Below are 72,089 nucleotides of genomic sequence, written 5' to 3' on the forward strand. Positions count from 1 at the left end.
TCCATGTGTTGTAATTGCTTCCAGAAAGTGGATGCGAGACAAGTATCAAGCCAGGATGATCACCATTTTGTAAAACAAAAGGACTACCAGAATCATCAATTGCAGTGCGATTCCCCGATCCAATCGCTGCGTGATTTGGAGCCTGATTTGCTTGATTTCCCTTTGCCATGAGGAAGGGGCATGTGCATCCTTATTGCTCTGATCCCATATTAGAAACAAAGAGCTAAGTTGAGAGAAGAAAAAATGAATCTGTATCATTGCTTCTCGTATTCAATACAACCGTATTTATATGAAAGGGGAAGTCTAAAACAGAAGAAACTTTGAAGGCTAAAAACGTAAAAATAAAAGCGTGTTTGTTTATATAGTCTATATTGTCGCTAATGAGCGACGGTTTTGCTTAAATCGTCGCTAATTAGCGAAGTTTTTATTTAAACCGCCTGTAATCAATATTTGCGACGGTTTTATTGAAACCATTTCAAATATTTTATTTGCAACGGTTTTTGTTTAAACCGTCGCTAACAGCCACCGAATATTTTTTTTCGATGTAGCTCTTATGTGGCGTTTATATAGTGTCAACATGACACCGAATTACAAATGCATAACTAAGAAAAGAAGTTGACAACACAAATTATCAAAATCACAACAAAATAAACAAAAAGGGCCAAAATTAGAGTTTTCAATATAGGTAAAAAAAATGAATTTTTTGTATGTATAGAGTTCGTAGTCTCCAAGATTTATGAAAAAAATGAAATCCGTTCGGAAAAGAAAAAAAAATCGATGGCATTCCCAACATATCTATAAACATATTTGAAACCAAATGCTAGCGGAGCCTCTAACAATTAATTAATCGTAAAAATTAACGTGAGACGGTCTTACGAATCAAATTTATGACACGGATATTCTATTTGGGTCATCCATGAAAAATTATTTTTTTATATCAAAAGTATTATTTTTTTGTTAATACGAGCAAGATTGACCCGTCTCATAAAAAACAATTTGTGAGATCGTCTCACAAAATACATACTTTTATTTAATAAATAATTAGCAAGAAAAATATATATTTAATTATTAAAGTTATTTTTATAATTAAATTTTTTAAAGCTGTAATAAAAGTTTTGAATGGCAGCTAAAAGTACTAGAAGGATAAGTGGGTTGAAGTTATCTCGGAAGTTTAAAAACGTGCAGATGATTACAATATAGCCTTTTTTCCCCTTTCTTTCTTTGTCTTATGTTAAACGTATTTGAGAAAAGTTAGATCAAACCGCTAAAGGTTGACGTCACTCTATGATCTAGTAGATTAAGTGAGCCGTAAAATAGAAACGTCATATCTTAATGGGTAAGATTAATTTTTGCTGAGACATCTTCATAATCAAGAAATGATAAAAGATGATACGAGACAACACAAGTGGTACAATATGTCACTCTCTAGACTCAAAAGTCTAACAATCCAAACCTATTGACATCCACGTAGGTGAAGACAATCATGTCTAGTAATCGCTTAGTATGATCTCTGCATAGTCACAATAAGAACATAAAATTATGTTTCTGCTAACAACTAGACCTTTTAACTTAATAGTAACAGTTTTTATCCTACTATTTTGTTTGGAGAGCTGATTTTGAAATATCATTTAAATATATAAAATTCGGACTCTTAAAAAGTGCTTCAAGTTTAGATTGATAACTAATAAAACAATTTTTTATCTAAACCGATCAATCGAGTAACTTTGTATAAAAATACGAAAATAACTCGAGCACATGCAAGGAATATTTTGGTCAAACTGATAACAAACATATAAATCAATAAAAGATGTGGTGTCAAAATTGATCGTGTAAAACAGATAAATGAACACATATATTTGTTTTTGGAAGTTCGATGACCAAATCTCTCTATGTCTCATCTTGTTCAATTGCCGGGAGGTTTCTTCTAGAAGATTTTAATTAATACCATCATGTTGTATAAACTCATCCGACGTCACACTTTCCCAACTGACACTCCGATCCTAGCATACCCAGTCAACCGAGACGACAAACTCCAACTGATCTACAATCAATCATCTAGACGACAAACCTTGAGACTCTTAATAGAGTGGTGTGGAGGTTGAGAGGTTGTGTATATTCATTATTTTTGGTTTTGATATCAATCCGATTTATATATGTGTATGTGTGTGTGTGTGTGCAATTTTGGAATTTTTTTCTTATCTGACTCTGATCCAAAGCCGACAAGCACGTGCATCGCCTCCGTCAATTCTCCCAACGAAAAAATATAAATCGATAAAAATCGAAAATTACAAAAATATTAATACTTAAGTTTAACCACACAAAAAAATTAAATTACAAAGCTATAAATATATCAAACAAATATTATAATTTTCTCTCTAAAGTAATAAATAAATAATAAATAAAAGCTAAAATTAGCAGAGATTTTACCACGACCGGTAGAGGCCGAATAAAAATAGTCTAACAAAGGAAGGTTAATACCTTAATATTACATACAATGGTCCAATTTTAATTTGACTATATACGGTTTATATCTTAGCAAAAACTTGTGTTAGACAGTTTCACGAGTCGTATTTTATGAGGGGATCCCTTATTTGGGTCATCCATGAAAACATATTACTTTATATGTTAAGAGTATTACTTTTTATTGTAAATATATGTAGGGTTGACTCGTCTCACAGATAAAGATTCGTGAGACCGTCTCACAAGAGACATACTCTTATATATTTTATAAACCAACGTGTCGAAATCAATTTTGGATCTTTAAATTTAACATTAAGTTACTATATATCCTTATGCTAACATGAATTTTTTGCTAACAAAGGTTCGTCAAACATGTTGCTCTCTATTTTGATATCATCAAATCAGTTAGATTTTGACTTTTTCTTTCCTACATTTATATGCTCTCTTCCCACTAATATTATATTTATACATGATTCGCCAGCTTAACAAAATATATATATTTCCCTTAAAAAACAATATAATTAAATTTGAATATAAAAACATCGTTATACTTATATAATTTTTGTATAAACTACATAAATAGATTGAAATAATTTTTCCGGTACTAAATATTATGTTAGCATTATATTTTGTTTTCTTATTAAAATAAGGGTATTTTGGGATAAAATATTTGGTGTGTCTTAAATATGAAAAGTAGAAATCTACAACTTAATTCAATAATAGAGTGAGTGTCATTTGAGACCATCTCACATACCCTAGTTTGTGAGACGAGTCAACCCTACCCATATTCACAATAAAAAGTAATACTCTTAGCATAAAAAATAATTAATATTTTTTCATTGATGACCCAAATAAGAGATCCGTCTCACAAATACGACCCGTGAGACCGTCTGACACAAGTTTTTACTTCAATAATATAGTATAGACAATGTATTTGATACAATTATATTTGTTTAAATAATTAAATAATATATGACTATAAAAAATATTTCACGAATCTTGTTATAGAGAAAGTTCATTTTTTAAATAAATGTAACATGGAATTAAAGTACAAAATTTATGTTTCCATCCTACTTTTTCTTTAATTAACTTTGCCAGAAAAATAATGTAAGACTGAATGTTAATCACTTTATCAAAAGTTATAGCTAACCAGTAATAATGATGTTATTCAAAAATTTTAAATCGCGTAGAAGAAACAATTATCACGTCTCAACAAATAATATTATTACATATAATATCAGTGTATGATTGATGCTCTTCTTTGTGAGAGATTAGGTTTTCCCTTCTAGAAGGCATAAAGAAATATATATTTGAACTTATAATTATTATAGTTAAATATAACAGTCTATTTATTTTACTAAGACGATATTCAAGTCAGTATTTTCAGTTTCAACAATTTAGCTTGATAACTTCTACAATCGGAGTTTGACTAAAGCAATGATTCATAGTTATTATATTAATATGGATATTTCCACATTATTTCGGTATATGGTCATTATTCATTGTATATTGATCCTTTAAAATATGAATTTGTGCGAATAATATATAGTTGAAATGTCAAAATTCATATTTTTATATTTCACCAATATTTTTTAAATGTGAAGCAATAAATATATAAATAGAGAGACATGTTCACTCGCACAGTTCCATACATTTGAAATATTTTTTATATATATAAATGTTAAATATTTATGTAAATTTAATTACTTTTTTTTTTGTTTTTGATGGAAGATAATCTCGTGTTCTTCTTAAGGGGAAATTGCTCATAAATCCCTAAACTCAAACTTAACTTGCCCCTAACTCCCTAGCCATCAAAAACTCTCTTTTAACTCCCTAAACCTATAAAATTGACAAAACTACCCTTATTCTTTATTTTCCTCTAGTTGATCCTACGCGCTTCGAAAATGGTATCAGAGCTAATGGTTATTTTATTTCAAACACAAATTTTATTATTACTAGTAACTAATTGTATGAGAAGGAAAATTTTGAAAAAATTATGAAGCCGAACTTCTGTTCGAGAAAAATAATTTACAAGGAATATTCCAATATTTTGGAATATAAACAAGTGCATCTAACTATTGTTAGATCTCAGAAACCAGAAGGGAAGCATCAATACCCTCAGGTAAAATCTCAGGTAAACTTATGATTCAAACAAATAAGTTTCTGGAGATAGTTCCAGATTCCTCTAAGCTCTCTTCAGATCTTAGGGAAATTCAAAGACAGTACAAAATTATGGCAATATGCTATATTTTGTACCGCAACGAGTGGAGAAAATCCTTGAAACCCAAGAAGAAATTCTTGGAATATTAAAGGATATTCAAACAAGAATTCAGAAACTGGAACAACAACCCAGTTCCAGTAGAAGAACTTCAGGAGGTTGGTTACCACCATCCTTTGGTACTGAACCTTTGTTACATCAACAAGGGAAGGCCAGAGTGGTGTCAAAACCTTTGACTGAAGAAGAAAAGATGATCAATCTAATCAAGTCTGTCTCAGAAAAGAAATTGATCTGATGACAACTTTAGAAAGGATTGGTTTAGAGGATCTACAAGAGCTTGCAGAATCTTTCGCAAATCTCAAGGTAGTAGATCTAAGGATGAACACAACAGTAGGTGAAACACCACCTGCTATAACCTGGTCATCTTCACAAGAACCACCAAGGGAAAGTGTGGGATCTCAGAATATAAATATGAGAGAATCTCAATCTGATTTCCATACTGGTGGAGGATCACACCCAGCAGGGACAAGGGCAAGGAAAAATCAAATTCCGTTGCACCAAACACCCTATGGGAAAACTGTTTTAGATCCTATACATCCTTACGGGGTTATGCTTAACCTTGATGTATTAGACTTCAAAAACAGAGAAGATCTCATAGATGATTGGACATCTGCTATGAGAATTGCAGCATGAACACTTGATCTTAACAAAGAAGGATTCATTAAACTGTTGGAAATGAGTCTCATGGGATCAGTAAAAATTGCTTGGGAAATGACTTCATTAGACATGAAGGAGTCAGTCCTAGCTGGTGAATCTCTTAGTGAGATCGCTGGAAAAATGGCTACCCTATTTAAAGCACATTTTATAGGGGTAGACTATTTCAACAGTCAAGATACAGAGAAGAAGAAGAAATACACTCAAGCTCTGTATAGTCTTGAACTACATGACATATGTTTGGTGGATGAATACATTATGTTATTCACTAAATATAGATGGAGTTCAGGAGTCTAAGAAGATATAGCTATGCAGCTTTTCTTCGCAAAAATGCCAAGCCCTTGGAGAGAAATGCTCATAAGGGAATACGTACCTAGTAATCCAGATACGTTGGCAAGAAGAGCCTCTTTCCTTAAAGGAAAATTGGCAGAATGGTGCCATATGGCAGCATTACAAAAGAATTACAAACGCCTAAGGGGTATCAACAAAAGAACTCCTTTGTGTTGTAAGGAAAATGATCTTCCAACAATTATTGGAAGTAAACCACAGAAGCATAAAAGGAAAAGTTTCAGGACTCATCCTTATGCTCGAAGTGGAGAAGTTCTTGGAAACCAAGAACTGTATGGTCTAGACAGAAAGCCAGATCTTATAAATCTGGACAAAGAAGCGGACCATCGAGAAGTAGGATATCATCCCAGGCATCGAGTACATCTCGAAGCACAGGAAGAACACCTACCAAGAAAACTTTCAGAAGAGCTCATACTCGGGCCAATGAAAGTTTCAAAGACTGTAATTGCTGGACATGTGGAGCAAGAGGTCATATCTCGACCAACTGTCCAGAAAATGAAAAAAGATGTATTAAACGCTTTGATCCTACCCCGGATATTGAAGAAGCAGTTTATTACCAAGATCTTATTCAAGTATACCGATTTGAGGACATCGCCTCAGATGAAAGTATATATGAAGAAGAAGAAGTCTTAAGTCAGAAAGACTCTGATGGAACAGAATCGGAATCTGACTGAAGACGAGGTGTTTCGACACGAAACACATGAAGATCTGTCTGGGTTTTTCAGCCAGACAACAATATCTCATAACATGGTTCAAAGAATCATGAGAGAAAATCCGAGTCTACAGAGATATCAAGGTTTCTCTGCAGGACAGGTAGAAAAGTTCTTAGGAAGTCTTGGCCTAAGAAACAGAAAGCATCATCTAATCTATAAAGTTTCTAGAAGGGAAATGGCAATCCCGATGGAACTTACAGGAAATAGAATGGAGATGCAGTTAATTCCTTCCGAAGAAATTAAGGAGGAATTACAAAAACTCAAGATAGAAATAGCAAGGACTATGTCCTGGATTCATATTGGAGCAATCCAGATTATGATAAAGGCTACATTCAAAGAAGGGATAGATTCACCTGATCGATATTGCTATATGCGATAAAAGAATGGGGAATCTACAAGATTCAGTACTGGGAACAATCTCAGGAAACCTCTGTGCAGGAAAAATTGTAGGAGTAATCTATCCAAGGATAGCCTACAACCTGGCAGATCGAGATTTCAGCCGAGCCTTGACATTGCATCAGAACTTCAAGGAAAAAAGGCTGATGAAAGAAGGTAATAGGCCATATTCTATTACCTATCAAATTTCATATGCTCTATCTAATACACATCATTCTGAACTGTTTATTAGAAATGAGTTTATTGAAATCCCTGAGATATTTGGAAAAGTTGCTCATGCAATTTATCCAGAACGAGTAGAGTTTCCGTTAATACAGGAAACAGATATCCAAATACAAGACAAACCGATTCTACAAAGGAATCAAAGTCTTAGATTGGAATCAAGAAGACTATCTTTTCAGGGAGATAGAATAACAAGTTACAGGTGGGGAAAAACGCCTGTCATAGAAACCCAACAGGAGCCAAAAGTTTTTCTACAATAGGAAAACTTAGAAGCCCAGAAGATTGGAAGGAAGTAGAAATAGTATTTGATATTACAAAACAAAGGAATCAATTTCCTTGTAATTCAATATACTATTTGGAACAACCGATGATAGGAACTTACCAAGGACTGATTAATATCGGAAAATTGGAGGTTCACATTCAAGGTATTCCAGGAAAAGAACCAGATCGATTGATTCTTGGACTAGAGTTTCTTGAGGAACACAAACCTTGGAAACGTCTAGAGTATGGAATGGAGTTTATGGCAGAAGATAAAATGTGGAAAATTCAATGACCACAAGTCCATTCTCCATATACATTCCAGTAGGAATGTTGTATGAACAATATAAGGCAGAATACTTTGCTGCATATATTGATTCAGGTGCTGGAATATGTACAGCAAAACGAGGAGTTTTTCCAAATAATTTGGAAGAAGAACTACCAAAGATTGCTGGAAGAGATTTTTCCAGAAGGATCTTAATTCTATGTAAAGGAATTAAGATGACTGAAATTATGATTGGCGGTGCCAGGACAAACACCTTGGTATAAGGTAAAGACACCACCAATTTATTTTCATGATACAGGAGCTGACATATTGTTAGGAAATAATTTCTTACAAATGTTCAAATCCTATACTCAAGAAAATGAAACTAGAAGACTAGTGTTTACAACTCCTTGTAATCACAAAATCATAGTCCAGAGACTAAGAGAGTCATTTTATAGAAAATTGCCGATCCAGTTTCGCAGCAAGCGTGGTGATTCAGGAAATCTTCTGAACCCAAAAATGAAGGATTCAAGACGGTTTGGAGAAACAATGCTCCAGTTAAGAGCAGATCAAGTACTCCAACCAGAAGATATAGAATGCCTTAAGATAAATCTACAAACAAATGAAGTAGAGTTTGAAGCTAAGGTATCATTGGAAGATGTCAAGAAAAGGATCAAAGAAAACTACAATGAAGATCCCTTGGCATGGTGGGACAGAAATCAACTCAGGGCTTGCCTTAAGATCAAGGAAGGCAAAGAGTATGAATTTGTCCGTTGTAAACCTATCCCAATGAATATCATTGATCAAAGGGATATGCAGATTATAATCAAGGAACATTTGGATCTTGGTTTGATCAAGGCAGGTATGTCACCATATAGCAGTCCAGGTTTCCTGGTAAGAAATCATGGTGAGATAAAACGAGGAAAACCCAGATTGGTTATTAATTATCAAGAAATTAATAAAATTCTGGAGTTTGATGGGTATTTTATACCAAGCAGAGAACATCTAATTAGTTGCATACGCAATGCAAAGATACTCTAAATTTGATTGTAAGTCCGGATTTTATCAGATTCGGATGGAGGAAGGAAGCAAGAAATTCACAGCTTTCTCCACACCTCAAGGATATTATATCTGGGAGGTATTACCAATGGGATTGGCTAATTCACCACAGATATTACAAAGGAAAATGGATAATCTTTTTAAAGATTATTTTAAGTTTATGTTTGTTTACATCGACGATGTTTTGATAGCATCTAAAGATATGAATGAACATATTAAACATTTGGAGATTTTCTCTAATATTTGCAAGAAAGAAGGACTGGTTTTATCTGAAAAGAAAGCAGTCATTGCTACAAGGAAGATTGAATTCCTCGGAATTGAAATCGATGAGTCAGGGATAATTCTGCAAGAACACATAGTGGAAAAGGTGCAGAATTTTCCAGAAAATCTCAAAGACAAGAAGCAACTTCAAAGTTTTTTAGGAGTTGTTAATTTTGCTGGGATGTTTATCAAAAACCTAGCAAAACACAGGAAGGTGTTTAGTCCATTGTTGAAAAAAGATGCTAGATTTATATGGACAGACGAACACACAAAAGGACTTATCCATTTAAAGGAGGTTTGCAAAAATCTTCCAAAGATGGCTATTCCTCAAGATGAGGATGATCTGGTATTGTATACCGATGCCAGTGATCATTGGTGGGCCTGCAGTATTAACAAAGCTCACACCAAATGGAGAACAACCATGTAGATATTGCAGTGGGTTATTCTCAGATGCAGAAGTCATTAGATGGCATATCAACGAAAAGAATTCTATGCAGTAAAAAGGGCTTTTGAAAAATGGTCATTATTTTTACTTGCAAAGAAATTCACTTTGAAAGTTGATAACACACAAGTTAAAGCTTTTTTAAGGAATAGAATTGAGTCTAAACCTGAGAAGGCTAGATTATTGCGATGGCAAGCACTATGTCAAAATTATATTTTTGATATTATGATAATTAAATCTCATGAAAATATTCTTGCAGATTTTTTGACAAGAGATGGACATCATTGACATTGATGCTATTATCAAGATGCAGAGGCATTTGAGGGAACACCTTGAAATGCTTCAAACCGAGTTTAACAAGTTAGCCGTTAACGCAGAAGTTGCGGGAAGTCTACAACAAGCTGATAATAGAATTGTCTCTGATCGAATTACAGGTTGTTTACAGGCATATACTCAGTTATGGTCTGTAATGCAAAGGCCTATCCTCCAGGGCATTGAGAAGCCATTGGTTTCTCAAATGGAGAGTTTTCGAGTACAGGACTCTATACCTGTAGCGGGGGATTCAAATACCCCTTGCACAAGTGTTAAGTCAGGATCATCATCAGATGAGTCGGCCAAAACAAAAATTGAGACTCCTGATCCTTATCTTGAGTCTTCAAGTCAACCCTTCACCTCGGGGATTGAAGAGGGAGAGATCAACCTTAGGCCTCATATTGACAAAGGCAAAACTAAGGTTGATACTAATGAAAGTGTAATTTCTCCATTTCTGAAGTGTAATTTCTCCATTTCAGGTTTATCAGGAGAATTGGGAGAAATTGAAAACACGTATTGGCATTAACCCAGCTACAAACATGGTTGATGTTTCAGGAAAATATCCAAGGGTATGGATGAAACAAAATTCATATCCAAAGGAGGTTAAAGCATGGTATGAATTCGGGGCTCTTGCCTCAGTTTATACAACATCACCCAACTTTCCGGAAATCTCAGGTTTACCAAATTGGATCCAGGAAGCAATTCACGAGACTTGGGCAAATAATGATTATTTGTCCAGAGGAGATGTTCTGGAGCTATACTTCTTTAGTGCAGCACCAGAACCAGCAGGAAAAGGTTCTCATGAAGCCTTTCATTTCATCAAGCTAAGGAGGCCGGATATAAATGTCCAAAAATTTATCAAAGATCCTCCAACAGAAGAAACACCCCTGGTTGCTTCAATCAGTGAATATGACATTTCTACCAGAAGATCTTGGGGTTTATGGGTCTGTCTCACTGAGATGGACAAAGTCAAGTTCCTGTTCAAATTTTATAATCATTTAGTGAACGGATCATTCCTGTTAAACACTATGACAGGAAAAACTACAAGTTTTGCAGAAGATTTATTCGAGAAAAAGAGAAATCTTTTGTGGAACAGCAAGCTGCCGGCAAGTAAAGAAAATCGTCGGAAATTCTGTAACATGGCACATGTAGGAAGATGTTCTGAAAACATCTGTCCAGAATGCCAAAACCAGAAGGAACCGGAATTCGGTAAAATGATTCAAACCGAGATCTGATCGGAAACACTTTACCGATACAAGTACAAGTGGGGATGGACCACATTCACGTTTTCCTCGAGGAAACCGAAAACCAAAGATTCCTCGACAAAGTTAAAAGGAACATGTGAGCATCCCACCAAGAAAAGAAGGACCACCATGTGAAAAATCATGTGAGTGGAAAGACAGGACCACCAATAATGGGTGGAAAATGACAAGGAACATTGAGTACCTAATTCAAAAAAGGAATCCAATGAATAAAAACAAGACAGCTGGTCCCGAAATTTTATCTATAAATAAGAATGAATGGAACCAGTAAAACACACCCAAACAAAACTTGAAGATGTATCGGCTATATCTAAAAGTTTTGAAAAAGAGAATCAGTTATAAGAGAAAAGAAGCAGAGGCTCTTAAATGGCTGGTTCAGCGTTTCCAAGAGAAGGGAGACGAAATTACAGCAGATATCTTGTATACTCATCGACAGTGGTATCTCAACGAGATAAAAGAGGATGAAAAGTTAATTTCTAGATTAATAATCTAGAAAAGAGACAGGTCATTAAGGGACCACTCAACCACTATATGGTCCCCAAGCAAGCTGTAAAGGCTTATCAAGATTTGAAGTCCGAGTTTCAAATCCGAAGAAGCCTTCTATAAATAAGGAAGCAGAAGGAAGATGAAGGCATCGATCAACCTCTTCATTTTTCTTCCAAATCATTTGTAATATTTTCTTTCAAGTTTATGTGTGTAGTAAGTTCAGCTACTGTGAGTAGCTAAACAAGTTTCTCCTCCTCTACAGGAGGTTACTATGTATTAATAAATGTTTGATGTTTGAATAACGAAATCTTTGCTCTTAGCCTCTCTCATGTATTATTTTCAAAATTTTATCTTTTATTATACGCTCTAAGGTAGGAAATGAATTAGAGCTGTGCTAAGTGTTGCTGAAGGAATCTGCTTAGTAACCATCGGTTGCGATCGTGTGGTTGAACTGTGAGGAGCAGTTCGTAAAATACGGTGGATATAATCCTGGTGGCACTCCGGTCAAAAAGGTATAAGATTTAATTTACTTTTACGGAAGCATGATGGGCCATTATTTAAGAAAAGAAATCAATTACTTAAAATGAAGATATAAGGGCAAATTTGGAAATTTGAGAGAAATGGGGAGTTGAAACAAAGTTTTAGTGGGATAGAGAGTAAAGAGAAGGTTGAGAATGGAAATAAGGATATTTTGACAAATTCCCCTCTTCTTAACACTTATTCATAAAATATTTGAGTATATGCGGAAAAAAAAAAGAATTAACATTATAATTTTTGGTTTCTCCCGTCAGTCAAATACATGTGTTTTTTTGGCTCCAGTAAGAATTCATGTTAGCAGTTTCCTTCTCGTTTTCCAATGTCATCTATATTAATTGAATTAAATCTCCATCATTAATACGCAAAAAAATTTTATGTGTGTTCTTTAAACCTTTAATTTTCAATGAATTTGCATTATTTATTCAATAAACTTAAAAACCATTATCACTAGTTATTTTATTTTTTTCATCCAATCGCGTAAAAATCGCCCTTCAACTCATAGCACTGGTTGAACTATCGGATAATGTTTAGTTTGGATATTAATTTTCTTAGGATAAATAAGAATAATTATTTAAAATATACATTTTTTCAAAAATTAATAAAAAATTCTTTGTTACATATGGAATAATAGTGAAAGAACTTAATTTTCTTTCAAGAGAATTTGAAGTAAAACTCTTAAAAGACAGCCCACAGGTAATACTTTCTTACATAGGCTTTTGTTAGATATTACCGCTGTTTATATATACTAGTAAAATATGTACATGCGTTGCATGTATTGTTATTATTTTTAATTTGATCAAATATAATACTAAACAATTAACACAGAATTATTTTCAATTTAGGAGAATAGTTTGATTTAGAAGAGAAGTTTTGTTTAGATTTTTTTCTACGTAAAATATAAAGTGACTTGATGAGATTTTTAATAGGGTAAGAAGAGTAATTATGGAATTAAATAACGAGTATATCTCTTGTGAGACGGTCTCACGAATCTTTATCTATGAGACGGGACAACCCTACCATATTCACAATAAAAAGTAATACTCTTAGCATGAAAAGTAATATTTTTTCATGGATGATCCAAATAAGAGATCCGTCTCACAAAATACTACCCGTGAGACCGTCTCACACAAGTTTTTGTCTTAAATAATTTGGTGTCCTCTAAAGTAGTTATTCTAAGAGTCACACACTATATATATATATATATATATATATATATATATATATATATATATATATATATATATTGATTTATTATCCATGTATTATGCTCGTTTCATATTTCAAACCAAACAATTTCTGATAAAATAACATATTTTTATCTACCTATTCATTTAATTTTACCTGGTTAACATGTCATTTTCATATGCAATTCTATGCAGCATATGATTGAGATATATTAAAAGACTGCAGTTTGTGGTCAATTAAACAAGCTGATAAAAAAAATGGATTTTTTTTAATTGGCGTAGACTTGGGGCATTATTTTGGCATTGTCTCGAGAGGGGAAAAAAAGGCGGAAGCTTTGAACTTTATATTAGCTTAATCTCAAGAGTTTTAACACGCGAAGAAAAATCCAGGAAAAATTAATTAAGTTATTCAAACCTGGAGTGACGACATCTGATGTCAGCAATTTCGATGAAAGATAAATTTATGTAATTTTTTTTTAAAAAAATTATGCTTTTATATATTTACTTCAAAATATATATATATAATAATGTATGATTGACACTAGTCGACTTTTTATAGAGATCTGAAGCTAAATTAATCGTCGCATCAGCGTGTAGCATGTTGAACAGTGTTTTATCCAACGATCAGTATACCAATTAAAGAGGCAATTTTCAATGTTTATTTTTTTTGGGAAACAAAAATTTCAATGTTTTCGATCATGAGTTCTTGCTTAAATTTGATGACCATTAAATATTTTTCCCCTGATTAAATTTAGAGATGAAAACTGACTAACGATATAAATTAATAGAAAAAAACCCGTAGATAAATTAATTTGATAATTTAGCAATATTGAGATAGTCGATTTTCCTCTCCCCCAAATTAGGCATGCTTTTTAACAGTTTTAGGGGAAGTCCCGTTCCGGTTTGTTCCGAGCTTAATAGACTGATTATGATCATGTTCTGGTCGAACCGGCCCATTGAGCATGTCTATCCGCAATCAATTTCATTCTTGTTAGAAACTTGTATCATGCTGACGACATAAGTTAAAGGCTGAGGACTTCTTCAATTTTTTTTTTTAAAAAAAACTCGAGATTATGGGGCTACCAAGAAAATAATAGACAAGTCAATATTTGTGACTTGACCAAACAAAATTATATAGATGGAGCAAACCCTTTCAAACACTCCTCATTAATTAATTTCTTCTACATACGTCTATATATGCATATTTGTGTGTGTATAAAAGAAGTAGATTTTATTCAATTTTCAAGTTGTGAAGAGTGAACCAGTTTATAAGAGATCATTTTCACACATGAAATCAAAGAGAAAAGGTTGAGTCTTGAAAATCATAGAGTAAGCCATGAGTACTTGTAAAGAAGAAGATGATGATGTTCCACTTCCAGGGTTCAGATTTCATCCGACTGATCAAGAGCTCGTGGCGTTTTATCTTCGAAGAAAGGTCGAAAAAAGACCGTTACGCATCGAACTCATAAAACAAGTTGATATCTACAAGTATGATCCATGGGATCTTCCAAGTAAGTACTATATAAGAGCTTTATCCTTTTTAAAAAAGAAATTGTAAAGAATAAATATATGTTTGCATGAATCACAAACATAAATATTACTGATAAAAAAGCCTTGCTTTGTATCTATGATTCCAGACAGTGATTATCACATGTTTCCTGATCAAATAGATAAGAATAACAGTATCCAGTAGGGATGTTCTTGATCAGACCAAACATCGATCGATCTGGTCATACGATCGATATGCAAAAATTATTATTTTTCAAGAATTTACAGAAACCAACTTAAGATTTTTGCGTTTCAGTCTTATTCAAGATTGACATAAATTAAAACTATCTAGTCCGTTATAGTATTTAATAACTCAAAAACATGATCACGTGCGTCTTCAAATATATAGTGTTTGAGAGTTTTTTTTTTTTTTTTTTAACATTTTTGTTTGAAAATCATCAGAATCCAATAACGTTGAGGACAAGGAGTGGTACTTTTTCTGCAAAAGAGGAAGAAAATACAGAAACAGCGTCAGACCCAATAGAGTAATAACAGGTTCCGGGTTTTGGAAAGCCACTGGTATTGATAAACAAATATACTCTTCAGAAGGAAGCCTCGATTGCATTGGATTAAAGAAATCCCTGGTATACTATCAGGGAAGCGCCGGAAAGGGTACCAAGACTGATTGGATGATGCACGAGTTCCGGCTTCCGCCTGGCCCCGACAAAGGAACCAAGAATATCATGGATGTTAAAAGCATTGCCCGAGAAGCTGTAAGAATGTCAATCATATTTCTTCGAGGCATACTTCATTTTCTATTGTTCAATAATATCACTTACGTGTTACCCTTTTGTGATTTGTGTCTTGCATGCGCATGTCGACCCATTTCGATATTTCTTGGCGTTTTAGAAAGCATGATCGATGCAAAAAGTTTACAAATTATGATCATTACGTTATTAAAGTACTGGTGCAACTAACGAAGAGATTGTATGTATGTTCGAGGCAAAATGATAACATGGATTTTTTTTTTTCCAGAAGTTAAAGACATTCTAAGAGATTTTTTATCGTATATAAGTTGGAGATCTTGGGTTTGTTGGATATCAGACAACAATGACAGATATTTAATTAGTCCTAATATCATCAACTCATGTACATGTATCTCATTACCCGGTGATTTAAAATTTGAACTCATGAAATCAAAATGGATAAATAATATATGGTTTTATACATCCTTTATGACCAATCATTAATTATTGAATATGATTTGGACGAAATTGCAGGAAGTTTGGACCCTATGCAGAATACTGAAACGTGAAAATTCTTACAAGAAAGTGATGGCCGCAGATTGGAGAGAAGTCGCCACGAAGATCAGAAGCAACAACGTTAGTCATTCAACAGTAGAGACAAGCTCAGAAACATGCAGCGTGGAGTCCTGTGATAAAATCGGCTACAACATTAGTTTCAGCAGCTCTGTACCAGTACTCAGTCACCATTTCCAGCACCAGTTTGAGAAGAAACCCAATGCATGTATTGTTGATTGTAGCATGAATCCAAACCAACAGTACTTTCAAGGCCAATATTTCATGAGCTCGGTGAAATCTCAGGCCCCGTCGTCTTCGAGCTCTATGTGTGCTGACACTAACCATGAGTTTCTAAAGCATGCTGAGAATTGGGAGGATCTTCAATCCATTGTCGACTACGCTGCTGCTGTGGCTGCTACTTCTACTGCTGCCCATCCCTTCTATTTGTAAACATGCATGCAGTATTAATAAAATTGATGCTACGTACTGTGTGATTCATATATTAGCTAGGTACTTCTTGACACTGGAATAAAATATTTTTACAGAGGAGCTTTGGTATTTACTTTCCATATTTCATCCATATATGTTTGTGTGTATTCTTGTCTTGAATTTTGTCTGGGAATTGTTGATGGGAATTAGCTAGGTACTTCTTGACACTGCTTTTTGGATTTTTTAAGTGATGTTTTAAAAATAAAAGTTCGGTCGGACCACTTCTTTTAAAATAAATAAAACATCATTTTTTTTGTCATTAATCATAAGAGAAAATAGAGATGCTATTGACAGAATTCACAAGAGAAAAAATAGAATTCATGAGTCAATATTCAGGAACAAATTTCATTGAACTCAATTACCATATTTATAGGAAAAAATAACTTAATACAAATATTTAAGGATATTATCTTTCTATATTTATCTTGATCACAACTCTTTCAAATATAACTAAATAAGAATAATCAGGTACAATAAAAATATATTTATAACAATCTCCCTTAAATAATTATTTGCACAAACAATCGATTCGTCAAAATATTCATTTGGAAAGATGGATGCTTAAAAATTTTATCGGGACTCAATGTTGCCTCGTTAAACCTTATCAGTAAAACTCGCTGGGAAAAATGCGAACGAAAGAAAAAGAAAACATCAAAAGATAATTTCTTTGGATGTCTTCCAGGAGATAGATGTGCTTTGTTAAAACCTTAACAGGAAAAATCCAGTGGGACAAAATCCTAGTGAAGGAAAAAGAGCACGACATCTCGCTACAATTGCCTCATTGAAAATTTATTGTCCCCTCTATTGCAAGCATCACTTGAAATAATCAACTCTTCGTATTCTGATATTGTATACTAATTTGTCAAAAGTTGATGCATGTGATAACTTTGTAAAAAGATCGATCATATTATATTCAGTTGTTGCTAATCTCTTACGTAAATCCATAATCTGTTTGAGATTGAGAAGAAAACAAAACACGTGCCTTACTGGTTGTCACTGCCTTCGAGTTGGAGAAAAGATATACATCACTAGTATAACTTGTGATATATATAATTATGTATAAATTGCCCTTATATATGATAATTGAAGATCAAATATATTTCTTGATCTTCAAGTTGGTGAATAAGATATTTTGAATACACTACAACAAAAACGGCATACGACAACGGATTTTTATCCGTTGTCGTACCTTTTTTAAAACTGTTGTAACTGAAGGTGTTGTTGAAAGACCGTTCAACGAGGTTGAATTTGCGACGGTTTTATTCAAAACCATACCGTCGCTAAGATTAGCGACGATTAGCAATCAAGGCCGTTGCTAATTTTAGCGACGCTCAGTAATCATGATTTCCGTCGCTAATTTGTTTCGAAAAACAAAAAAAAACTTTTAATAATTTAATAAATCTAAAAGAAACTAAAAATCGAAAATAAAATCGTGTCAGAGAAAAAAATTTAAAGTGTTGTGAAGTAGTGAAATCGTGTAAGAGAGAAAAATTTTAAGTATTGTGAAGTTTTGTGGAGAAAAATGGACCGTGAAACCGTCGCTATTGGCGACGGTATTTAAAAAACTGTCGTATTTTTAAATTCAGCAATAGTTTAGCTTTGAACCGTCGCTAAACATAGCGACGATTTTAACAAATTGCTGAATTTAGCGACGGGTTTTGTAAAACCGTCGTGAATTTTAAACATGCGACGGTTTAATTTAAAACGGTCGCAAATTTTAGCGACGGTTTATACAAAACCATCGTTATTTTTAAAAATGCGATGATTTTTGTATAACCATCGCTAAATGTAACGACTGTTTTATAAAATCCGTCGCTAAATATTGCAACGTCTCCCATAACTGTTTGTCCAAAAACCCTGCTAATCGACAGCGGTTTTTTAAAACCGTTGTCGAATGTGAAAAAAAACACGCTAATATATGACCCTAAAAAATGCTCAAAGACAAAGATTTTATAGAACCGTTGTCATTGACCATAAAAACCGTTGTCTTTGACCCCCAAAAGACAACCATTTTCGCTAAAATCGTTGTTAAAAAACATACGACAACGGTTTTTCACAAAAACCGTTTCGTATGTGTGTTGTTGTGTGCAAAATTTTTTGTAGTGATATCAAATTGTCAAACAATCATGAATAAATATGACTTATAAATATAAAAGCTTTTAGTACTTTTCCCGCGTACTAAAACTTATGAACAAATATTCCTTTTAGGAAATATTCAATTCATAATTTAAGAAATAATTTTGTCTTTTCAAGTCTATCATCGCAAATATATATTTCAAATACTCGATCATTTTTAGTAAATTTTTCAAGAGTACTAAATCGAATTTATCACTTGTACCGGGATTATCATAATTCTTATAATGACATGTTGCTATATCGAAATGATAATTTTGGAGGTTGGATCTAATTCCATTTCAAACCTCAAATTCTAGGAGTATTTTTCTATGCATCATTATCAAGTCAACCCATCCATGACAATTGAAAATATTTTCTCATAACCAACTTTAGGTTAGAAGCTTTGAGATAAAGTGTGCTCATATGTCACATGCCTATTTTTCAAACATTTTTCATTGACAATCTCTATAAATCATATTTCGAGATAATCATCATTTTGCATTATAGCAAAAGCACATTAATAATTATAACATTTTGATTTCAAATAATTTGTGAAATCTCCTCTTTTAATATACTTGTTATTCTTCATGAATAACATCAATCAAATTGGATTCATTAAAATATTTGGTCAATCACTCTTTTAGCGTCTTTTATGTTTACTTGCAAGTAATATAAGATATTTTCATGTAGGACATCAATTTCTTTCATAACAGCTAGCCTCAATTATTCTTTTGACATTGAAATATTCATTCATTTTCTTTAAAAGGGTTTTTCCTCACTTCAGACGAGTTGTATACATTGTTTAACTAGAATATTAATTAAGCTAAACATATAATCGATCTTATACACAAGATCAAATAATATATTTTGAGATTTAAACTTTGAAATTCATGTTTACCTTATATTACATTGAGTTCGATCTCAAAATTATTCTTTTAGCTTATATTTCCTCCCTTTAATGTTGAAAATATCATTTTACAAGAATAAAAAATGAGCAATTGCATAATAAAAATCTCATTGCTCAAAATATTTGATCATAATATCCAAATTATTTCCAATATATCTATAATATCTTCAAGAGATTTACTCTAGTGCATTTATCGCAGATAACACATTATCAGTTGGCATAATATATACACCATATATTTCAGATATCCCCAAAATATGACGCATTTATTATCAAAATCCATGGTTTTAATAGTTGATTTGAGGTACAATAAATCAACTAAACCAATGTATTTATAATCATAAAATTGATATTCATATTCTTTCTTTTAATCAAATTTGTCTTGATCATATATTCTGAATTTTTTTCTCAAAAACGTACTTTCGCAAACATCAAATGCGATTCGTGAGCCCACATTATATATTCATTCCAAATAATATGGGGATTTTTTCCAACTTGAGCTTATGATAGTGATATCAATTTTGATAAGCCATAAATAAGAATTCATAAAATTTTTTGGATATCTGATTCAAAAATCTTCACATTTATCGATTCAGAAACTTTTGACTTCTTCATTTACATTTCGTGCACTATCAATAGTTTTTCAACTATTTATATAATTTGATTGCTTGATTTATGCTAAAATTGTGGAATTATTAGACAATCATTCCATGACTTCAATACGCATTGGAGAAGAATGGAAAACTAAATTATGGGGTTGAGAACATCAAATAAAGTTGGGAGAAAAAATTACAGAAATAATTCACCAAGTAAAAGAGGCCGACTGAGAGGGACCAGTACAGGAGATAGCAATTCAAGGAATGCTCATAGTTCGGGGGACAAGTACTATGTGGGATCTACTAGAAACATTCCTAAAAAACTATCCTTGGGCGGGATTGAGCATGGACCGCTTTTATTGGTGTCTAAAGATAACTCTGGAGTTTATGGCATGCGAGATCACATGGTTAACATCAAGGAGGAACACCTACCCCCACGCACCTCACTATGGATAAACGGCTGGGTTTAGCCAAAGATACGAGCATCAATAAAAATAGGGCAGAAAGTAACCCAGAGAGAGGAAGGACATTATCATCCTTTGAACTTAATCACTCAGAAATATTCTATCAAACAGAAGAAATGAAAGAGGAGAGCGCAAGAGAAAGGACATCAAACAGTTACATGTGGTATAATAGAGTCACCTTTTATCAAGGTAGTAGAGGGGAATATGAGCACTTTAGAAAGAGGTACCGATCTACCCCATAAAAGAGCCTTTGTTGATGCGATGGATACTACCAACTCATTTGAAACTGCAAAACCCATTAAGTTGTGTAGTCTTGAATTCCCGGGGGCTTGGGAACCAAAGGGCATTCCGTAAACTGAAGCATCTTGTCGCTGAAAAGAGCTCATCCATCATTTTCCTCTCTGAAACGAAATTGAGGGATCATCAATGCACAAGGTGGAAAATAATTATTGGATATAATTGTTTGTTTGTTGTCAATTGAAAGGGTAGAAGTGGAGGTCTTATGGTCCTTTGGAAGGACCCTTTTGAAGTGTATATTTGATCATATACAGAGGGACATATCTACTATGTGTTTCAACACTCAGAAAAAATTTGGAGGTTTACGGGTTTTTATGGACAACTAGATCATAGCCTCAGAAATCTTTCTTGGTATTTACTATGACGTCTAAGAAACACGCCGAAACTAAAAGAGTACCCGTGGTTGAAGGAGGAGACTTCAAGGAAATTTGCTTTGACAGAGAAAAATTCGAAGGGAATCCTAGGTCGCTGCAACAAACTCGTGCCTTCAGGAATGTACTAGATGAATGCACTTTGCAGGATTTACTCGCTATTGGAGAATTCTTTACTTGGGTGAATCGGCGATCTCAAGGGGATCTCATATTCGAACGCCTTGACCGCTATGTGGGAACATTTGAGCGAAGACTCCTTCATCCAGCATTCAGAGCTCAAACACTAGAATTCTTTCAATCAGACCTCGACCAATTCTCATTGAACTTGGAAGGACAATCGCTTAGAAACTTCGGCATGGTGAATTATTCAGATTTGAACCCCTTTGGGTTACTGAACCGGATTGTCTGGAAATAGTGGTGAAAATTGGTGCAAAGAGGATAGATCACTGACACTGGCAGATCAACTCGGATATTGTAAGAACGAATTAAGGGATGGGATGGAGCTAGATTTCAAAATATCCCAAATAGATAAAAAAAAAAAAAAAAGAGAGAGCAGCTTAACCAACTCAAGACACACGAGCGTTGACATGAGGAGTCGAACCGAATTCAGACCCTGGAAAAACAAATCGAATCTCTTGAAACTAAAGATGAAATATACTGGAAACAATGAAGTAGGGTCAATTGGTTAGCACATGGTGACCGAAATTCCAAGTTTTTCCATGCGTCTGCATCGAACATGAAAGCTAAGAATTTTATCAGTGGACTGATGTCCCCCCATTGGGACTGGTAAAATGAGAGAAGTAGAATGTATGAGCTGATAGTAAAATACTTGCCGAAATTATTCACTGCAGCCACACCATCGGAGTCAGAACTGGACAATGTCATAGGTTGCTTGGAGCCGAAAATAGATGACAATATACACGTTATCTTGGACGCACCATTCACTGCTGTGGAAGTCAAGAAAGGGCTTTTTGACCAAAACTTAAATAAAACTCCTAGCTCAGACGGTATGTCAGCATTCTTCTTCCAAAAGTACTGGACTGAGATCGAGGGAGAAGTCAGAAGAGCAATCCCGGGGGTCTTGAATGAAAGCAGTCCAATTGAGGATTGTAATGAGAAAGTGGTCACACTTATACCAGAATTTAAATCCCTAATGACTATGAAGGACTTCAGGCCGATCAGCTTTTGCAATGTCAGCTATAAAATTATGGCTCAGACCCTGACAAACAGGCTAAGACAAATCCTAAAGCAAACAGTCAATGGATTTCCATGTGCATTTGTCTCATGCCGGTTAATCACTGAAAATATCATTCGGGGTTATGAGACCGTACATTGTATTTGAAACCGAAAATGAGGAAACAAAAACTATGCAGCTTTGAAGCTAGACACGAGCAATGCATATGACCGCGTTGAATGGAGATTCCTAGAGAAAGTTATGGGCAAGTTGGGCTTCTCTATAAGCTGGATTGAAAAAGTGATTAGATGTGTCCACATGGTTAAATACTTGTTCTCTCTCAATGGTGAACTCATGGAAACAGTGAGTTCAGATAGAGGAGTGAGACAAGGAGATCCCCTATTTCCTTACCTGTTTGTAATGTGTGCACATGGACTTTCTTCTTTACTACGCTATTCCGAAGCTCGCACTATGTTTTCTGGCGTCAAGATTGCAACCTCTTGTCCCTCTATCTCTCATATCTTTTTTGCAGATGACAGCCTAATATTCTTCAATGCTAATGTGGAAAATTATGCGGGTCTTCGTCACTATTTATCTCTATATGAAAAGGCATCCGGACAATCGATTAACTTCGACAATATGCACTATCATTCAGCCCCAATACAGCCAAGGAGGTAGTCAATAGAATCAAAGGTATGCTTACTATCCGAGTTGTACAGGAGCACGAGTTGTACTTGGGCCTCCCGACTTTCTCTATCCGGAAAAAAGAAGTTCCAATTTCAATACTTTATTTAGCGAATCGTGGAAAGATTACAAGGATGGGGCAGCAGGACCTACTCAGCTAGAGGAAAAGAAATCTCCAATCGATACCCACTTATGCAATGTCTTGCTTCTGCATCCCAAAATCCATTCTAGATGCGATCGAAAAAGAATGCTCGAACTTTTGGTGGGGGAAGGTTAATGGAAGGAAACGAATGCACTAGAAAACCTGGAAGTCCCTCTGCAAACCAAAAGCTTGGGGGGAATGGGTTTCCGCCAGCTGGAATCATTCAACAAAGTTCTTCTAGAAAAATAAATATGGAGAATAATGATTACTCTGGAGTCCCTGGTAGCGCGTGTCCTGAAAGCGGGATATTTCAAGCACCAAGACATCATGGACGCTAACATTGGGAATAATCCGTCTTTCATATGAAGATATATTATTTGGAGTAGGCAGCTGATAGTGAAGGGTATTAGTAGGCGAATTGGTAACGGGAAGAGGATTCAAAAATTTCGGGATAACTGGATCCCTGGTTACCAAATCCCAATGCCTGAACTAAGTAACCAGGAAAAATAAAAATCTGTTAACTCTCTTATTCATGAGGGATCTTTGAATAAAATAGTGATACACCAACTCTTCCCCTCCTATATTGCTAATGAAATAAGGACCATCCCAATGCATGTGAGCTAACAGAAGACTCAAGATTCTGGAGGCACAACCCGAAAGGATTATACTCGGTGCAGGATGGATATAGAATGGATACATGATACTACCAAGCCCAGCCGAACTGCTCCAAGATTCAATCGAGATGTTGGTGGAAATTCCTATGGGCACTCTTGATCCATCCAAAAGTGTGGATTTTTTGGTGGAGAACTCTTCATAACATAATCCCCACAGAGATGAATCTCTTGGTTCATCATGTACCAGCCAATGCCAACTCTGCAAATTTGGGTCTGATACAACCGATCACGCTTTATTTTGGTGTCCGACAATGAAATCTTGTTGGAAAAATAATGCATTCAAAAAATTCTCGAAAGGGCCAAACGATCCAATAATATGGAGATCTTTAGTGGATGAAGGAGCAACTTGATCGGAAGGACTTTGAATTCTTTGTGGTTTGTACCTGGGAAGTTTGGCACTAGAGGCTACAGCTCCTACACAAGGAAGATCGAAACCTAGATAAGGTCGGAGCAGATTGGAGCACTCGCCTGTTGAACGAATACAAAGATGCATGCACAAATATTAGCATTGCACCAACTCATAGCACTTGCAACACCAAAGCAAACGGCAAAGGCCAAAGAATAACCATCTATAGCTAGAGACAGTCGCGGCCTACAATGAGAATGCAAATATTTACTCGGTTGGTGGAGTAATACATAACCACGAGGGGCATATTCTGCTAGCTTGACAGAGTTGGGACACTTGCTTATAGGGTAGCTCTACCGCCTAATCTGGCTGGAGTACACAATGTGTAATGCCCAAGATATTATATCATGTTAAAATACGATTATAGATTTTGATCGAGATGAGTATGGAATACTAATTTAATGTGATTATTAAAGGGCTATTACGAGACCAATCGGGCCAAGTATATGAATTACATATCATGTGGACAGAAAGTCTGGCGCCCGAGCGGTAGTTTTTGACCGCCCGAGCGCCAGTGTTCATCAAATAAACATCTCGGGCAGAAGAGTTGGCGCCCGGGCGGTAGTTTTGACCGCCCGAGCGCCAAAGGTTATAATCGAGAGTGCTTGGGCAGAGAAGGCCGCGCCCGAGCGGTACATTATTACCGCTCGAGCGCCGGCGGAATGTTAAGGAAAAGTGACACGTTTCGTTTTCATGCAAGTCTGAATATATATATGTATATACAAGCAACGAAATTCTTCAGAAATGAGGAAAAGAGTCGGAGGGAATTCAAGAAAAATCCTTACGCCTTTATATTTCAATCCGTCCGTCAGATTTTAAATCCGACTTCAGTACCGAGTTCCTATCAGCGTAGGCTACAACTGGACGTAAGTTTTACTACGTTTTGACATGTTTGGAAAATATGATGTTGTTAGAATTGAATACACGGCATATAGGTTGTTCTTGACATGTTAGACAGCGTAGAATCGAAGTCAGATTAAGAAACGGACTGATTATGGAATTGTTATGAATTTCAGAATGAAATTGACTAGAATTGATATCAGATTTGTACCAGTGGTTGATTGTAAATGTTTGGAATTGATATAGGCTGATATAGTATTATCAGTATCGCAAGATTGTACTGTTGTACTGTCAGAATTTGATAGAACAGAGATGTTGTGATTTGATTAGGTTATTGATACAGAATATATTGATATTGTCATTGCCAGATTAAACAGTGACAGACTTTGAATCGAGACTTCAATTGTATCAGATCGACAACAAGAAAGGTATAAATAAATGTTGATTCGGGATTGCACAACTCGAGTTAGGTTTGACTTGAGTTTCCCTAAATCACATACTTTATTTTATTGCATTGATATTTGCAGATTATCAGATTGATATGTTATTGTATTGACTTAGAACAGAGTCAGAGTCCGAGTCTAGGGCAGACAGCCTAGCTAGGGCAGAACCGCCGAGTCTTTCTCAGAACCGATAAGACTCTAGACTTACGGTGTATCGACGAGCTTCAGATGTAGATCGACGTCTATCTCAGACAAACTCGATACAGCATACCAAAGTCTAAATTAGATTGGGATCCCTAGATTTGAGATAAGATAAGAGTAGATCACGAGTCATTGATTCATGTAGTCAGATTAGATACATGTTTCGATGTTTGTTTATGCTTTTATATATGTTTTATATGATTGCATTTAATACATTGTTTATAATAGGATATTTATATCTCACCGGATTTATCCGGCTGTTGTCTTGTTTGTATGTGTGCATGACAACAGGTGGGACAGGTACAGGGTCACAGAGATGAAGACAGACTGAGATTAGAGTGGTGATACCGGACTTGGACTAGAGCTAGGGTTTAAACACTTGATTGTAGTTGTTGAACCTGAGCATGTATGATTGTATATTTTATCAGAGTGATACTTTTATACTGATATGTATAGTAGTTTGATTCCATTACCTTCCGCATTAAAAAAAAAAAAAATTTAGACCCTGTTTATTATAATTGATTTAGTCCCAATGACGATTAAGAACATGATTAGCGTCCGGGTCCCCACAACAGGTGGTATCAGAGCGATAGATCCTTTAGATTGAGATAGAAGAGGCTAGTGAGCGGGGTAGATTGAGGTTTTCTTTCCTGCTTTTGAATGCTAGCATGTCTTACTGCTTTATTCCAGGTTACTTCTTTATCTGATTTGATATAGTAATATGTTTTATTGAGATTGGATCAGTACTGATTCTAGATCAGCAGTAAGATGATCAGAGGAGGATTGAAACAGAATTGTTGTATCTGTTACTAATCTATTTGATTATTAGATATGCCTCCGAGACGAGTACCAGAACAGGGAAGTACATCAAATACTCCAATGGATTTCACACCGACTCCAATGGAAACGTTATTGAAACGTTTTCAGTCATTTCATCCGCCGACCTTGAAAGGCACAGAGAACGCTGTAGAGTGCGAGAGTTGGCTCGATGATATAGAGATGTTGTTCGAATCCTTGGAGTATACGGATGAGAAGAGAGTGAAATTGATTGGACATCAGCTGCACGATGTTGCTAAGGACTGGTGGATCACGAGAAAGAGAGCCATGGAGCATAGAGGTACGATGATTACCTGGAATATATTTAGAACTGAATTTTATCAACGATTCTTTCCAGTGTCGTACCAGAAGGACAAGGGGGCGGAGTTTGCCAATCTAAAGCAAGGACCGATGAACATAGAAGAATACGTGTCAAAGTTCTCCTCCTTGCTGAAATTTGCTCCACATGTGGCTGATAGCGAAGAAGCTACTGCTGACCAGTTCATCAATGGCCTGAATCCCGATATTTTCACATTGGTGAACACAGGGCGACCAGATAATTTTACTGATGCCCTGAACAGAGCCAAGGGAGCAGAAGCCGGTCTGATGAGACAGAAAGGGGCTTCATTTGTGCCTCCAGCACCGAGACCACAGCAACCACCTCCCAGATTTGAGAGTGGCAGCAGTAGTGGAGGAAAGAAAGAATTTTTGAAAGCTAGGGGAAAGCAATTCAAGAAATCTGGCAGTAGTTCTTCCAGCTCCGGTGGTTCCAGACTGAGCCAGAGTTACACTGGAGTTTATTGCAAGACTTGCGGAGGAAGACATGCAACTGAGCAATGCCAGGGAGTGACCGGTAGTTGCAATGTTTGTAAACAGCCGGGACACTTTGCTAAAGTGTGTCCCCAGAGAGGTTCCCAAAGATCGCCGGGGGCCGAGTCATCGGGATCAGCAGCACAAACTGGGAGACGATCCGCTGCTGTTCATACATTCCAGCCAGCGGCAGCTCAGTCACAGCAGAGGCCAGGAGGAAGCCAGACAGTTGGTCAGCCTCCGAGACAGCAGGCCAGAGTCTTCGCTTTGACAGAGGAGCAGGCCCAGGAAGCACCAGATGACGTTGTGGCAGGTAACTGTTCTTTGTTTGGTTATCCTGCTTACGTATTAGTTGATACCGGTGCTTCACACACATTTATTTCTGAACGATTTGCATTGGGTCATGCATTGCCTGTAGAGTCGTTAGCTACTGTAGTGTCTGTCTCTTCTCCGTTGGGGATGGGTTTGATATCCATGAATTTGGTTAACCATTGTGTACTACAGTATGACGGGCATGAGATTGAGTTAGATTGCATCGTACTTGGGTTGTCAGATTTTGATTGTATTATCGGTGTTGATATGCTAACCAAGTACAGAGCGATAGTTGATTGTTTCCACAAGATAGTGAGATTCAGACCAGATATGGCTGAAGAGTGGAAATTTTACGGTAAGGGTTCTAGATCGAGAATTCCTTTAGTATCCGTATTATCTATGACTCGATTGTTACAGAAAGGAGCAGAAGGGTTCCTTGTATATTCAGTAGATTTACTGAAGTCGAGTCCAGCATTGGCAGATCTGCCAGTGGTACGTGAGTTTGCTGACGTCTTCCCAGATGAGATCCCGGGATTACCTCCAGTTAGAGAGATAGACTTCAGCATTGAACTGATGCCAGGTACAATACCGATTTCTAGAGCTCCGTACCGAATGGCACCAGTTGAACTGAAAGAATTGAAGGATCAGCTGGAAGATTTACTGGCCAAGGGGTACATCAGACCGAGTGTGTCTCCTTGGGGTGCTCCAGTATTGTTTGTAAGAAAGAAAGATGGTTCGATGAGACTCTGCATCGACTATCGGCAACTGAACAAGGCAACGGTAAAGAATAAATATCCTTTGCCTAGTATAGATGATTTATTCGATTAGTTGCAGGGTTCTTCAGTATATTCCAAGATCGATTTGAGATCGGGATATCATCAGTTGAGAGTCAGAGATTCTGATATCTCAAAGACAGCATTCAGAACCAGGTATGGGCACTATGAATTTATTGTCATGCCGTTTGGTCTGACGAATGCTCCAGCTGTATTCATGGGATTGATGAACCGTATCTTCCAGAAATATCTCGATGATTTTGTGATTATTTTCATCGATGATATTTTGATTTATTCAAAGAATATGAGTGAGCATGCTGAGCATTTAAGAACTGTGTTGAAAATTCTAAGGGCTGAGAAGTTATATGCTAAACTGTCGAAATGTGAGTTTTGGCTAAGACAGGTAGTATTTCTGGGTCATATTATATCAGGAGATGGTATATCAGTTGATCCCAGTAAAGTGGAAGCCGTGATTTCTTGGCCAAGACCGACATCAGTACCTGAAATTCGCAGTTTTATGGGTTTAGCGGGATACTACCGTCGTTTCATTAAAGATTTCTCGAGTATAGATAAACCAATTACTCAGCTGACTCAGAAGAATGCTCCATTTGTTTGGTCTGAAGAATGTGAGACCAGTTTTCTGGAGTTGAAGAAGAGGTTGACCAGGGCACCGGTGTTGACTATTCCCTCCGGTACTGGTGATTTTGTGGTTTATTGCGACGCTTCTCACAGAGGGTTGGGATGTGTGCTGATGCAACGAGGGCATGTTATTGCCTATGCCTCAAGACAGCTTAAACCACATGAGACTCGCTATCCAATTCATGACCTAGAATTGGCAGCCATTGTCTTTGCATTAAAGATATGGCGACACTATCTTTATGGTGAAAAGTTTGAGATATATTCTGATCATAAGAGTTTGAAATATCTGTTTTCACAATCTGAATTGAATATGAGACAACGAAGATGGCTTGATTTGCTTAAAGATTTTGATTGTGAAATCAAATACTATCCAGGAAAGTCTAATGCAGCAGCAGATGCATTAAGTCGAAAGGTATGTTCCTTATCCTTATCGACGATTGGTGTTTCAAATTTGATCGAAGACTGCTGTTTGTCTGGATTAGAATTTGAAACGGATTATAGACCGTTGAGACTCTATACGGTGCAAGTAGAACCAGAACTGATTATGAGAATTAAGGCAGCTCAGCGAAATGATCAGAATGTACAGAAATCAGTATCGATGGTTCGAGCAGGACATCGATCAGAGTATCAGGTACGTGATAACGTTTTGTATGTGAATAATCGTCTGGTTGTGCCGAATGTTTCAGATTTGAGACGACAGATACTGTCAGAAGCGCACAACAGTCGATTCAGTATTCATCCTGGTGGCAGAAAGATGTATAACTGATTTGAAAAGACAGTTCTGGTGGAAACAAATGAAGACTGACATTGCCGAATTTGTTTCCAAATGTCTGAATTGCCAACAGGTGAAAGCAGAAAGAAAGAAACCAGGAGGTTTATTACAGAGCTTGTCCATTCCTGAATGGAAATGGGATCACATTTCCATGGACTTTGTGACGCAGTTGCCACGTTCCTCCAAAGGTTGTGATGCGATTTGGGTCGTGATTGACAGATTGACCAAATCCGCATGTTTTATTCCGTACAAGATGACGTACAGATTTGACCAGATGGCAGAGATCTATGTCAGAGAAGTAGTCAGATTGCATGGAGTGCCGAAGTCGATTGTATCAGATCGTGATCCTCGATTTACTTCGCACTTCTGGCAGAGTTTGCAGCAGGCTCTCGGTACGCAGTTACATCTGAGTACCGCATATCATCCACAGACCGACGGACAGTCAGAGCGGACTATCCAGACACTGGAGGATATGCTGAGAGCAGTAGTGCTAGATTTTAGCACTAATTGGCAAGATGCAGTGCCTCTTTGTGAGTTTTCGTACAACAACAGCTATCAGACGAGTATTGAGATGGCTCCTTTTGAAGCGTTGTACGGAAAGAAGTGTAGATCCCCTCTTTATTGGGATGATATCTCTGAAGTACCTGAGATTGGACCAGATATGATCAGAGATATGACAGAAAAAGTGAAGCTAATTCGAAAGAAAATGAAGGCAGCACAAGACAGACAGGCCAAATATGCCAATGTTCGACGTAGACCGTTGGTATTTGAGGCAGGAGACCGAGTTTTCTTAAAGATTTCACCTGTCAGAGGAATGGTCAGATTTGGCAAGAAAGGAAAACTGTCTCCACGATATATTGGGCCTTATGAGATTCTCGAGAAAATAGGAGATCGTGCCTATCGACTCGCCTTACCGTCTTCATTATCCGGAATACATGATGTTTTTCATGTATCGTTATTAAGGAAATACCTTCCTGATGCTTCACATGCTATACAACCAGACGAGGCCGAGTTTGATGAATCACTGAGCTATGTTGAAAAACCGATTCAGATCATTGATCGTAAAGAAAAACAGCTCAGAACGAAGATGATTCCACTTGTAAAAGTGCAATGGACTCGTCATGGTGTAGAAGAAGCAACCTGGGAGACTGAATCAGATATGAGACAAGAATTCCCAGAGTTGTTTCGATGATGTAAAATTCTAATACAGTTCTGGATATACTCCTTGTTGATATGATTAATGCTTGTGATTTCGAGGACGAAATCATATCTTAGGAGGGGAGAAATGTAATGCCCAAGATATTATATCATGTTAAAATACGATTATAGATTTTGATCGAGATGAGTATGGAATACTAATTTAATGTGATTATTAAAGGGCTATTACGAGACCAATCGGGCCAAGTATATGAATTACATATCATGTGGACACAAAGTCTGGCGCCCGAGCGGTAGTTTTTGACCGCCCGAGCGCCAGTGTTCATCAAATAAACATCTCGGGCAGAAGAGTTGGCGCCCGGGCGGTAGTTTTTGACCGCCCGAGCGCCAAGGGTTATAATCGAGAGTGCTTGGGCAGAGAAGGCCGCGCCCGAGCGATACATTATTACCGCTCGAGCGCCGGCAGAATGTTAAGGAAAAGTGACACGTTTCGTTTTCATGCAAGTCTGAATATATATATGTATATACAAGCAACGAAATTCTTCAGAAATGAGGAAAAGAGTCTGAGGGAATTCAAGAAAAATCTTTACGCCTTTATATTTCAATCCGTCCGTCAGATTTTAAATCCGACTTCGGTACCGAGTTCCTATCAGCGTAGGCTACAACTGGACGTAAGTTTTACTACGTTTTGACATGTTTGGAAAATATGATGTTGTTAGAATTGAATACACGGCATATAGGTTGTTCTTGACATGTTAGACAGCGTAGAATCGAAGTCAGATTAAGAAACGGACTGATTATGGAATTGTTATGAATTTCAGAATGAAATTGACTAGATTTGATATCAGATTTGTACCGTGGTTGATTGTAAATGTTTGGAATTGATATAGACTGATATAGTATTATCAGTATCGCAAGATTGTACTGTTGTACTGTCAAAATTTGATAGAACAGAGATGTTGTGATTTGATTAGGTTATTGATACAGAATATATTGATATTGTCATTGCCAGATTAAACAGTGACAGACTTTGAATCGAGACTTCAATTGTATCAGATCGACAGCAAGAAAGGTATAAATAAATGTTGATTCGGGATTGCACAACTCGAGTTAGGTTTGACTTGAGTTTCCCTAAATCACATACTTTATTTTATTGCATTGATATTTGCAGATTATCAGATTGATATGTTATTGTATTGACTTAGAACAGAGTCAGAGTCCGAGTCTAGGGCAGACAGCTTAGCTAGGGCAGAACCGCCGAGTCTTTCTCAGAACCGATAAGACTCTAGACTTACGGTGTATCGACGAGCTTCAGATGTAGATCGACGTCTATCTCAGACAAACTCGATACAGCATACCAAAGTCTAAATTAGATTGGGATCCCTAGATTTGAGATAAGATAAGAGTAGATCACGAGTCATTGATTCATGTAGTCAGATTAGATACATGTTTCGATGTTTGTTTATGCTTTTATATATGTTTTATATGATTGCATTTAATACATTGTTTATACTGGGATATTTATATCTCACCGGAGTTATCCGGCTGTTGTCTTGTTTGTATGTGTGCATGACAACAGGTGGGACAGGTACAGAGTCACAGAAATGAAGACAGACTGAGATTAGAGTGGTGATACCGGACTTGGACTAGAGCTAGGGTTTAAACACTTGATTGTAGTTTTTGAACCTGAGCATGTATGATTGTATATTTTATCAGAGTGATACTTTTATACTGATATGTATAGTAGTTTGATTCCATTACCTTCCGCATTAAAAAAAAAAAAAAAAAAATTTACACCCTGTTTATTATAATTGATTTAGTCCCAATGACGATTAAGAACATGATTAGCGTCCGGGTCCCCACACAATGTGTTCCATGTTTCGATGCTGTGGAAGTATATAGCAAATCCTTCGCATGTTTTAAGTTATTAGTCGCTGCAGCTTGCTCTCTGTCATATGAATAAATACATGTCTGAATTCTAGACAGACAGGAACGGAGACTTCGGAACAAAACGACAAAGTTTGTCAAAGTCCAGTGGCTGAATCAATCAGTGGAGGAGGCCGAAGCAGATATGTGAAGTCGCCACTCGGAGTTGTTTGGTAAGACTTAATTTCGAAAACGAAATTTATTTAAGTGGGGGAGGAATTGTAGAACCCAAAATCAGTACACGTAAAACTCATGCGTTTATTGATTTGTTAAATCATTTATTTAATTTTAAAAAGATTTTTAACGATGCATGATTTATAATTTGCATTATTTTTAAATTATTACATGTTTATTTGAAGCACGTTAAAATGTTTTCTTGAGTTTTATGTTTCAGACGAATATTCGATACAGGATCGGGAAAAGAGACCAGTGACGATTTAGGCGATTTATGAAAATTTGGTATTTTATTTCAAGTCAAGGAAATTGATATTTTAAATTATTTATGGAATTTTAAGTATTTTAAAGCCTAATTTAATTTATTAGGTGATTTTAAGATTTTTAAGTTTTTCAAAAATACTAATTTGAATAGTTGGGGATTTTTAAATCTTGAAAGTATATCACATGTATATTTATTTAAATTTAGGAGTGCCAGTAAATTAGTGGAGATTTAATATTTTATTTAGCATGTTAATTTGTTATTAGTATTTTTAATTAATCTAATTATCATGTAATTAACTCCCTAACCTATACACACACACGCAAATACACGCTATACACACACACACTCGGCAAACACTCACACACACACACTTTCATTTTCTCTCTTTTTGATAGAACTATGGTTCTAAGAGTTTTAGCAGCATCCACCCCTTCCTCCTACAAACTTTTGAAGATTTTCACTCATTTTCGAGCAAGAAAACGTGCAGCAATCGTCTCTCAGTCATCTCTCGCAATCCACCACGTCGGTATTCGTTATTTTCGAGCGTTTAGACGCAAAGGCATGTATATTCTTTTATTTTTGCATTGATCTTGTCGAGTAAGTATTTTGATGTGTATGGTGTGTAAAAATTCGTTTGTGTTATGCAAAGTTTGAGCAAAAATTGTTGAAACGATTTTGAACAAGTTTTTAGATCTCAAAAACCGAGTTTGTTGTCATTCCGAATCCTGTGAATTTTCGGTAGGTTTTCTGGAATAACTTTCAATATATAAAATGTAGTATTGTTTGATATCTTCGATTTGACAGTAAATTCGTAATTTTCGGACACGAAACAAGTGCGTTATGATAATTTTCATGTGACTGCTCAAACTGTATAAAGGTGTGTTTTTTTTAGGATTTTCGAGCCCAACCGAGTGGGCGGCGCCTGAGCGGTAAGATTTTACCTCCCGAGCGCCAAGCTTTCTGAAAAAAAAAATTTAAATTTTTGTCTTGGGCAGGCATGCATATTGTATTAGTATGTTCGACGTGCAAAGAAATATTTTATGTTTTTGAGGTATGCTAACCGTCTTGTGACCAATTTATGAACGGGTTTGGAAGGCGGAAAACGTGTCCGGGGACTTCTCCACCCCCGGTAAAGTATGATCGGGGTTTTGATCAGGATTGGAAAGCGGTAAAATATGACCAGGGACCAATCCACCTAGTAAAGTATGACTGAGATCTTTTGTATGTGGTAGTGGACATCCCTGTCAGTCTGGTACTGTGGTTTAGTCTGATCTGGCGCACTATGTTATGGGTCACTTGCTTTGAAACATATCTCTACGCAAAATGATGATGATATGCATGTTTAAGTATGTATGATGCAATTACGTTTATGAAAATGTTTATAAATCGATGGAACATCTATGGTTATGTAGGTATGTTCAAAGTTAAGTTATGTATGTGTTACTTTAAAATGCATGTTGTTTTATTATAAGTTACTTGATATTCCAAGTTTATATATGTTGAATCATTAGACTCACTAGACTTGATCGATGCAGGTGAGGACGAGTTTGAGGAGACGAGAGGCGGAGACCAGTGAGATGGCTCGGAGTAGGTGGAGGACTAACCAGAGGATCGCTTAAGTTTAAGGATTTTTATGCATGTTATTTATTTACTCTAGTTTTAACGAATTACTTTATGATGTTTTAAACAAGTACTTGTTGTAAGTTTTTATAATTTCAAATATTTGTTCAAGCATTTAAATTATTTGGCATTTTGATTGAGAATTTCTTGTTTAAGAAAAAATTTTATATTCCACAAATTTTAAGTTTGTTTAAAAAATATGGTACGTTACAACACAACACGATCGATGCTACATACTAGACTTGGGAATCAATTGTGAAGGTATGTATTGTATAGTACTTTGACCTTAATTTAAACAAGTCTACCGATTACTCCTTCCCTTGATGATTGATGCAGCATGACCCGAGTTTTAGAGCAATGCGGCATAAGCAATGGATGCATTTCAATGATTGGGCTGAAATATTCGGAAACAATCGAGCTACTGGGGAGAATTCAAAGAATTTTGAGAATGTGTTATAAAAAGTTCTTAAACTTGGTGAAGGACTTCCCAACAGAGAGTTCATTGGTGAGACTCGTACATTTATCTTTTTGATGGTGTAGATGATTCAATATCTGAAACGCATACGCCAACGTCTAAAACAAATGCAGGTACATCTTATAAAAGAAAGAAAATGAAGCACACGAGCGAGAATGATGAATCAATAGTCGAAGCAATCAACAACCTCGCTCACATAGCGAAAGACATGATGTCACAACTGATCAAGGAAATTTTTGCGGACGACAAAATTTCGGATGTTTATATAGTTTTGGATGCATTGCAGGGTCTAACCGAGCTTCAGAGGATGAACAAGTTGTTGCAGCTAAGTTGTTGTTCAACAACCATAACAACTTGGCACTATTAAAAAGACTTGGTGAGTGTAGAAGGATTTGTTTGGTTAAGAGGTTGTTGTGTGGTGACTAATGGTTACAGATTTAAGTTTTTTTTGGAACACTGGCTTTTGAATTGGTGATCAACCATAACTTAGTTTTCTGTAATAGTGGATGAAAGGGATGTTGTACTCTCTTATTTTGTCACGTGCATGCACTTGTTTTTAACTAAAAGTGGTTCAATTAAAACTACTTTTGATTTTCTGTATGTACTATTTTCTTACATACACTACTGCAATACCAATGACTTTTATTACATACCTTTGTGCAATTCCAATTAAATTTTACTTAGTGCGTACAACTTTTTTCATGTTACAAATTCTAAATTTACAATTGTCATTTCCAGACTGAGTGTAATAGAGTTTTTGATTACCTTTTTAATACATTTTTTTATGTTAACTTTTTTTTTACATAAAACAATTATCTTAAAAAGAAATCCTCCTTCAGTAATGTCATTCGAATAAAAAAAATAAAAGTAGAACATTTTTACGGTTAGTAATTTAAAGATGTGTTGTACAACAAAAGCACAAGTCAATTAGCGTTACAATTGGTCATTTACATACAACTACACTGCATGTAATAAAGACTTGCACATTGCCGCACCATATGCAGCAATTATACATACATGAACATGAAATACCCATTACATATAATGTGTGCAGAAATGACAACCGAATAGACAGTTGTACATACATTTAACCAAAATTCACAGTATATCATCATATTGTAACTTACTCGATGAAAACAACAAAAGGGTGGTGCCATAACTGCACATAATAGTGTACTAAAAAATTTAAGCATTGGAGTCATCTGATGATCGGTCAACAACAGCAACCTTCTTTGATATTTGGTCGTGGGATTTGATGTGATTTTCCTTTGACTCGATGTGGATACCAAAATTCAAATACATAGCTTTGTTCGTCTCCAGAGCATGACACTCATGGACGGAAGCTGTGTGGCACAACTTCTGCTTCTTCTTACTATTTTTGGAACAACTTCAACTTGCTCAGCAGTTAAGAACTTGACTTCACTACCAGCTACTTCATGCTCACTGCACATAAATTTTTCATCATCAGAAATGAGATCAATGACAGGTAGCTGGTACTTGCTGGTCACAGTTTCTTTAGAGCCATTTTTACAAGATAAAGACATTGTGCACCATAGAAAGAAGCCCCGTACAATGTTGTGTTTTCTATAGTAACATAATAAGCATGCTTCATATTTATAACAACAAGAATTTAATGATTTCAGTTGTCCAACTAGTTGTATTTAATAAACAACATTTCCTAGATATTGTATTGATGCACATCATTACTAGATCAACACCTATCAAATATTTTGAAACCAACATTGTACCAAAAATTAATACACTTCAACACGAAAACAATAAATAAAAAATTATAGCTTACATTAACTACCAAAATTGTACACCTAATTAACTTTTTGGGACAAGAATACATAAGAAAAGAACACACTTTATCAACATAAATTGATAAGTAAAGAAATGTCGTACCAATAAAATTAATAAGTAAAGAACATAATTTACTAATTTGTCCACTTGTAATTAAGAAACAACCAACACTAAATATGTTACACAGCAAATTCGAATTAAAAATAAGCGTGCTAAATTTAAAATTTGAATGGACGAGAAACGAAATTTTCATAACATGCATCAGAGAACTATGTGTGACACCAAAACATTTGACAAAGTAGTTCATCGGTTGATACAATGACTTGTGGTTCTTCAACATGCAGAAATGAAGGTGCGGCAGACAACACTTCGGAATATATGTTACTTAAAAGTTTTGTACGAAACAGATCAACTGAAGACTACAATTAACATTGAAACAAGAATTTATAACATGAACGAAGCTTATTCTAAAGAATTATCTATGGAACAGAAGTAATTTCCAAATCCTCCAATAACTTTCCAATCTTCTCGGACAACTTCTCAATTTTCATACCTAAGTTGTGATTCTCACGGCTTAAATAAGATACTTCCTTCATTAGCTCAACTAATTTCTTACTTTGATTTGTCCTCGGAGTTTTTCTACTTTCTTAACCTTTGTAACAAGCACTAGGAAGACGATAAACTTTGGCGTTGGCCTCAAGCCATCTATCGTACACTCCAGGCTTCCTTCCCACGAACATGACGTATGTTTTGGTCTGCATTTAAGAGAATATATATTTTAATTTTTAAACGAAATATGTATGTACAAAATACTTTACTCTGATTAATAAAATGGATGGAGTTAAATAAGTTAACAAGTATCACATTGACCAACAAATACTTTTTTCGGCAAAAATCACCATCTAATATACTTTCCCACCGACTACGTCGTTGGTGCCTTAGATTTTCTCCTTGAAAAGAACCTTGTATGGTGTACAACAAAAAATCAACGGTCCACAAACATGCAAATTTTTCTTTCACAAAACACAAAGGCATGGAAATTAATGAACAGAAATGAAAAGTTGTACACTTTCGTTCTTCTTCACATGTAGAACAGATCGGAAACTTAAAAAAAAAATCATAAGATTTATTTGTAACCCATCACCTTAACTGCCCTTCACAGATCTACTTCGGTTCTACATCAAATGTGCGATCTAACAAATGCCAACAAGCAGCGTTGAGTGAGAGAGTAGTTGCGTAGATCTGTGCTTCGGGTCAAAAATACGAAGCCTGATATGTATTGTGATAGGGGTAAAGTTGAAAAATTAAATATTGTAGTAGTATTTATCCGGAAAAAATAAATAGAACCAAACAGAAATGAAGTTTAAAGACTCGTACTAAATGTCCATGTACTAAACTCTCTTATCTCTTATATTATCTTTCAATTATTAATCTCATCATACGTATCAAGCGATGACTTAATGTGTAATTCAATTTGTACATGTAGCATAACCTTAAATTTAATTGATTGATTGTCTTGATTTGGATAAAAGGAGACTTGATTTAAGGAATGATTTGTGGAATTTATTTTAAATGAGAGTTAGCTTGATTATATTTTAAATGTATCATAATTATTATTAATGTTTAATTTGATGTATTGTGGATTCTAAATTCATTTGATTTTTAGTAAAATTGTAATTAGTCCGATAAGTTGATATGTTTTGGGTTTTAATTTTGTAACTTGTCAAATTTTAGTTTTTAGCCAGTGACTTGGATTTTTCCGGTTTTTTTTGTCTGAAACTGTTAAATACATCGAATATTGCTTATTTGGCATTGATGTTTTCCTATGTGGTTCATGTGACAAGAATAAAATTATATTTCACATTACGACAAACTTGTTTTATCTCATTTTTAAGTTTTGAGATTGTTTTGCTTCATTTTTCCCTTTATTTTTGATCAAATGAATTTTAATGTGATACACGATTTGTATTCTTGCCTCGTGCCAAATATAAGAATATTTGTGTCAAATAAATCATATGGATTTAGTGTCTTCAGACAAAAAAAATATATTAAAAATAAAAAAAAATATCAAAGTTACTGTATGAAAACTAAAATTTTGACAAATTACAAAATTAAAACTCAAAACAGTAATTTTTTCTTTGATTTTTTAACCCTAATAAGCAGGGAAATTGCAATCATGGATTACAAATCCATCTATCACAAGGTTTGGAAATGATTAAGGAACATGTTTTAACAAGACATGATTGCAATCAAAACTGCTTTCAACATGATTTGAACTTACATGGCATATAAGCTGTGTTAGTTTCTTGCCTGTTTTGTGTTCAAATTGATAAAAATTTAAATTTTCCTTTCGTGCGCGTCAATAAATAATAGGGTCTTTCAAATGAAAACAGACCGATTTCATTTCAATTGAATGTTATATTATAGTCATTAACATAAAAACAACTCCAAGTTTCATTCATGTTTGTGGCTATTCTCCGATAAAATGTGTGCTTGCCCAAAAGACTGTAGAGCAAACACATAATGGAAAACTTCAAAATAAAATTTTACTACAAGACTCAGACAACCATGACGACAAGGAAAAGGTCCTCTGATTCAGCCCAAATACAATGCAGTGACAGAACACTCCATCTTTAATTCATTATTTCCTTTGAAGCCAAATTGAGACCATTGATCAAGCCTTGGAACGTTTTGATTTCTTTTTAGCAGATGGGCCGTCAGAAGCAGAAGCAATATATGATTCCGCATCGATTTTCTCCGCAGATTTTTGCCTCCCAAACTCCTTTGCTTTTTTCTGCAAAAAAAAAAAAAAAAACAATGGAGAAATCAAGACTAGTCATGCAAATTACAAAAAGTGAACTAGCTATTTTTAATATGGAATACTAGGAATGGCTTGTGACAGGGTCATGGGACCTGGAGATGGTTTGCTAAAAATATTAGGTTGCAGGCAAGCTATTTACTGCCAGTACATATGGACTACCGGCCATGATGCTTTCCTATGCGTCACTTCATGTCTAAATGCTATCCATATATACTTGAGCCTATCACGCTTTCCCTATACATAATCAACCTCACATTGATGCATTCTCCAAAAAAAATTTAGATGATTGGGCCGAATTACCTTCAAAGACGATGTAATTGTAGCCACATCGCTCTTTTCAGCACTAAGAGTGTTGGGATCTTGTCTTTTAGGTTCCTGAAACACCAACCACAATTCACTAAGAACATGAATTTATGAAGCCAGAACACAGAGAGCAGATGCCACTTCTACACTGACCTCTGGAGGTACAAATGCCTCTTCTCGTTTCCTTTTGCTTTCCACCGTTTTTTCTGCTTGTTTCTTTTGCTTCTCTTGCCATTTCCTCGCTTGCTTCTTCTTATCACTAAGGAAATATTCTCCACTTTCCAATTGTAGATCAATCTAAAATTCAAAAAGCAGAATCAAATGCTAAAATCATAGAAAAACCAATCTAACAGATCTAGAAAGAAAATGCAGAAGTTCAAAAGAGTTCAGCAGTAGTAGATCATTATTCGCCAAGCAACTGCTCAGGACAATGAAAAAGGCTGCATGGAAAGGAATGTCAATAATTGGTCAGGAAACAAAAGAAAATGGCATCAAACTCACCTGACTAGGTTGCTGTGGTGGAGGGAATGGCGTGTAGGATTTCTTCTCTTTAGTCTTAACTTTCTTTTGTTTAACGTTTTTCCTGCGATCCAAAGTAAATGGAACTAATGAATCCAGCACCACAAAGTTGACTCTTTTAGTAAACTTACAGGTGAGAAATCAGCATAAACAAGTGATGTACTTCTTGAATGAGGGAAGAAATCGGTCCCAGTTCTCATTTGCTAGTGAGGGATCTTTTGCAAGTTCTCTTTTCATCATCAAGATCTATTTCATAGAAGGTGTGTTCGATTAGAGGAGGAAAAATAACATCCTCAAATCAAATGCATGAAAATGTAAAAGAAGATAATATCACCACCATGCATAGATTTGATCACTCACCTTGATGTTATATACTGGATGCATTTTGTTCAGAATGCATTCCTCCACAACCTTCCTCACTTGTTTTAAACCTTTAAAAGTACCCATTGCGGCGACCGTGTTTCCCTAGTCATTTTCAAGGCAGAAAACAAGCAACCGATATTTACAACTTATGCTTGAAATGAAGACTCAAGTTCAATTACAAAATTGAACTTGAACATAATGTGTTTATCATGAGAGAGATCACAAATGATAACCTGAACAAGGATATAGCAGCCAGTTAAGATTTCCAGGGCCTGCATTTCATTAATTGATATTAGGGTCACGGATTGCCATTAATGATATTGAAACATAAAGAGAAGCAAAATATCAAAATGTCAAAGTGCCTCGACACGAGAGGAAGATCCAGCCAGTGAATGATAATAACCTTTCAGAACCACAAACTTATGTTACGATCTCACTCTAATGTGAGCTTCTTTTTGTAAATTATATTTTATTTAAAACTCAAGTTACATACCTTCAGAGTAGAAGAATTTGGACCCACTAAATGTTGTCTTCTTTTTACAAATCGTTCCTACAGCAAAACAATAACTTTCTGAGACAAAACGCATTTATACGTAACTACCAGTGTGATCATATGTATCCACATCAAATTGGACAAGCATGATATAAGATATATTCTGCAAAGCAAGAACATATATTCCACCATTCAAGCTTTAAAAAAAGAAAGAAATTTTATTTATATCTTCAATATTTCTTAAGGAATGGTGACTAACTGATTGGGGACCCTATCGCGCACAAATATGCACGTCAAGCTACTAACCACAGACTAACTGAACGGGTTTTAAGCCAAAGAAAATGAGAAGGCTCACTTTTTGGCTAACACCCAATAATTTTGTAATACTGTTTTTACAACCACAGGTTAACATATTTTGGGACAAACGCTAGAAAAAATTATTGGTGGATGCACAAAATATATTAATATGTATTGATGAAAAACATACCTTGTTACGCACCAAGTTACCGACCTTGATGATATCACACTGCATCTCATCATTCATAATTTTTATTGCCTATGAGATGACAATGCTAAGTAAGCACTTGAACTTAAGATTTTCCGAGAATTGCAAAATCACAATTTTAGCCTTCCACAAACCAATATTAAAAAAAAACAAATGTATTTTTCAAACGCAGGAATCCTGATATGTCAACAGAAACTGCATGCTAAACAAGAAAAGGAAACATTTGTGACAACTAACTTTTACAAAGTCTTTAAGATCCCCCAATAATTCAGAAAAGATAGTTAGATGAAATTAGAGAAAAAAAACTGCCTGACTAATTGTACTATTAACGAGACAAAATAAAAGAGATGTAACCTGAGGGGCAGGAACACTTCTTGACAAAAGTTTAATGAGATCCCTAGCCTTTACTATTATATAGGGATCCCTGGTCTTTCTGGTAGTTGAAACAGTCATGCATCCTTCAACCTGAAGACAAATAAACAAGCCGTATATCAGAACAAAAAATACATAAAGAGGGAATGTAGAAAATCTATTTTCATCACTCTTCTTTCAAACCGTCCCCCAGATTAAGAATGTTGTTTTTAAATTTTAGACATCTAATCTAGGAGAGGTACAGTTAACTTACAAAAATAACGAATAAAAAAGAACCAAACACATAAAATCACTCACCAAATTCAGTTCACAAGCAATTCCATGTTCTTTTAATGAGCCTTTTACAATAGGCCAGCACTCTTGCAAGTATTTTTCTAAACGAAGAGCAAAGAAGCGTTAAAATGTCAGAATACAAACTGCAGCAGAAAGTATTAAAGCATTAGTGACAGTATTATGAACAGTGGCAATGCTTGATGCCAAAATTTATTTCGTTTTCCTTCAGGATCAGAGGGAAAAACAGGGAGAAAAACTTAAAAGAGGGAAATTTCATGCCTCCTAAACTAACTGTTGAGAGAGAGAGAGAGAACAGACGGCCCCTTCCGCATAAACTTTTCTATGTAAATATGTTTTTTATATATAATATATACTACATATAATATAACTCAATGCCCTCAATGTTACTAAAGGTCTAGTTTTCAGTTTCACCCATCTAAATTCAGACTTCTGGCTCCACTAATGTCCTGAAGAGTGCTACTCTAATAGTATCACAAAGGATGAAGTGGTCAAGCCTCGTCGGATTCTTCTAATATCCCTTCAAACAGAGCCTCAAGTTTATGTAGAAGTAATTTTGACTATGTTTACTAACAATATGCTTCGTATTAAACCGAAAACAGGAATCTTGCAATCCACAATGACCTGAAAGTAAAGGAGAAACACTTCAATAGACCATTTACCCAGACAAGTAAAGTTAGCGTGCCACCCGAAATTCAATTCAGTCCGAATTCAAGATTGCCCAACAAAAAATTAGTTTAGCCTAGCAACAACAGCACGTAGTCTAACCACATGTAAGCGAACAGAAAATAGAAATCGATGATACATACCTCTGTATTGAGGGAAGAGAGTTGAAAAAGAACTGACTTCCAGCATGCCTGGTTCGTTCCAAGATGGGTCGAACTTGTCGATTTTCCAGTGATCTATGCTTGGGTCGTCCCATGGCTTATCTTTATCATGCTTCCCCTTGTGTCTCGTCCGCGGCTTTTCCTCCGCATCAGAGCCATTATTGTTGGCTTCCTCAGATGAATCTTTACCCATTTTTAACTGTCAAAAACCCAAACCAACAGGAAGAACAGAAGAAGAAGAAGAAGAAGACGCGAGGCAAACTGAATCCGCCACACACAGGACAACGCCTTACAAGGTGTGGAAACGGCAAGGGTTTATGTTAAACAAGCCGGTTCTTTTAATACAAAAACAACCCGGTCACACGAGTCATGGCTTTTTTCCTCAAATAATATAAAAATAAAAAATAATTATAAAAACATTGCAATCTGATTTTTTGGTAAAAGTATAACAAAACGGACAACACTGACATGAGGATTTTAATTAATTTAATAATTAATTTAATTTACTTTTTTATTTTATTTAAAAAAAATAGTTATGAAAAGAATCTGATCAAAACCAATCATGTTGTTTAAGAATTACTATTATCTAAAAATTTTGATGATCGACAAAATCAAAACAGCACTTAACTGTTTCAGGAAACAACTGCAATCTTTTGTGTTTAACATGAACTAGTTCAACTGTCTAAACTTACAACCGTATAGTCTTCAACCGCTTGAATTTCAGACCGCCTACCACTCAACCGTTTGAAGCAGAAGAAGTTCAAATTTCTCAACCGGGTGTTCGAACACTTTATATCGAGTCATTAAAGAGCTATTTATCGCTTACTCAATGAAAGACATTCTTTGACCAGTTCAGGACATTCAATGGTTTTGCACCGCTACAAGTCAACTATGTTCTGCAACAGTCCGGATATTGATATGTATTAATGTCACTATCCCAAAAAAAAAAAGATTACTTATATCCTACAAATTCTGATGATAAAACAGTTTTCATAAAAGGATACTCAACAGTAACTCTTCAAGGAATATGATTCAAAGCTATGCTAGTAAAGAGAACATTAAATGCTTTGTTGAAGAACATTTAATATATTTGCAGCTGATAGTGACACATCATTCCAAGATTATAGGTTAACGTTACTCATCTCTTTTCGACCGTTGGAATGACAGCTTATGTAAAAAGAGCTGGAAGTATGAGAAAAAAAGACACGACAACGAGATACATAAATCGTCAAGCTTTCAACATTGTGATTATTACAAGCCTGCATACTTAAAGAATTTGAGCGCAATCAAAGATCATATACCTCATCGCACATCAAGCACTCACTCAACAGAAAGTTATTTGATCATTCGAGGATCATATTCACGCTACTAAAACAGATTATTTACTTACATCAGTAACATTTTGGTTATTTGATTAATAGTGGTGTATGGTGAATCGGGGGTTCTTAAAATTCAGATGTGTAAAGTGATCACTAAGAATTCCAAAACAGGCAGTGTGATAAGTCTTAATTGGAGTGGGCAGTTGCAAAGAGTTGTAAAGCCAAAGTCTTTTAGTGGAATCCTTCCTACAGAGGAACAAAGGGGTGACGTAAGAATGTTTTTATCCGAACATCCATAAAAGTTTCGTGTTTTTATTTTTCGCAAGCTTTTACATTTCAAAACATATCTTGTTGATTAGACTGCCAACCGGTTAAAACTATCATTAGAAATATAGAATCGTTTTCCGCACTTTTCAAGTGGTTCATATTTCTAACCGTTTGAGAAAAACTTTCAACCGCCTAAAAACGGTTGGAAACAAATTTTAAAAGCAAATAATTTTCAAAGAGTTTATTCACTCCCCCTCTAAACTATTTCCTGATCCCAACAAATGGTATCAGAACAGGGTTCTCTCAAACATCGATATCTGCAATTTATACATGTCATCTTTCAACAAAATTCCTATGTTTTCTAAAAAGACTATGATGACTGGAAGATTCGTATGCAGGTGCATTTAGTAGCCCAGGACGATGACATGTGGTATGTCATCATTGACGAGCCTATGAAGATCTTGAAAGTCAATATAGCTGTGGTTACAACTGAAGGCTCTCCCCAAATGGTGGAAAAGCATCAATCTGAATGGACAGATGAGGACAAGAAGAAAGCGAATATTGACAATGTCACAAAAGACATTCTTTATAAAACCCTGGATAAGAACATGTTTGAAATATTAAAACTTGCTCCACAGCAAAGGAGATATGAGGAAAACTCACACAACTGTGTGAGGGCAACGACCAGACCAAAGAAAAAATCTGACAGTCACTATCCAGAAATTTGACAATGCAAAGATGAAGTCGGGAGAAACCCTCGCAGAATTTTATGAACGGTTTAGTGCTATTATTATTGAACTTATTTCACTAAGAAAATAATATCCTAACCGTGAAATTGCCTTGAAGGTAATGAGAGCACCTCCTAGAGAATGGGACGTGAAGACAATAGCGATACGAGAATCTAAAGATCTGAACAAGCTGGAGCTCCACGATCTCTTTGTCGATCTTAAAGCGTACGAGTTCGAGCTTGGAATACGAACTGAAGAAGAACCATCCACTTCTCAAACAATGGCCCTGGCAGCTACCACAGTGACTCTTCCAATCAAAGAGCCCTCGAGTAAGAAATCGGCTGACCAACTTAGCAATGAAGTCATGTCCCTATTTGTTAAGAAGTTTAGTGAATTTATGCGTAAAAATCAATCTCAGATGACTAAACCTTATTTCAAAAAGGACCATACAGATGATGCTCAAACTTGCTTTAACTATGGAAAGAATGGACATTTTATTGCAGTGTGCAACAGGCCGAAGAAAGATGAAAAGAGACCGATTAATAGGAGACGGTCCAAAGATGACAAAAAATTCACCAAAAAGAAAAACCGACGAGTTTAATTTCAGAAAAAGATAAAATCAATTGGGTGGGCTTAGATTCAGAAAGGTCCATCTCCGAGGTATCTACGAGTGAAAGCGACGATGGACAGTAAAATGTCTCATGGCTGATGAAGACTCGGAATCCACTGATGAAATGGTATTTGACTTCAACTCTATTGAATTTACACGAAAAGACCTTGTTACAGCAATACACGACATGGTAAATGAGTTTAAGGGACTATCACAGCAATTCGATGAAGCTAAAGAAGAAAAACAGGACTTAAAAAATAAGTTAACTCTCTCAAGCTGCTCGCAACAAAAGGAGGTTGACGCTTGAAAATGAAGTTAAGTCTGATAGTGGCTGAGAATGATGACCTGCGTAGATTGTTCCATGCCACGTTAAAAGAAAATAAATGATTGATGAACACAATCAACACATGGAACAAATCTTCTGCTTCTCTTGAATTGATGCATTAGATGCAAAAACCGGCCGGAGACAGAACCGGGCTAGGTTACAGCATCAATGAGTGCAACACCTCTGAAGCACAAACTCAACCGCTACTAGAAAAATACAATTTAAATCAATTAAATTTGTCAGATCTAGTACGGTACATGAACATAACGAGCTTGAAGTCCAAAGCAATCAGAACGTAAAACCTGAGAACAATGGAAGACAACATAGCATAGGGTATGTCAAATTTGAGAATGCTAAATCCAACCGATCGTCGCTTAAACGCAGACAAATTATGTGACAAAGGTTATACTGTTGGAATCATAATTTCGGAGTTTGACAATTTGAGTGTTTGAAGATTACAGAACTGATCATGGAATAAGACAATAAAGATTGTGTTTGTAGTCTTCACACAAAGACAATAAAGATTGTGTTTGTATTCTTGGCATAAGAGACATTAAACATTATGTGGATTGTAAAGTTGCGGCCTACAATCGAGAATGTGCTAGAAGTTTAAATTAAGCAAGAGATAAGTCCTATGTTGAAATAGATTTGTTCAAGGAATTGTATAAATCAAAGTCTTCTAGTGGATCCTTCCCAATGAGAAAAATGGGTGACATATAAGTTGTTAATATCCAAACATCTATAAACAACTTCGTCTATATTTTTTTATTGCATTTACTTATCATTTATTCTATTTTTAGGATGCATTGTTGAAGCATTTTTTTTTATATTTTAAATACCAAAATATTGCATATCAAGCATTTGATAAAATACTTCAACCAAAATATTTTTTGCTCATTCAACTTGCATATCTTTTAAATACTTTACAAAATATTTAATCAGTTTCTACGAATAATTATTTTGAGTATTTTCCGCTTGATTTGAAAGCCAAACTCAATTTAATTTATCGGTGTTCAATATTTAAAGAACCGAGCTATTGTAACTCAACGATTATCCCCTAAATTGATCTTATCATCAGCATTATTCCTCTGAAAAATAATTACAACAATCAAATTAAATGAGGAAACATTAAAAATATTGTAATGTAATTTTTTTTTTAAAAAGTATATTATAACAAACTTACCATAACACATCTAAAATTTGCATCACCATGTCTATATCAATAATCTGCTTGTGGATCGATGGGGGTTATGAAACGACTAGTTATTTAATCGTACACATCGCATATTCACGTGTCATGCCATATTTTCGATTGCAAGCTTACCATCAACAATCAAATTGACACGATCATCAGGAATGTCGCATAATGGATCTAGGCAATACTCAAACCTGGAATAATAATACACAAAGTAAACATAATAATGAGTGTATAATAGAAAAAAAAAATTCCGAAATAATAAATAATTCTTAATTAATTTATACAAGTAAAATGAAAATCGGTCATACTATTTCACATTTGCCAGTAGTTGGTGCATTATACAATTCACGGTAGAGAAATGCTAGTACAACAATTGCACAACTGTTTTTAGAAACCCAGTTAATGTTTGGAGAAGACGTAAGTACATCAAGTTTATTGAACAACCATACAAATTAGGTAACATACATCCTCCGATAATCATCAATGTCACACATCGAGTATACCGTTCTACTTCTGAATTTGAACTATTATCGTTAATCAAATTTGATCTACAATATTGATCCAGGGCTAACATTACCAACTTGCATCGTTATTGCTCTCACAAACTTGAAGATGAAATGTATGGGTTTCCCGGCGTCATCTTTCAACGAGAGCCGTAATCAAATGATTATCATCTTTGAGAAATCCACAACAAATAATGTTATAGAAATACTGTCCAGCGTTAAATTATCGGATCGGTGCACCTTTAAAATTTTATCCAAATTATTTGATGATATCACACTTTACTATGAGTTTTTTTTCTATGTGAAATACTGTCCAGCGTTAAATTTTATCATGTATTTAATATATAAAAATTAAATAATGAGAAATAAAAAGATTTAATTTGTATAAATATAATAATTAGAATTTTAAAATAAAAAAAATTATGATAACATTAAAAATAAATAAATAATAATAATAACATTAATAAAAACACTTAATAATTTTGATATAAAATTATCGGATCGGATCGGTGCACCTTTAAAGTTTTGATATAAAATTATCGGATTGGATCGGTGCACACTTTACATATGAGTTTTTTTTCTATGTGAAATACTGTCCAGCGTTAAATTTTATCATGTATTTAATATATAAAAATTAAATAATGAGAAATAAAAAGATTTAATTTGTATAAATATAATAATTAGAATTTTAAAATAAAAAAAGTTATGATAACATTAAAAATAAATAAATAATAATAATAACATTAATAAAAACACTTAATAATTTTGATATAAAATTATCGGATCGGATCGGTGCACCTTCACACAATTTTGATATAAAATTATCGGATCGGTGTACCTTTAAAGTTTTATCCAAATTATTTGATGATATCACACTTTTACACTTTACATATGAGTTTTTTTCTATGTGAAATACTGTCCAGCGTTAAATTTTATCATGTATTTAATATATAAAAATTAAATAATGAGAAATAAAAAGATTTAATTTGTATAAATATAATAATTAGAATTTTAAAATAAAAAAAAGTTATGATAACATTAAAAATAAATAAATAATAATAATAACATTAATAAAAACACTTAATAATTTTTTGGGGACCCGGACGCTAATCCATTCCTTAATCATCTTTAGGAATATTTAATCATTCATAATAAACATGGTCTAAAAATTTTTCTTTTAAAATGCAAAGCGGAAATATAATGTAATTAAATTCAAATTACATATTAAACATAACATACAATTATTGTATGATCTACAATAATCCGACTAGGTTCAACTATAAGTCAGTGCTGAACCCTAAGTTGCTTCAAAGTCCGGATCTCCACGCTATCTAGTCCAGCCTCGTTCTCTTCGTGACCCTGATCCTAGCCCACCTGTTGCCATGCACACATATAAACAAGACAACAGCCGGATAACTCCGGTGAGATATAAATATCCCAGTATAAATCATGTATACATGCAATCATATAAATCATATAAGAGCATATAACCAAATTCATACCCTATATCAACATCATGATATAAATCAATAACAAGCGTAAATCATATTCTAAACATGTACCCTAATCAGGAACATAATTCAATATCTAGAATAAATCCTATTCTAAGCATGTACCAATATCAGGAACATAAATCAATATCAAGAATAATTCTTATTCTAAACATGTACCAATATCAGGAACATAATTCAATATCTAGAATAAATCCTATTCTAAGCATGTACCAATATCAGGAACATAAATCAATATCAAGAATAATTCCTATTCTAAACATGTACCAATATCAGGAACATAATTCAATATCCAGAATAATTCCTATTCTAAACATGTACCAATATCAGGAACATAAATCAGTATTAATCAATACCATTCAATCTAGCTGTCACTCAGGCTAGTGACTCTACGTTTTAGACTAGACTCAATCCTAGTCTAGGGATCCCGGTTTCCAGATGTGGTATTCCTATATCGAATTCCGTAAAGGATGGAACCATAATCTCTATTACTCGATATAACCAGTGCCCTGGTATTCCTATATCGAATTCCGTAATAGAAGAATTCCAATACCCTTTACTCGATATAACCAAATATGGTGTTCCTATATCGAATTCCGTAATAGATTCCATTACTCGATATAACCAAACATCCAGTGTCCTGACCTAACCGTCAAGGACTGTAGCTCTATCGCTAATATCCTATCTTGAGACATCGTGCAATGTGCCGTGGCGATACCACCACTATCCGGCACTTCTGTCACAAGATAACTCGTCTAATACCTGTCATCTAATATCAAGAGAACAAGTACATCAATCAACTTAATGCAAATATCAATGCAATAAGGTAAAGTATGTGATTTAGGGAAACTCGAGTCAAACCTCCCTCGAGTTGTGCAATCCCAACTCAACATTAATTTATACCTTTATCTTCTCGGTCTGACGAAGAAGAAGAAGTCCCGACTCTATCTCGGTCCATTCCCAATCTGGTAATAACAGTTGAATATGTATAATATCAATACACAATTCAATTCAATACCTGTTCTGATCAATATCAAATCACAATACAATCTGATCAATGTCAATCGACATACGGTATATCAATACAATCTAAATCAATACCGACTCTGATCAATTTCAATCAACTGATGTTTTGACGGCATAACAATACTATCTCGATAATCCCGTCAGTCCAAACATCACGGATATAATACCAGAACTCATAATCAATATCGATACCAGTCATAATCTCAATAACAATACATATCCGATATGAATTCTCAGTCACATCGACTCCGAAAATCATAACAATTACATAACCAGTCCGTTCTTTAATCTGACTTCGATTCTATGATGTCTAACATGACAAGAACATCATATATGAATCCTATTCAATTCTGACAATAGTTTAATTTCAAAACATGTCAAAACGTAGCAAAACTTACGTCCAGTCGTAGCCTACGTTGATAGGAACTCGGTACTGAAGTCGGATTTAAAATCTGATGGACGGATTTCTCGCAAATTGAATTCTAAAATCTCGAACTCCAATTCCTTAAAATCTCTCGGTTCTTCCCTTTGAATTCTGAGGCAATTTTGCATGTGTATATATATATATATATATATATATATATATATATATACCTCCGTGACATGCAAGACGGCAAGTGGCAATCTAGCAATTCGCATGCCGCGCGCATATGCGCGCTTCATCTCGCGCATATGCGCGAGACCTACTGGAGTGCTCGCGCATATGCGCGCCCATTCTCGCGCATATGCGCCGGTCGTCTCCTTTGAGATGTTCGGCCGAACATCTCTAGATGTTCGGTTGAACATCTTGGATTAGAATGTAACGATGCCCGACTTCTTAATTCAAGTTTGTATAACCTCAATCATGTCAATTGATCAATAAATCATTTCAGATTAATCTTAAATTTCAGTAATTATACCCAAATCATTTCAGATTACGGTAATCAAATTCTCGGGCCTTACATTTCTCCCCCTCTAAGATATGATTTCGTCCTCGAAATCACAAACACTTAACTCGTGTTATGCTGATAATCCTATCAGATACCAATTCAGTTATACGAAGGAGATATACAGACACTAAAATACTCGCATATCAACGAAATTACTCGTGATAGAATCAATTTCAGAATACGGGCTATACAACCTCTGTATACCAATTGCCAGTGCAATAGTTTCATGACAATTCAATGTCATCATCTGTTACCAAATCTGTTAATTCCAGTCAAAGATATATTCAACCTTCAGCTTCAATTACCAACAGTCATCGTCCGACGTTGGCTTAGGTAGTCTATGCATTTTGAGCTATCCTCATTTTTTCTGATTCAGTCTCATTTTCTTTATCAGATCTCCGATCTTATCAAATCTGCTCTCAAGCATCACTGCAATATCATTTCCATACGAAGGAAATTCACAGTTCTCACTGTTCAATACTTCAACTAAAGCTATTTCGATACTCATCTAATAGCTATTATTGTACAATAATTCACAAGCGACAATGAATTATGTCAACTAGTGCTATAATCCAGCACCACAATTCCTGGATATCCTCCAGTATCAGGATAGTTCACTCCGACTATCTGTCAATCTATAAATTATAGCTAAAAATCAAGCTATACCCTCAGCCAAAAATACAAAATCAAACGAATATCACAGTCTGATAAAATCAACTTTGGCATTCAATACAATTTGACCTCCGTTTCTGACATACCTCTCAGTCGTCTGGTCATATCAGTACGTCATCCTGTACTATATAACATAGGCATATTTGAAAAATCGTTCAATCATAACCACCTACTGGTACAATCTTGGCAAAATTTCGGTGATTCCATCACCAAATCCATAGAAATGTACTCCCATTTCTATTTAAGAATCACTAATCGATATAACCAATCTCCTGGTTTCTATCTTCCTGTCTTCATCAGTCAACGATTTAGACATTTCAATATAAATTCTGACATAACTGATTTCATCTGTTTATATCAAAACTGTCCATTCGAATTATCACACATTTCCTGTTACCAGAACAGTACTGAATCTACTACTATGTGCATCTGACAATACCTGCCATTCAAATCCGAATATCTGACACAAACAAATCAGCTAATCATATAAAATAAAATATTACCTACCTGGCATTCGGCTCTGACACACTGTTCTAACTATCAAAATCAAGTTCTGAACAGTCTGATTCAACTTCTGAACTGTTTTAATCTTCAAAATCAGTTCTAACTCGACTGAACTGTATATAATCTCAACGGTTCATAACAATCGATATCAAACACAGACTCAGAGTGATAATAATACCATATCAGATTCAGAATATCAGTACACAATGCTGATCTAATGACTGCATAAGACACAATCTCTGACATTTCTGACATCTCGGAAATTCTACCATATTCAATGTCATTCTCAGTCACTGATCCCTGTCTCAACAGTACTATAATTCAGTCAGTATACTATCTTCAGATATCATAGACTCTGAGTACAATCTGTCACAATCGAGATTCATATCCGAACAATTCTGTATACCACAATCACAGTTCCCAGAATATTCAATTCAATCATACGCTGCGAATATATCAAAAGGTCATAGATAAAACGAGCATAATGTCTTCAGAATATTGCTGAACACAGGATTTATCAATCCATCATTGGAACTGAAGTATTTTCCAGAGAAACATATATTCAAATGTAACTCTAACTCTCAGGCAATAAATCTTTCAACTGATATCTCAATTCTTTCAGTTCAATCAGTATCAGTCTATAAGAAATTCTAAAATGAAACCAATACCTGGAATCAAATCAAGGCTGAAATCACTCTTCCGGATACAGGACAATCTGAAATCTCATCTGAAAGACTATAGCAAACTTCCTGCTATTAGTAAATCAATCCCTGGTAAGCTCAACTTCAGTCATCAACTGAATACATAAGGTATTATTCCATTCCTTTCGATAATCATCGAATCATAAACAATACAGATATCAAGGAATTCAAAATCTAAATCCCTTACTGTATATCATTCATTCATTGGCCATTTCAGGTCCGAATCTTACCATCTCCTGGCAAGACTCTATCATAGCTCTGTACTTGTTCGATATATCAATATCAATCAGGCAGTCATCATCCGACAATACAAGTACAATCTGTCCTAATTCAATCCTATTCTCAACTTACTGCAGTATATAATATCTCACAGAATATCACTGATATCAAATTCTTTTCCCAAAAAGGTAAAGAACCAATACCACAGTGGATACAAAACCAACAGCTAGAACATATATCCGTGCCACCCAATCAAGGATAATCATAACGATTGCATTAGTATATATCAATACATATGCATCATAATCATAAAGGAACAATACCTGCCACTATATCATCAAGTGTGTCCTGGGTCTGTTCCTTGATCACCATATCCAGATGATCCAGCTCCCTGAAATCCTCGGGAACCTCTCAGTTCTAGTACTCCTTTGGTTGTAATCCACCAACTTCTGGCAGCTTCTCGTAACTGCGGGAATACCAGTTTAACTCTATGTTCATCTATACAATCGAGTAAATCGAACCGTATTTCTATGTCATTAAACAAGTTCTCATGCTCTTCAGACGTCCCGATATCACTCAGAATCGGCGGCTGAAATAACTGAAACTCTTTCAATTTAATTTCCATCTGAATTTCTGATGCATCTATCTGATCAGACGAAGTACTACCCCTTTCTGAAATTCTTCTACGAGGTATATCTGATGATCACAGGAGTCAATAATCACAGGAGATAATCAATCTCAATCCCTTTCTGATCAGCTTACCTTCTGATCAAGAATTGGTTCTGATTCATTTTCAAATCAGATATATTACCAAATCAATTCAGATATTCAGGTAACGTACATTTAAACGCAATAAAACATGCTGGCATGCTAGTATACTCAATGTAAATCAACATAATATTATATCACATGCTAGCAATCAAAAGCAGGAAAGAAAACTCAGTCTACCCCGCTCACTCTTTTCTATCTCAGTGCTAAGGAACCTACAGTTCAAGGACCTACAGCTCTGATACCACCTGTTGTGGGGACCCGGACGCTAATCCATTCCTTAATCATCTTTAGGAATATTTAATCATTCATAATAAACAGGGTCTAAAAATTTTTCTTTTAAAATGCAAAGCGGAAATATAATGTAATTAAATTCAAATTACATATTAAACATAACATACAATTATTGTATGATCTACAATAATCCGACTAGGTTCAACTATAAGTCAGTGCTGAACCCTAAGTTGCTTCAAAGTCCGGATCTCCACGCTATCTAGTCCAGCCTCGTTCTCTTCGTGACCCTGATCCTAGCCCACCTGTTGCCATGCACACATACAAACAAGACAACAGCCGGATAACTCCGGTGAGATATAAATATCCCAGTATAAATCATGTATACATGCAATCATATAAATCATATAAGAGCATATAACCAAATTCATACCCTATATCAACATCATGATATAAATCAATAACAAGCGTAAATCATATTCTAAACATGTACCCTAATCAGGAACATAATTCAATATCTAGAATAAATCCTATTCTAAGCATGTACCAATATCAGGAACATAAATCAATATCAAGAATAATTCTTATTCTAAACATGTACCAATATCAGGAACATAATTCAATATCTAGAATAAATCCTATTCTAAGCATGTACCAATATCAGGAACATAAATCAATATCAAGAATAATTCCTATTCTAAACATGTACCAATATCAGGAACATAATTCAATATCCAGAATAATTCCTATTCTAAACATGTACCAATATCAGGAACATAAATCAGTATTAATCAATACCATTCAATCTAGCTGTCACTCAGGCTAGTGACTCTACGTTTTAGACTAGACTCAATCCTAGTCTAGGGATCCCGGTTTCCAGATGTGGTATTCCTATATCGAATTCCGTAAAGGATGGAACCATAATCTCTATTACTCGATATAACCAGTGCCCTGGTATTCCTATATCGAATTCCGTAATAGAAGAATTCCAATACCCTTTACTCGATATAACCAAATATGGTGTTCCTATATCGAATTCCGTAATAGATTCCATTACTCGATATAACCAAACATCCAGTGTCCTGACCTAACCGTCAAGGACTGTAGCTCTATCGCTAATATCCTATCTTGAGACATCGTGCAATGTGCCGTGGCGATACTACCACTATCCGGCACTTCTGTCACAAGATAAATCGTCTAATACCTGTCATCTAATATCAAGAGAACAAGTACATCAATCAACTTAATGCAAATATCAATGCAATAAGGTAAAGTATGTGATTTAGGGAAACTCGAGTCAAACCTCCCTCGAGTTGTGCAATCCCAACTCAACATTAATTTATACCTTTATCTTCTCGGTCTGACGAAGAAGAAGAAGTCCCGACTCTATCTCGGTCCATTCCCAATCTGGTAATAACAGTTGAATATATATAATATCAATACACAATTCAATTCAATACCTGTTCTGATCAATATCAAATCACAATACAATCTGATCAATGTCAATCGACATACGGTATATCAATACAATCTAAATCAATACCGACTCTGATCAATTTCAATCAACTGATGTTTTGACGGCATAACAATACTATCTCGATAATCCCGTCAGTCCAAACATCACGGATATAATACCAGAACTCATAATCAATATCGATACCAGTCATAATCTCAATAACAATACATATCCGATATGAATTCTCAGTCACATCGACTCCGAAAATCATAACAATTACATAACCAGTCCGTTCTTTAATCTGACTTCGATTCTATGATGTCTAACATGACAAGAACATCATATATGAATCCTATTCAATTCTGACAATAGTTTAATTTCAAAACATGTCAAAACGTAGCAAAACTTACGTCCAGTCGTAGCCTACGTTGATAGGAACTCGGTACTGAAGTCGGATTTAAAATCTGATGGACGGATTTCTCGCAAATTGAATTCTAAAATCTCGAACTCCAATTCCTTAAAATCTCTCGGTTCTTCCCTTTGAATTCTGAGGCAATTTTGCATGTGTATATATATATATATATTATATATATATATATATATATATATATACCTCCGTGACATGCAAGACGGCAAGTGGCAATCTAGCAATTCGCATGCCGCGCGCATATGCGCGCTTCATCTCGCGCATATGCGCGAGACCTACTGGAGTGCTCGCGCATATGCGCGCCCTTTCTCGCGCATATGCGCCGGTCGTCTCCTTTGAGATGTTCGGCCGAACATCTCTAGATGTTCGGTTGAACATCTTGGATTAGAATGTAACGATGCCCGACTTCTTAATTCAAGTTTGTATAACCTCAATCATGTCAATTGATCAATAAATCATTTCAGATTAATCTTAAATTTCAGTAATTATACCCAAATCATTTCAGATTACGGTAATCAAATTCTCGGGCCTTACAAATTTATTCTCTAAAATTTAATACATGTACACTTTTAACTTTAAAAATAATAAAATCAATATTCAAATTAATATATCTTATCTTAGTAAATGAAAAATAATAATAATACATACTATAATAAATATTATATTATTGATAAAATTATAAATTCTAATAATATTATTTGCATAAATATAAATTCAACAATAATATTAACAATAAACTATTATAACTAACATCTTCATTAATTTAACATATTAATTTATAACAAAAAATAAATTACAACAACATATGAAATTAATATAAACTACAGGAAATATTTAACATGAAAATAAATATACAACTATAAAAATAAAAAATAACTAATATATTATTTAACGACAATTTTAAACATAATAAATAAAAGCACTTCAATTTTATTACAACACGTTATAAATTTAACAGGTTATATATCAAAAAATCACCTTTGAAAAATATATGTTCACGTAAATATAACATAATGACAATTAATTATCATATAATATAAATTGAAAAGATAATTGTTATTTAAAATTATGATTTGAAAATGATAAATATGAAGGAAGGAGTAAACAAGATTAAAAAAAATAGATGAAATTATTTAGCAACTCTCCCGCCTTGATTATAGGCGTGTAACGAATTTAAAAATTCACTCCCTGCTAGAGGTCAAGGAGGAGGAGTGTAGGGATGTAAATGATCAACCAAGCCGAACAATATCAGGCTGGAGCTTGGCTCGTTTAAGATTAATTCAAGCTCAAGCTCGAGCTCGAGCTTGATTCGAGCTTTTATCATCTGGCTTGAGTTTGGCTCGTTTAAGATTGATAGAGGTCGAGCTCAAGCTCGAGCTTTATTCGAGCTTTTATCATCAGGCTAGAATTCGACTTGTCTTGAAATTACTAAGCTTGTGAAAAGCTCGAGTTTGACTCGTTAAAAGCTCGTTTATCATGTTAATCAAGTCGGGCTCGAGCTTGGTTTATTAATAGCTCGTTTATCATATTTAACAAGCTTGACTTGAACTCGGCTCGTTTTCGAGCTCGTAAAACATACAATTGAGCTCGAATTTGAGCTTGATTTGAGCCTGTTAAAATTAAATATATCTATGAACTAATTTTATATTAGACATAAAAGTTTAACTTTTATTAGTACTAATATTTTTATTTGTCAAGTCAACAAATGAGTCAAGCTCGAGCTTACGAGCCACCTAAACGAGCCGAGTTCGAGCTCGCAAGCCTATTAACGAATATGTTTGCGAGCTCACGAGCCGAATACGCTTAGGCTTGAGCTTGGTTTGATTAACTTGTTGAGCTCAAAATCGAGCTTGAGCTTGGTTTGATATGATTAACAAACGAACTCAAACAAGCTTTTTATCGAGCCGAGCTCTGAATAGCTCGCGAACGGTTTGGTTTGTTTACATCCCTAGAAGAGTGGAAGTTTTAGCCGCACTTGCCTTTTGCACGGGCAAGCAGCTGGAAGATTATTATTTTTTTTTCCGATTTTTTTAGTATAATTTGATAAAGCCTTAAAATACGATATTTTGATAAAAGGAAAAAAAAAGTACAATATTTTGATTAAAAAACTCGAGCTTTTCGGGTCAATCTTATTTATGCGGGAAACGGAACCTAGTTTAGATTCAGGATTTCTTTTATTGCAATAAATAAATAAGAAAAAAAATTATTGGTGATCTAAACATATTCAAGAGTATCTTTTTAAAAAAAGATATTGATACCCGGATGTCGCGGGCCATGCATAGTGCTCGGGTCATGGATAAATCCGGGCCAAGAGGACGAAGATCTGCACAGAAGCTCGGATCTCAAGCAACCCGGGACATTGAAGGGATAGCTCAAGGACAGGGAGGAACTATGGATATGGTTCATCAGAAGGCCGGGCCATTGAAACACCCGGAACATAACCTCCCCGGGTTATTGGATTCCCGAGCTCTCTTATAATTTCCCGAGAAGCATTCTACCCGAGCCCCTTCGATATAAGTGCCGCATTTAATGACGCCGACCTATCTCTGACACTAAATGGTTGACAAAATCAGACAGGCGGGATGTGACTAGTATATGATTTGACGTATCAGGATATATGGTACAATCAGTCGCCCTACTATAATTAGTAGGTAGCACGAAGAACGAGGTCATCATTACTTCTCTTACTATAAATACCAGGTTCTTTCTTTGCATTTGGGATTCATTCATTCATTTATTGCCTACACTCTTACACCAATATCACAATTATCACTTGGTTACATTGGTTTTTTGCTTGAATCCTTCACTGACTTAAGTATCGGAGTAGCCACACCGGACACCCCTCCGACGCCCATTCACATGGTGATCTCCTTGTCTGCAGGTCACAGTGGAAGCTATAGCTCACAGATTCATCTACTTTGCTCATTTTCCTGAACAACATTATTGATTTGATCTAGTGGAGCACCTGACCCAGCTCACCCATTTCACCCGGATTGCATCATTGGCGCCGTCTGTGGGAAATTTGAGTTTTAAGGCGTTGATATGGGTCCTACTAGAAGAACAAATCAAGAAACTTCCCGGATCCAATAAGATAACAACACCGTCTTTCTGGTGCAGGTGGCCCCACACCTAACGGTCCCTAGCCCACCATCCATTTAACTCCCGAAGAGTTGACCAAAATAGTAACTGATGCTGTCAAGACAGCCATGGCAAAGAAGACCACCACTCACCATTCCAGTCATCCCGAGCAGGAGCAGGTGCGAGACGCGGAGGAAGAAAAAAGAGAGGATGAGGAGGGCTCTCGCTCGCTGGTGGGAGAAACCCGTGAACTAGATTTTCGAAGATTTGTGGAGTACGAAATAAAAATACACATGAAAAATAAGGGGGAACACACAGGCAACTAGGAGAAAGAAGCATTCTGGTTTAGTGTTGGAAAATCACTATGGGAGAGAAATTATGGAATTTCTGGCTTTCAAAGTATTAGATCTAATGGCATAGCCACCAGCCACCATTGTTACAGCTCACCCCCGTGACCGACCACCCACCGGAAACCGCGGTTTTGCAGTCGAAAAACATGAAGAAAGACAACAATTACTCCATTGTGGGTCTGTATCTTTCGATTAGTTTCCCAAGAATTTGGTTTTCATAATTTTTTTGGACTACGAGGTGGTGTTCTTTGATTGTGTTATATGCTACTTGGGTCGGTAAATCTTGCTTCGGTTTTTAATAAGCCAAGGCTTAAACATGGATCGGTCACGAGTTGCATATTCGCTATCGGTGTGGCATTGGCCGTCTGCGGTTCTGTTGTGCTCCATACTCCTATGGTTTTTCGTTCCTCTCTTCGGTCCTTCTCTTTATTTGAGTGCATGTAAGACATTTGTTGGTTTTTCAGGTAAATTTCAGGGCTTCAAGTGCTAGGATTGAAATATGCAACTGTTGAGAAAGATCTGTCATTGTGATGTTTCCAAGCTTTTCCTGCTTGATTCACAATTCATGGCCCAACTAAGATATTACAAGAGCTTGGGTCGTTCTACAACTTGCCTACTTAAGGAGATAATCGGAGCTGGAGAATAACGTTCTCCCTCTTTACCCAAGTAAAGACTTCTATCTCAAGAGCAAGAATGCGCAAGTTGGTTCTGGGATGGAAAACAAAGTCTCAAATACGTTATGGGTTCCCAAAAATCTTGAATTCACGGAAAGATAAGTATTAATTTTATATAATTTGAATATGTTATTTGATAAAAATATTGTTCATGTAGCTGAATGTGGAGGATTGTGATAGGTAAAATACATCGATCGCCTAAGATGCATGTTTTCTTGTGATATATGTTGGATTTCATAACTCATTCCTCAATGCTAAAGTCACGAGCACCAGAATGTTTGACACATTGATTGTTTTGTTTATGTGGAGCTGCACTAACCCATTAGAAATTTGTGCTTCTGGATAGTTCTTGATAATTTAATTACTCAAGATAATTGATCAAGTAGGGAATCTATTGAGTGGAGATGGTTTGCATTTATCAAATTTTATTATCCTACTGGTCCAAATCACCTTGAATATTGGCACAAATTCTCCACGAATTTTAAACATTTCTGACGCATCAACCTATATGTTCTTGAGGAGGGTTTTGAGGGGATGGAGTGGATGAGTGCGAGGAAGAGCAAATAATCGAAATTCTCATATTAAACAAGCTTGATCGTGACATTTGGGTTGCACGGTTTCATATCTCTCGAAACCGGGTCTTGCTTGCTTGATTGTACACCGCAATTTCTCTCATCCTTGATATCAGGCCTCTACCTCTCTGTAAATGGAGCTAAGTGAAAGGGGAGTTTTATGGGTAATCTTGTCAATCGGCAGGTTGAAGCTTCTCTATTTCTCAACCTTGGGGGAATTTATCGAGTTTATCAGAAAAGTCCCATTACCACCTTCATCTATGGATGTCATAACAGGGAAGATTTAAAACTTTGTTCTTTATATATCTTTATATTACATTTGTTTTTCGACTTATATTTAACTTATCAATATGCTTAAGGATGTTCAATGCGTGCAAACTTGCTATATTTTTATTGAGTTGTTAACATCGGGCTCGGGATGCGCTGCATATCTTCCTACATGCCTTGTCTACGGTTATAACTCATGTCCTTTTATTATTGGGCACTTTAGCTCGACATGAAACTTCGACCTCCAGCTCCGTGCATCACCTCAATGCATTTTGCTATGCTCGGTGATTATTCTATTCAATCGACAGTTGCTTACTCTACTGATCATCATTGATTATTGATAATCTATTAGCAACAATTGCTTGGTTTTCTCGATTTTGAATGCATCGGGCCTCTATCTTTGCGGTCCATGACAGGGTCTTGTATTTCAACTGACTTATGGTAGATTTTAATACAATCAACGGAGCAAATTTCAGCTAGCACTTCTTTGGGATCCATTAATTGCATCAGCAGCCACTCTACATGGCTTCCATAGCTCCACCTATTGAGTTGCGGCACACATAATTGGCATCAGCCGAGAAACATGGTTATACCATCTTTGTTGCTTGGGTATCTCAATATTAGCCCGACATCTGGGGTGGTCCTTCGTTCCCAGTTCGTTACTGCTGAGCTTGGTGCAATTTCACGAAGATAAGTCTCATCACTTTTATCATATTAATAAAATCAAGTGTTATGCGTATTTATCAATTATGCTCAGTCATAATTTTAACTGAAATTATTTAGGATATATCATAGCGAGCCTTTCTTTATGAGATCGTATGAATTATTGATTGACTAGCTTAATTATGTTGAATTGCTCAAAAACATGTGTAACGTCATACCACGACACATTGCATATGCTTGGGATTTTATCGGTATGAGAGCTGGGATGTTTGGTGATGGATTTCTTATATCGGGCCATGTGATTACATTGTTATATTGGATTCCTACTCCTTGGTATGTTGGCTTGGATATTTCTACAGCTCGAACATACAATCTAGCACTAAATCCAACTTTGCTTGGCAAATTATCTTAAGTCGGGGAGATATGAGGCCACGGCACCTTATCTTAAGTCCGGGAGACATGAGGCCCCGACATTCTTATTTAAAGTCCAGAGATCCGTACCCTGATCCGGGGACCTGTACCTCGGCCATATTTTGTAAAGTCCAGGGATCTGTACCCTGGCTCGGGGACCCGTACCTCGGCCATATTCTGTAAAGTCCAGGGACCCGTATCGTAGCCCGGGGCTCCGTACCTCGGTCATCTATTAAGTCCAGAGACCCGTACCCTGGCCCGGGGCTCCGTACCTCGGTCATCTATTAAGTCCAGGGACCCGTACCCTGGCCCGAGGCTCCGTACCTCGGTCATCTATTAAGTCCAAGGTTACCCTGGCCCGGGGCTCCGTACCTCGGTCATCTATTAAGTCCAGGGACCCGTACCCTGGCCCGAGCTCCGTACCTCGGTCATCTATTAAGTCCAGGGACCCGTACCCTGGCCCGGGGCTCCGTACCTCGGTCATAGACTCATATGCTGAGGCGGCCGCCATTTAGAACACTTGTCATATGCTAAGTCCAGGGCCTCGTACCCTGGCTCGGGGCTCCGCACCTCGACCATTCTGTAAGTCCAGGGATCTGTACCCTGGCTCGGGGCTCCATACCTCGACCACGCCTAGACCTAGGGCTCCGTACCCTGGTTATTCTATAAGTCCAGGGACCCGTATCCTGGCCCGGGGACCCGTACCCCGGTCATATACCAAGACCCAGGGCTCTGTACCCTGGTTATTCTATAAGTTCCCGGCACTTCATCCAATCTCTGGGATATTTGAAGCCCCTGATACTTTTATAGTCTGGAATTGATAATTTTCTATTGAAGTCCATGACCGGGCACACAAAAGTAATCGGGACAGCGAGTATGACTCTAGCCCGACTATTTAAGGAGGGAGAGATGATACCCCGGGATGTCCCGGGCCATGCATAGTGCCCGGGTCATGGATAAATCCGGGCCAAGAGGGCAAAGATCTGAACAGAAGCCCGGATCTCAAGCAACCCCGGACATTGAGGGGATAGCTCAAGGACGGGGAGGATCTATGGATATGGTTCATCAGAAGGCCGAGCCATTGAAACGCCCGTAACATAACCTCCCCGGGTTATTGGATTCCCGAGCTCTCTACTACAACATAGAGAATGAATCGCCTAGGTAATTAACCTGCGCAGGTCAAAGGGTGAGCTCAAATGTGTCCCACACTTCCGACTGCAAGCTATTGATCGAAGAAAGCTGGACCGGTTCATGAGAGAAGTTCCTCGCCGGCGTCGACGCACATCTTTATCATGTTGTCAAACGCATATGGCCCTTTTCGGGAGGTTTCAAGAACTTAAACGAAAAAGAGAAAAATGTAAAAAATGTGGTTTCTTGCTCAAAGGACATGAAATATGTGGCGATTAGATAATTAGAGTGGCAAGATAATCCAATTTACTATATTCTATGTCATATAAACCCAAAAGCAGAGTCCAGACCCAAAATATTAACTGTCCAAACCCAAAATATTAACCTATTGACAGGAGAACCCTCTAATAAACTTATAAGTCACGGCGTAACTTTTCAAAGAGCTGATTTAGGAAGCGAGTAACACATTATCTACAAGCATACCTCGAGTTCCATCAGGTGATGCCACCAATGCTTTGAAAATACAGTTTTCATCCTCATCTCTACAGGCGTATCCAGCCATTGGAGTTCGGCAAGATTCCTCTAATTTTTCAAGAAAAGCCCTCTCACATGAGATTGCCAGTCTGGTATCTTCGTGATTCAAGGATGCCAAATATTTCATCTGGGCAGAACAGTCCTCAATCAAAAAACTTCTAAAATTCAACATGTTTATATTCACGACAAAAATTTTGTGAAAAAATTTATTTTTGTTGCAAGGTAGAATATAATGTACCATCTTTTCGTCGGGACTTCTACAAGCAATTCCAATAGCCCCTTGAGCTGCAGCAGGAAGCATGTCATCTATGGACATGATGGAAGTAACATTTTCTGTCATGTTTAGACGTTTGAGTCCCGCTAATGCTAGTAATGTTGCTTGGACTACACCCTCATTCAATTTTTTTAACCGCGTATGTACATTTCCTCGAAAATTCTCCAGCACCTGCAGGATAATTATGTTAGAAACTTGAAAGTGAAGCAAAATGGAGAAGCCACCTCCTTGGATCAACAAATGCTAATTGGAGAAAGATTATGGAAGCCAACGTAAATATGGAAAATTTACATAATTGGCCCCAATTCTCAAAATTGTGGCAAACTTTAACCGTCAATCTGTTTATTCTGTTCTGTTTACCAAAAGAAAAACAAAGAAAAAGGTAGATGTGGGTACAGATTCATGTTAACCAAGACCTGAAAACCATGAACCTTGCCCCAGAGTATCCAAGATAGCCAGAAATGAAGGGTAAAATTCCTCGCTGGTAGCTAAGCAATTTGCCATACTTAATTAAGATACTTCAAGCACCATTGAGTAAACTTTAACAATGGATATAGATGTCAAGGGCTCTTGACAAAGACGAAAAATTGAGGTATCGCCACATAACACTAACCTTGAGTGATGGATATCTGTTGAGAAGTTGTGACTTCCTTTGCAATGACGCAGTGCCCAAGTAATGACCCGAATCCTTGTTTTGAATGAAGTATTAATTAAGAGATAGTTAATGAGTTGTTAATTAAGTTTTAAGGAATTGATAAATCGGGATCAAGTTGTTGGTATCCACCGAATTAAAAAAAGGATAAACCAATCTACTTCGGATTACATTATCTCGAGAAATCCAACTAGACAAATGAGATTCTGACACATGGCAGATAAGATTGGTTCGGATTTTCGGAAATAGTGCGGATGCAGCCTATAAATGGAAGCCGATTCTTTTGTTTCCTTCACTGCATTCTTCAGAGAAAGTTTTAGTTGTACCTTAGGTTTTCTAGCCAGTTTCTAGGGCACTTTGGTGTCGGGAAGTTTCGGAGCTAGTGTCGACTCGAGGAGGGTCGGTGAACTGAGATCGAGACATCATCAGCGGGCTGACGACGGACGCAGGTATAATCTTAAATCCTTAGATAGTAATTTAAGGATCATTAGGGAGATCCTTGTAGCATGTTTGATCTGGTTTGTTAGTGATTTCATTATGTTGGTATTATCTAGGTTCAGATCTTTCTGTCAGATTGTTTTAGTGAGGTACGTGATGTACTGACTGAGATATCCAAGCGTAGTATACACACTTATATGCTGCATATTTATCTGTTGCATGATACATGGTTTACTGCTTTGGCATATTATGCATGACATATCATGTTGAACCTGATATCTTTTGAGATATACCTCGTTTGTTGGGGCCGCTCAGCCCTATTCTGTATTGTGGACGATGGGGCATCGAGAGCTACAGTGTCCGACGGGACCCGCGGGCTCTGATGACCTGGACATTGCAGGTCCACGTCTTGATGATGCGTGTGGGAGCCAAAACATGCCTAGGGAAGATCAGAGACTACACACTCAGGCGCCTCTAGACTGAGCATGAGATTCTTGACTTGATCCTTGATATCCGAGCATATTGCATTTCGCATGCATCATATCAGTTTGTATACTCGTACATTCTCGTATTGGGCGATTTTCGCTCACGTCCTTGTTTTCATCTTGGGCACCCCATTCCATGGGGCAATTCTTAGGTTGGACGGTTCGAACGACCAGGGCAATGGCTAGAGCAGTTGGGTTTTCGGTGGTGATCCAGTGGAGGTTTTCTGTGGTTTATCGTTTTCTCGTTCAGAATCATGTTGTCGTTATGGTTGTATAATGTTTAAAACTGTTGTTATTGTTTTGTTTTCATTTGGGTTGTAAGATGATTAAGTATTTGGTTTCCGCTGTTTAATTGTTGTTATTAGGTTTAATGTTGCATGTTTATTAGTCTATTTAGTAGTGGCTCGGGTAAGGGCACTACAGCTCACAACACTCCCTTCAGGAAGCTGGCCAGAGAAGCTGCAGTCAAGCAAATAAAAGCATCCCGAACATCCTCCCGTGGAAGGTTGCAAGGTAATATTGTCTTATCCGGAAGGTATGTACAGCAATATCAATATCATAGTTGAGAAGTGCCTCATCTATTTCTTTAGTGAATAGGCCCTTTCCACCAATATCTGCCAGTGGTTGACTCAAAATTTTTGTCACCTGCGGTTTTAATAATCACAATTTGAATCGCTCCCTCCTCAGCTAATTCCGGATATGATTTAATAAGTTTCTCCATCGTCTCATCAGCTTGGGCAAGAGCCAGTGGGCTGTCCTTCACAAAGACCATTAAGTGGAAATCATTAAGAACGCATGGCAAAAATTCATGATATGATAACTCCTTTCAATGATTCCGTTTGAACTTTTCCAATGGACGGAAATAGAATTATATCTTCCTCGGATACTCTTAGATGCTCTATCCAACGCAATATCCACACATGGCACCCATTCTTCTTGACTGACACTATCAGGAATTGAATAAATGAAGGGAAACGAAGCACACAGTCAATATGGAGTCACAAACAAGGGAACAAATGTTCAAAGCGTCCGGACTGCAGCATTGCAACGGGCAACCAACTCAATTTACAGTAGGGAGATTTCATATACTTTCATTAGAGGACAAGGGTCGTTAAATGCAAATCTATGAAAACTCAACCTCAAACCGGAATTCACTCAAATATCAACAATTCCAAAGCACCACTAGACCGTCAATATAACTTCAACAAGCTAGCCAAATCAAAACTCAGTGTATATTCTATAACCGTGCAGGAAATTTACAAACTTCACGTCTAGGAAGAATTGTGAACAAAGATTAAAAAATAAACCCAGGAAAATTTCACCACCCCCTTGTACCAATTCTGATCAAAGCAGTCCTAGTTTCGACCTTATCTTCAACAGCAACGGAAGCCTTAGTGATACAAAATCTGACGCGTGGGGTGAAAGCCGGACATTTACCACCAGGTAAAACCAACCCGAGAGCAGAAACTGAACTGCCAGTAAAATTACTGGAAACCGGCCTTGTACAGAAGACAAAAAAGGAGCTAGATTTCCAGTGGATATGGAATGGAAACGAGGAATCGTGATAGAGCTGAATTGTGCACGTCACATGAAGGGGGTTTTGGGTTTAGCAGGTCACATTTTCACTGGGCTTTCATCTTATCTTCTAACTCAGCTTAACGAGCCCACTAAGTCAGCCATTGGATAGTGAAGTGGCCCAATTCACTTTCTTGGGCTATTGAATGCACTCGTTTTGGGCCTTACGACGTACGAAATATTTCACTACACAAAATAAGAAAAATCGAAGTTTTACTCTAAAACTTAAAAAAAATTAATAGATGATATCCCAAAAAAACCCTAATTTTGAAGTACTTGTTTCTATTTTAATTCAATTTTTTCACATCAAAACAAATGATCTTCTAAAATCAAGTCTTTTTTTGTGAAGGACTCAGTCCGGTGAGATTTTAAATCGCGGTGGAACCGTTGTGTGCGAACAAGGCCAAGCCATTTATCAAGTTGTTGAATCTGGTATCACTGGGGCAGGGCTAAATTCTTAGAGCCATAGGCAGGCAATCAGCAAATATCAGCGCAAAATGCCACGCTCAAATCTAAAGTGAAAAGTGTTAAAACAACACTGAAAAAAATGAAAATCACAGTGGACTAAGAAACAATTCACAGCTTAAGGGTGAAGCAAAGCTGAGTATTTGCAACTTTTAAAAACAAATGATTATTATATATAATTTTTTTTTTTCAAATTTACAAAAAAATAATTATTATTATTATTAAGAAACCATACATGTGTTGATGTAAGTATCGGATAGCTTCCCCCTTTTTTTTCCTGGGAATCTTATTCATCAATACGCTACCAAAAACCATTTTTAACGTAAGAAGTACAAAATTCTTTGAATCTGTCGGTCTCTCTTTACTTGTTAAGTATAAATTTTAAAGAGAGGAATCTCTCAAAATGGGGGCGGAAATTCAAAGGTGATAAAGAATTTATAGTTTCAACAAGTCGAGGTGCCTGATTCATTTTCCCTTCAAAGGGGGACCTTTAACTTTTGAACTTCCATTAACATTTATGTTCAAATAATGACAATAATCCAACGGTGATGAATTACTTCGAGTTATGATTTGAGATGATAAATTTCAAATTCTTTGACTTGTTTGGATGAATAAAATTTCAGATTGTATTTAAATTGATTGATTTGAAACTGGATATTTCAAACTCATAATAATAATTTTAAAAAAATCAGTTAGTTTGTTTAGACAAATTTACTTGGTAATGAATTTCAAATACCGAATTGTTATTTTTGAGTCATGGTGGTGGATTTCAAATTCATCTAAACATGAAGTTAATTCAAGTATTCCCTTTAAATACATCCTCAAATTCAAATCTTTAAATCTAAACTCAATTTTAACGAATTTCACATTCACTCACTATCAAGTCTTGTAATTCAACGATGAACGATGGATTTCAAATAAATTTAAGATAAACGTTATTTAAAAATCATCACTAAATTTTTTTCCCAAATCAAATATCTACATTAAAATCAAATCCATCAATCTAAATATAAAATACAACCTCGTAGCATTTTATCCGTCATGATTCATGTGTGTGTACAAACCTTTTATTTTTTTTTCCCAGTCTTCAAAACTCATGCATAATAGGATAACATAATTTTTTAAAAAAAAAATTGTGAGCATCATTTAAAAAATATAATTTCACATCTCATAATGATTTTACTTTTATTAATTAAAAATACTGAATTTTTGGTTTCGTGTCAGTTTGAGATTTTTTTCAGTCTCTTCTTTATTATTATTACACTATTGTTTTAGCAACTCAATTACATTATATGTATTTTTTCACCCTTTTTTTTATTATTTAAAAAAAAAAATAAGTTAAGGTAGCAAGTCACTAATAGTAGCGGACCTTGCAATTTTGGCAGAATTCACTGCGAAATACTGCGGCGGATGGTGTAATTTTTTTAGCGTTGTTACGCGTGCTCAAAACCTACAGCTTCTGTTTAGTATACGACTAATACCATTACAGCAAGCGAATTGAATGATTTTTTTACCATTGCGATATCAATTATTCGAGCATCGTCTTGGTTTTTTTTATTAAATAGAGCTCAGCATACTATAAAATGTTCACACCTCTTTAGAAAACAAGTTGTATTTGAAAGGAGTGGATTACTCAAAAGAAAAAACAAGTGTATGTGCATTTGAAGAGTGAATATTGAATTTTTTATTATATACACACATTAAGTATTATATTATGATTATAGTATTTTTATAAATAATCTTTTTAAGTATTATTTTTATATTTATTATTTCATGTATTATTAGAACATTTTGTACTAACTTATTATTTTGACAATTTATTTCAGAATGACAGAAAATCGAGGTCCAAAAGATCTCAAGTATTCTCTACTTACAAGTGACATATATCTGGTGGGGATGTTATATGTTGGGAATTATTTATACAATCGTGTCCTTACATAACTAAATTTTATTGAGTTTTATGGGATTTTACAATGCAGCTTTCAAGTATTTACAATCATTTAAATAATGCTTTTGTTGAATGTTAACGACGTGATACACACACATATTTTATTTTAGATGTGGTGAAATAACTGTCATATTACAAGATGTTTCGATAATTTGAAGCCTAACAATTGATGGTGAGCCAGTGATTAGAATAGATGTTTCACATACAATTGAATAATGTAAACATATATATTTTGACTTGTTGGGATTTGTGTCACATCATTGCATTTTAAAGGTCATCATTTGTCCGTGATTGCACTACATGATCATTGCATGTCTACCATATTGATTATAATAGTTTGGAAGTAGATTTTGTGAAGCATACCGCTGTGTAGCATTGATGATTATTGGAGGAATACAGGAACGGATGCAGAAATTAAAGTTAGGGTGGGCTCGAACATATATATATATATCATGAGAGAATTAAAAAATGAAGTGACCGATAACTTTAGCTTTTCTGTACCTGGTACAAATAATATGATATTATGAACACATTGAATCTCGTGATATTTTTAAAAAAAATCAGACTGTGCTTAAATCTCTACATATATTTACCAAAAATAAAATAAAATTAGAATTGACTTGAATCTATATAAATCCTTGTAAAAAAAATAGGCTGGGATACAGCCTAGGACGGGCCAAGCATAGGTCCGTCCTTGGAGGAATATTGTTCTCGTATTATTAAAGAGGATCGGCTAGACTCATATTTTGCAAGTACTACATGACATTAATTGTGTAAAAATCTTATAGTTGGGGAAGTGCAGTTTTAGAATTCCTACACCGTAAGTCGTGTAATGCAATATGTATAGGAAAGTCTACAATATCTGGTTTTTATATATTCTGCAGGAATAAATAATGTATTATCATTATCTAATACAACATGTGTCTTTTTAACTCTTAATTAATTTGTGTCTGCGATGTACTAGGGCGCGAGGAATTCACGCTGGGAAACGCAAAATATTGAATGTATTCACCTTTCATCAAGCAAGGCACACCTGGGCGCGTGCTCTGGTGATGTTCTTTTGGGTCATTTTACACTCGAATACTTGGTCGCTCGACACCTCTCCATGAAATGCTTCCTTGAATTCCTTTTATCGCTTGAATATGTTTGATGTGTCATCTTCAATCACCGTCAAGATTATTGTTGCACAATTTTGCTAACAACAAGTGTAAGGTGTCAAGTCAGTACTTAGTTAAGCATATATATCGTTCTCAGAACGAGTATAATTTAATAATATATTAATTATCGTAATTAGAATAGTCAAAATTTATTTACAAAACTAAATTGAGTTTTAATTATTAACTATAAACTAAAATTAATCAATGAGTATAGAAATCTAGATGTGCGATTTCATTTGGCTTTCACTATACTAAATT

At 35.7% G+C, this 72,089-nt stretch overlaps 2 protein-coding genes, 1 long non-coding RNA gene and 1 pseudogene across 3 annotated transcripts; 2 read left to right on the top strand and 2 right to left on the bottom strand.

The window, feature by feature from the left end:
- The first annotated feature begins 14,362 nt into the window (after positions 1-14,362).
- Positions 14,363-16,472, top strand: LOC140837794 (transcription factor JUNGBRUNNEN 1-like). Its single transcript, XM_073203903.1, has 3 exons — positions 14,363-14,648; positions 15,088-15,398; positions 15,906-16,472. The coding sequence occupies exons 1-3, from the start codon at positions 14,474-14,476 to the stop codon at positions 16,374-16,376; spliced, it is 957 nt and encodes a 318-aa protein (XP_073060004.1). The 5' UTR covers positions 14,363-14,473; the 3' UTR covers positions 16,377-16,472.
- A 23,230-nt stretch (positions 16,473-39,702) lies between these two features.
- LOC140838875 (KRR1 small subunit processome component) lies at positions 39,703-44,077 on the bottom strand. The gene is made up of 12 exons (XM_073205487.1): positions 43,749-44,077; positions 42,946-43,022; positions 42,631-42,741; positions 42,259-42,327; positions 41,772-41,828; positions 41,512-41,550; positions 41,276-41,380; positions 41,079-41,161; positions 40,898-40,979; positions 40,550-40,693; positions 40,394-40,468; positions 39,703-40,066 (listed from the first exon to the last, which is right to left on the bottom strand). The coding sequence occupies exons 1-12, from the start codon at positions 43,957-43,959 to the stop codon at positions 39,947-39,949; spliced, it is 1,173 nt and encodes a 390-aa protein (XP_073061588.1). The 5' UTR covers positions 43,960-44,077; the 3' UTR covers positions 39,703-39,946.
- Positions 44,078-59,315: 15,238 nt separating this feature from the next.
- On the top strand, positions 59,316-62,947 carry LOC140838876 (uncharacterized). The gene is made up of 2 exons (XR_012119673.1): positions 59,316-62,385; positions 62,547-62,947. It is a non-coding gene; the product is annotated as an uncharacterized lncRNA (long non-coding RNA).
- A 1,134-nt stretch (positions 62,948-64,081) lies between these two features.
- On the bottom strand, positions 64,082-68,366 carry LOC140839007 (porphobilinogen deaminase, chloroplastic-like; annotated as a pseudogene).
- Positions 68,367-72,089: the final 3,723 nt, after the last annotated feature.

This window comes from Primulina eburnea, chromosome 8 (genome assembly GCF_022965805.1).
Source record: "Primulina eburnea isolate SZY01 chromosome 8, ASM2296580v1, whole genome shotgun sequence".
NCBI classification, from domain to species: domain Eukaryota; kingdom Viridiplantae; phylum Streptophyta; class Magnoliopsida; order Lamiales; family Gesneriaceae; genus Primulina; species Primulina eburnea.

Excerpts from the sequence above, each read along its gene's own strand:
- LOC140837794 (XM_073203903.1), top strand. The coding sequence starts at position 14,474 with ATGAGTACTTGTAAAGAAGAAGATGATGATGTTCCACTTCCAGGGTTC. Across the intron at positions 14,649-15,087 it reads TGATCCATGGGATCTTCCAA|AATCCAATAACGTTGAGGAC; the intron begins GTAAGTACTATA and ends GAAAATCATCAG. Across the intron at positions 15,399-15,905 it reads AAAGCATTGCCCGAGAAGCT|GAAGTTTGGACCCTATGCAG; the intron begins GTAAGAATGTCA and ends ACGAAATTGCAG.
- LOC140838875 (XM_073205487.1), bottom strand. The coding sequence starts at position 43,959 with ATGGGTAAAGATTCATCTGAGGAAGCCAACAATAATGGCTCTGATGCG. Across the intron at positions 42,742-42,945 it reads TTGCTTGTGAACTGAATTTG|GTTGAAGGATGCATGACTGT; the intron begins GTGAGTGATTTT and ends ATTTGTCTTCAG. Across the intron at positions 40,469-40,549 it reads AGGCATTTGTACCTCCAGAG|GAACCTAAAAGACAAGATCC; the intron begins GTCAGTGTAGAA and ends TTGGTGTTTCAG.